The sequence below is a fragment of the Triticum urartu genome, chromosome 5, assembly GCF_003073215.2.
Source record: "Triticum urartu cultivar G1812 chromosome 5, Tu2.1, whole genome shotgun sequence".
NCBI classification, from domain to species: Eukaryota; Viridiplantae; Streptophyta; class Magnoliopsida; order Poales; family Poaceae; genus Triticum; species Triticum urartu.
The window spans coordinates 612,368,864-612,438,551 of NC_053026.1; the positions used below are offsets into that span (position 1 = coordinate 612,368,864).

At 45.9% G+C, this 69,688-nt stretch overlaps 6 protein-coding genes across 9 annotated transcripts; 1 reads left to right on the forward strand and 5 right to left on the reverse strand.

Annotated features, from left to right (window-relative positions):
- Window positions 1-9,687: 9,687 nt before the first annotated feature.
- LOC125511232 (pectin acetylesterase 3-like) lies at window positions 9,688-13,606 on the reverse strand. The gene is made up of 10 exons (XM_048676556.1): window positions 13,471-13,606; window positions 13,088-13,269; window positions 11,546-11,628; window positions 11,334-11,463; window positions 10,941-11,229; window positions 10,741-10,855; window positions 10,520-10,597; window positions 10,318-10,423; window positions 10,075-10,223; window positions 9,688-9,983 (listed from the first exon to the last, which is right to left on the reverse strand). Exons 2-10 carry the CDS (start codon window positions 13,212-13,214, stop codon window positions 9,882-9,884), a joined length of 1,179 nt encoding a protein of 392 aa, XP_048532513.1. The 5' UTR covers window positions 13,215-13,269; window positions 13,471-13,606; the 3' UTR covers window positions 9,688-9,881.
- A 6,375-nt stretch (window positions 13,607-19,981) lies between these two features.
- LOC125511233 (calmodulin-binding protein 60 A-like) lies at window positions 19,982-24,072 on the reverse strand. 3 transcript variants are annotated; one of them, XM_048676559.1, is made up of 7 exons: window positions 23,808-24,072; window positions 23,638-23,713; window positions 22,598-22,650; window positions 22,018-22,499; window positions 21,517-21,677; window positions 20,976-21,179; window positions 19,982-20,871 (listed from the first exon to the last, which is right to left on the reverse strand). In XM_048676559.1, the coding sequence occupies exons 1-7, from the start codon at window positions 23,936-23,938 to the stop codon at window positions 20,275-20,277; spliced, it is 1,704 nt and encodes a 567-aa protein (XP_048532516.1). In that variant the 5' UTR covers window positions 23,939-24,072; the 3' UTR covers window positions 19,982-20,274. The 3 variants fall into 3 exon arrangements, with proteins under 3 accessions (XP_048532516.1, XP_048532515.1, XP_048532517.1); XM_048676558.1 differs by having other exon boundaries at window positions 22,018-22,502; XM_048676560.1 differs by lacking the exon at window positions 20,976-21,179 and having other exon boundaries at window positions 22,018-22,502.
- A 1,270-nt stretch (window positions 24,073-25,342) lies between these two features.
- LOC125511234 (mitotic-spindle organizing protein 1B-like) lies at window positions 25,343-28,054 on the reverse strand. Of its 2 annotated transcripts, none has more exons than XM_048676561.1 (3): window positions 27,743-28,054; window positions 27,042-27,416; window positions 25,343-25,631 (listed from the first exon to the last, which is right to left on the reverse strand). In XM_048676561.1, the coding sequence occupies exon 2, from the start codon at window positions 27,333-27,335 to the stop codon at window positions 27,051-27,053; it is 285 nt and encodes a 94-aa protein (XP_048532518.1). In that variant the 5' UTR covers window positions 27,336-27,416; window positions 27,743-28,054; the 3' UTR covers window positions 25,343-25,631; window positions 27,042-27,050. The 2 variants fall into 2 exon arrangements, with proteins under 2 accessions (XP_048532518.1, XP_048532519.1); XM_048676562.1 differs by having other exon boundaries at window positions 25,343-25,634.
- Window positions 28,055-28,426: 372 nt separating this feature from the next.
- Window positions 28,427-33,504, reverse strand: LOC125511236 (pentatricopeptide repeat-containing protein At1g74850, chloroplastic-like). The gene is made up of 5 exons (XM_048676563.1): window positions 31,921-33,504; window positions 31,241-31,656; window positions 30,113-30,427; window positions 29,917-30,024; window positions 28,427-29,364 (listed from the first exon to the last, which is right to left on the reverse strand). The coding sequence occupies exons 1-5, from the start codon at window positions 33,349-33,351 to the stop codon at window positions 29,025-29,027; spliced, it is 2,610 nt and encodes an 869-aa protein (XP_048532520.1). The 5' UTR covers window positions 33,352-33,504; the 3' UTR covers window positions 28,427-29,024.
- A 31-nt stretch (window positions 33,505-33,535) lies between these two features.
- LOC125511237 (methyltransferase N6AMT1-like) lies at window positions 33,536-36,038 on the forward strand. Its single transcript, XM_048676564.1, has 3 exons — window positions 33,536-33,720; window positions 33,803-33,968; window positions 34,941-36,038. The coding sequence occupies exons 2-3, from the start codon at window positions 33,870-33,872 to the stop codon at window positions 35,703-35,705; spliced, it is 864 nt and encodes a 287-aa protein (XP_048532521.1). The 5' UTR covers window positions 33,536-33,720; window positions 33,803-33,869; the 3' UTR covers window positions 35,706-36,038.
- A 10,167-nt stretch (window positions 36,039-46,205) lies between these two features.
- On the reverse strand, window positions 46,206-47,686 carry LOC125506300. Its single transcript, XM_048671150.1, has 4 exons — window positions 47,471-47,686; window positions 47,227-47,316; window positions 46,900-47,129; window positions 46,206-46,787 (listed from the first exon to the last, which is right to left on the reverse strand). The coding sequence occupies exons 1-3, from the start codon at window positions 47,643-47,645 to the stop codon at window positions 46,912-46,914; spliced, it is 483 nt and encodes a 160-aa protein (XP_048527107.1). The 5' UTR covers window positions 47,646-47,686; the 3' UTR covers window positions 46,206-46,787; window positions 46,900-46,911.
- Window positions 47,687-69,688: the final 22,002 nt, after the last annotated feature.

Genomic DNA, 69,688 nt, shown 5'->3' on the forward strand with positions numbered 1-69,688 from the left:
CTGGGCCCACTCGGTAATGCATCATCATAATGAGCTCAAGTGACCAAGTGTCTGGTCACGGGATCATGCATTACGGTACGAGTAAAGTGACTTGCCGGTAACGAGATTGAACGAGGTATTGGGATACCGACGATCGAATCTCGGGCAAGTAACGTACCGATTAACGAAGGGAATTGTATACGGGGTTGCTTGAATCCTATACATCGTGGTTCATCCGATGAGATCATCGAGGAGCATGTGGGAGCCAACATGGGTATCCAGATCCCGCTGTTGGTTATTGACCGGAGAGCCATCTCGGTCATGTCTACATGTCTCTCGAACCCGTAGGGTCTACACACTTAAGGTTCGGTGACGCTAGGGTTGTAGAGATATGAATATGCAGTAACCCGAAAGTTGTTTGGAGTCCCGTATGAGATCCCGGACGTCACAAGGAGTTCCGGAATGGTCCGGAGGTGAAGAATTATATATAGGAAGTGCAGTTTCGGCCATCGGGAGAGTTTCGGGGGTCACCGGCATTGTACCGGGACCATCGGATGGGTCCCGGGGGTCCACCGGGTGGGACCACCCATCCCGGAGGGCCCCATGGGCTGAAGTGGGGAGGGGAACCAGCCCATAGTGGGCTGGTGCGCCCCCCTTGGCCCACCCCCTACGCCTAGGGTTGGAAACCCTAGGGTGGGGGGGGGGCACTTGCCTTGGGGGCCACTCCACCCTTGGCCGCCGCCCCCCCTAGGAGATCCCATCTCCTAGGGCTGGCGCCCCCCCTTGGGGAGCCTATATAAAGGCTAGGGAAGGAGGGTTTTCTCGCCAGCCTTTGGTTGCCTCCTCCTCCCTCTCCAACCTCCTCCTCCGCATAACGCTTGGCGAAGCCCTGCCCGGAGTTACTCAGATCCAACAACACCACGCCGTCGTGCTGCTGCTGGTCATCTCCCTCAACCTCTCCTCTGCCCTTGCTGGATCAAGAAGGAGGAGACGCTGTTCCGGTACGTGTGTTTGAACATGCGGAGGTGGCCGTCCGTTCGGTCGCTAGGATCTTTCGGTGATTCGAATCACGTCGAGTACCGACTCCCTCATCCATGTTCTTTGAACGCTTCCACTGCGATTCTACAAGGTACGTAGAATGCATCTAATCGCTCGTTGCTAGATTGAACTCCCTAGATGGATCTTGGTGAAACCGTAGAAAATTTTTGTTTTCTGCAACGTTCCCAACAGTGGCATCATGAAGCTAGGTCTATGCGTAGTTCTTCTTGGCGGCGAGTAGAACACAATTTGTTGTGGCATAGATGTTTGTCAACTTTCTTGCGCTACTAGTCTTATTTTCTTCACGGTATTTGTGGGATGAGGCGGCCCGACCACCTTACACGTACGCCTACGTGAGACGGTTCCACCGACTAACATGCACAAGATGCATAAGGTGGCTGGCGGGTGGTCTGTCTCTCCTACTTTAGTTGGAGCGGATTCGATGAAAAGGGTCCTTATGAAGGGTAAATAGAGTTGCAAATCACGTTGTGGCTTTCACGTAGGTAAGAAAACGTTCTTTGCTAGAACCTACTTCAGCCACGTAAAAACTTGCACAAATTAGAGGGACGTCTAACTTGTTTTTGCAGCAAGTGCTTTGTGATATGAATATGGCCAAAGTTGTGATGAATGATGAATGACTATATGTGAATGTATGAGATGTTCATGCTATTGTAATAGGAATCACGACTTGCATGTCGATGAGTATGACAACGGCAAGAGCCATAGGAGTTGTCTTTATTTTTTTGTATGACCTGCGTGTCAATTGAGAAACGCCATGTAAATTACTTTAACTTCATTGCTAAACGCGTTAGCCATAGTAGTAGAAGTAATAGTTGGCCGAGCAACTTCATGGAGACACAATGATGGAGATTCATGGATGATGGAGAATCATGGTGTCATGCCGGTGACAAGATGATCATGGAGCCCCAAGATGGAGATCAAAGGAGCTGTGTGATATTGGCCATATCATGTCACTGTTATTATTTGATTGCATGTGATGTTTATCAATGTTTTACATCTTGTTTGCTTAGAACGACGGTAGTAAGTAAGAATGATCCCTCATAATAATTCAAGAAAGTGTTCCCCTTAACTGTGCACCGTTGGCGACAGTTCGTTGCTTCAATGCACCATGTGATGATCGGGTGTTTGATTCAAACGTTCACATACAAGGGGTGGTAAAGACAGATTTACAACATGCAACACTTAGGTTGACTGACGAGCCTAAGCATGTGTATAGACATGGCCTCGGAACACAGAAGACCGAAGGTCGAGCATTGAGTCGTATAGAAGATACGATCAAACATGAAGATGTTCACCGACGTGAACTAGTCCGTCTCACGTGATGATCGGACACGGCTAGTTGACTCGGATCATGTTATACTTAGATGACTAGCAGAAGGGATTGTCTTATCTAAGTGGAGTTCATTGAATATTTATAATTAGAATGAAACTTTTAATTTCATGAACTTAGTCTAAAATCTTTACAATATGTCTTTTAGATCAAAATGGCCAAATGTAGTCCTCAACTTCAACGCGTTTTCCTAGAGAAAACCAAGCTGAAAGACGATGGCAACAACTATACGGACTGGGTCCGGAACCCTGAGGATCATCCTCATAGCTGCCAAGAAAGATTATGTCCTACAGCACCGCTAGGTGAACCACCCGTCCCTGACAGAACCAAGACGTTATGAACGCTTGGAAGACACGTGCCGATTGACTACTCCCTCGTTCAGTACGGCATGCTTTAACAGCCTAGAGCGGGGCTCCCAAAAGCGTTTTGAGAGACACGAGCATATGAAGATGTTTTGAAGAAGCTGAAATGGTTTTCCAAGCTCAATGCCCGGGTCGAGAGATATGAAGTCTCCGACAAATTCTTCAGCTGTAAGATGGAGGAAAATAGTTCTGTCAGTGAGCACATACTCCACTATGTCTGGGTTACATAACCGCTTGAACTCAGCTGGGAGTTAATCTCCGGATGATGCGGTCATTGACAGAATCCTCCAGTCGCTTCCACGAGCCTACCAAGAGCTTGTGATGAACTTCAATATGCAGGGGATGGAAAAGACCATTCTGAAGTATTTGCCTATGCTGAGATCAGAGCAGAGGTAGAAGTCAAGAAGGAACATCAAGTGTTGATGGTGAATAAAACACTAAGTCAAGAAGGGCAAGGGTAAAAAGAACTTCAAGAAGACGGCAAAGGAGTTGCCGGCGCCCGGCAAGCCAAGCTGCTGGGAAGAAGCCAAAGAATGGACCCAAGCCCGAAACTGGGTGCTTTATTGGCAAGGGAAGTGGTCACTGGAAGCGGAACTGCCCCCAAATTACTTTAGCGGACAGAAGGCCGGCAAAAAAAGGTATATATGATATACATGTAATTGATGTGTACTTATAGTACCGCGTAGTAGCTCCTGGGTATTTGATACCGGTGCAGTTGCCTCACATTTGTAACTCAAAGCAGGAGCTGCGGAATAAGCGGAGACTGGTGAAGGACGAGGTGACGATGCGCGTCGGGAATGGTTTCCAAAGGTCAATGTGATCGCCGTCGGGCACGCTTACCTCTTATTAACTACGGGATTAGTTTTAAACTTAATTAATTGTTATTTAGTGCCAGCTTTGAGCATGAACATTGTAATCAGGGATCTTCGTTTAATTCGAGATGCTACTCATTTAAATCCGAGAATAATGGTTGTTCTTATTTATATGAAGAGATATGTTTTATGGTCATGCTCCTATGGTGAATGGTTTATTCTTAATGAATCTCGGAGCGTAAATGCTACACATATTCATAGTGTGAGTACCAAAAGATGTAAAGGTTGATAATGATAGTCCCACATATTTGTGGCACTGCCGCCGCCTTGGTCACATAGGTGTCACGCATGAAGAAGCTCCATGCAGATGACTTTTAGAGTCTCTTGATTAATGATCATTTGACACGTGCGAACCATGCCTCATGGGTAAAATGACCAGACTCCGTCTCAGGAACCAATGGAGCGAGCAACCACCTTATTAGAAATCATACATACTGATGTGTGCGGGTCCATGAAGTGTTGAGGCTCGCGGTGGCTATCGTTATGTTTCTCACCTCACTGATGATTGAGTGAAGATATTGGGTATATCTACTTAATGAAACACAAGTCCTGAACCTTTGAAAAGTTCAAGGAATTTCAGAGTGAGGTTGAGAATCAACGTGAACAGAAAATCAAGTTTCTACGATCAGATCGTGGAGGAGAATACTTGAGTCCACGAATTTTGGCACACACTTAAGAAAATGTGGAATAGTTTCACAACTCACGCCGCCTGGAACACCTCAGCGTAATGGTGTGTCCGAACGTCGTAATCGCACTCTATTAGATATGGTGCGATCTATGATGTCTCTTACCGATTTACCGCTATCTTTTTGGGGCTATGCTTTAGAGACTGCCGCATTCACTTTAAATAGGGCTCCGTCGAAATCCGTTGAGACGACACCATTTGAATTATGGTTTGGGAAGAAACCTAAGCTGTCGTTTCTGAAAGTTTGGGGATGCGATGCTTATGTCAAGAAACTTCAACCTGAAAAGCTCGAACCCAAGTCGGAAAAATGCGTCTTCATAGGATACCCTAAAGAAACTGTTGGGTATACCTTCTACCTCAGATCCGAAGGCAAGATCTTTGTTGCCAAGAATGGATTCTTTCTAGAGAAAGAGTTTCTCTCGAAAGAAGTAAGTGGGAGGAAAGTAGAACTTGATGAAGTGTTACCTCTTGAACTAGAAAATGGCACAACTCAAGAAAATGTTCCTGAGGTGCCTGCACCAACTAGAGAGGAAGTTATTGATGATGATCAAGATACTTCTGATCAAGCTCCTACTGAAATTCGAAGGTCCACAAGGACACGTTCCGCACCAGAGTGGTACGGAAACCCTGTCTTGGAAATCATGTTGTTAGACAACAGTGAACCTTCGAACTATGAAGAAGCGATGGCGGGCCCGGATTCCGACAAATGGCTAGAAGCCATGAAATCCGAGATAGGATCCATGTATGAAAACGAAGTATGGACTTTGACTGACTTGCCCGTTGAACGGCGAGCCATAGAAAATAAATGGATCTTTAAGAAGAAGACAGACGCGGATGGTAATGTGACCATCTATAAAGCTAGGCTTGTCGCTAAGGGTTATCGACAAGTTCAAGGGGTTGACTACGATGAGACTTTCTCACCGGTAGCGAAGCTGAAGTCCGTCCGAATCATGTTAGCAATTGCCGCATTTTATGATTATGAAATTTGGCAAATGGACGTCAAAACGGCATTCCTTAATGGTTTCCTTAAGGAAGAATTGTATATGATGCAGCCGGAAGGTTTTGTCGATCCTAAGAATACTGACAAGGTGTGCAAGCTCCAACGCTCGATTTATGGGCTGGTGCAAGCATCTCGGAGTTGGAACATTCGCTTTGATGAGATGATCAAAGCGTTTGGGTTTACGCAGACTTATGGAGAAGCCTGCGTTTACAAGAAAGTGAGTGGGAGCTTTGTAGCATTTCTCATACTATATGTAGATGACATACTTTTGATGGGAAATGATATAGAACTCTTGGACAGCATCAAGGCTTACTTGAATAAGAGTTTTTCAATGAAGGACCTTGGAGAAGCTGCTTATATATTAGGCATCAAGATCTATAGAGATAGATCAAGACGCCTCATAGGTCTTTCACAAAGCACATACCTTGATAAGATATTGAAGAAGTTCAATATGGATCAGTCTAAGAAGGGGTTCTTGCCTGTGTTGCAAGGTATGAAATTGAGCTCAGCTCAATGTCCGACCACGGCAGAAGATATAGAAGAGATGAGCGTCATCCCCTATGCCTCAGCCATAGGTTCTATTATGTATGCCATGCTGTGTACCAGACCTGATGTAAACCTTGCCGTAAGTTTGGTAGGAAGGTACCAAAGTAATCCTGGCAAGGAACACTGGACAGCGGTCAAGAATATCATGAAGTACCTGAAAAGGACTAAGGAAATGTTTCTCGTTTATGGAGGTGACGAAGAGCTCGTCGTAAAGGGTTACGTCGACGCTAGCTTCGACACAGATCTGGATGACTCAAAGTCACAAACCGGATACGTGTGTATTTTGAATGGTGGGGCAGTAAGCTGGTGCAGTTGCAAGCAGAGCGTCGTGGCGGGATCTACATGTGAAGCGGAGTACATGGCAGCCTCGGAGGCAGCGCATGAAGCAATTTGGGTGAAGGAGTTCATCACCGACCTAGGAGTCATACCCAATGCGTCGGGGCCGATCAAGCTCTTCTGTGACAACACTGGAGCTATTGCTCTTGCCAAGGAGCCCAGGTTTCACAAGAAGACAAGGCACACCAAGAGTCGCTTCAACTCCATTCGTGAAAATGTTCAAGATGGAGACATAGAGATTTGTAAAGTACATACGGACCTGAATGTAGCGGATCCGTTGACTAAACCTCTCCCTAGAGCAAAACATGATCAACACCAGAATTCCATGGGTGTTCGATTCATCACAATGTAACTAGATTATTGACTCTAGTGCAAGTGGGAGACTGTTGGAAATATGCCCTAGAGGCAATAATAAAAGCATTATTATTATATTTCCTTGTTCATGATAATTGTCATTATTCATGCTATAATTGTGTTACCCGGAAATCGTAATACATGTGTGAATAACAGACACCAACATGTCCCTAGTAAGCCTCTAGTTGACTAGCTCGTTGATCAACAGATAGTCATGGTTTCCTGACTATGGACATTGGATGTCATTGATAACGAGATCACATCATTAGGAGAATGATGTGATGGACAAGACCCAATCCTAAACATAGCATAAAGATCGGTTAGTTCGTTTGCTAGAGTTTTTCCAATGTCAAGTATCCTTTCCTTAGACCATGAGATCGTGTAACTCCTGGATACCGTAGGAGTGCTTTGGGTGTACCAAACGTCACAACGTAACTGGGTGACTATAAAGGTAGACTACGGGTATCTCCGAAAGTATCTGTTGGGTTGACATGGATCGAGACTGGGATTTGTCACTCCGTATGACGGAGAGGTATCACTGGGCCCACTCGGTAATGCATCATTATAATGAGCTCAAAGTGACCAAGTGTCTGGTCACGGGATCATGCATTACGGTACGAGTAAAGTGACTTGCCAGTAACGAGATTGAACGAGGTATTGGGATACCGACGATCGAATCTCGGGCAAGTAATATATCGATTGACAAAGGGAATTGTATACGGGGTTGTTTGAATCCTCGACATTGTGGTTCATCCGATGAGATCATCGTGGAGTATGTGGGAGCCAACATGGGTATCCAGATCCCGCTGTTGGTTATTGACCGGAGAGTCGTCTCGGTCATGTCTACATATCTCCTGAACCCGTAGGGTCTACACACTTAAGGTTCGGTGACGCTAGGGTTATAGGGATATGTATATGCAGTAACCCGAATGTTGTTCGGAGTCCCGGATGAGATCCCGGACGTCACGAGGAGTTCCGGAATGGTCCGGAGGTAAAGATTTATATATGGGAAGTCCTGTTTCGGGCATCGGGACAAGTTTCGGGGTTATCGGTATTGTACCGGGACCACGGGAAGGGTCCCGGGGGTCCACCGGGTGGGGCCACCTGTCCCGGGGGGGCACATGGGCTGTAGGGGGTGCGCCTTGGCCTACATGGGCCAAGGGCACCAGCCCCAAGAGGGCCCATGCGCCTAGGGTTACAAGGGGAAAGAGTCCTAGGAGGGGAAGGCACCTCCTAGGTGCCTTGGGGGGGAGGGAAACCCCCCTTGGCCGCCGCCCCACCCTAGGAGATTGGATCTCCTAGGGCCGGCGCCCCCCCCCCCTTGGCCCTCCTATATATATAGTGAGGGAAGGAGGGCTTTTCTCCCACGCCTTTGGTTGCCTCCTCCTCCCTCTCCAACACCTCCTCCTCCTCCATAACGCTTGGCGAAGCCCTGCCGGAGTACTGCAGCTCCAACAACACCACGCCGTCGTGCTGCTGCTGGTGCCATCTCCCTCAACCTCTCCTCTGCCCTTGCTGGATCAAGAAGGAGGAGACATGGCTGTTCCGTACGTGTGTTGAACGCGGAGGTGCCGTCCGTTCGGTGCTAGGATCTTCGGTGATTCGAATCACGTCGAGTACGACTCCCTCATCCACATTCTTTGAACGCTTCCGCTCGCGATCTACAAGGTACGTAGATGCATCTAATCACTCGTTGCTAGATGAACTCCTAGATGGATCTTGGTGAAACCGTAGGACAATTTTTGTTTTCTGCCACGTTCCCCAACATCCATGACCCTACCCTAGGTACATAGCTTCGTCAGTGAGCGCCTCGGGGACGGGCAGAGGGGGGAAAGGGACCCCGCCGGTGCTGAGCCTCCACCGCGACGGAGCGCGTACGTCGGGCGGCGCGGGGTAGTTGGCCTCGTGGAGGAGGTGGGCCTCCCACTCATGCAGCGAGCGGCGGCCGAAACCGTTGGCCGCCGCCGCGTCGCCGGGGTACCTCGCGCTCATGGTTGCCGGGGGGGAGAGAGAGGGGCTCGAACGGCGGAGAGAGGGGAGGAAGTGGGGCGGCGAGGAGGGGGAGTATTGGTGCCTCACCGGCGCGGCCAGGGGCGGCCGCGTGTGAACGCGTGGCAGAATGCGGGGCGGCGGCGCCGCACTTCACCGCCCGTGAATCAATGGCAGGTTGACCGACGGCAGCCTTGGCATTGATTCCCCGCGGGAAAACCGAGACGATGAGGACGACCAGCCTTCGTCTCGCTGACGTGTCGGTCCCGCCACTCTTTCGTGCCAAAATGTTCAAGCCAGCACCCCCGAGCGTCCCCCAGCGTGCCGGGTTCGGGTTGAGTGCGCCGGCGCCAATTTCGGCCCAATCCGGCGAAAAACAGGCTCGTGGCTGGAAATGCTCTTAGTTACGGGGCCGATTTTTCAGCGCCGGCGCTAAAAAACGGCCTTGGGAGGGGGGGGGGGGCTGTTGGGGGCGCGGCTGAAGATGCTCTTAGTCACACATCCCACGCGCCTCCTTCCTTTATCCATCTATTCTCGCGCTGGCCGTCGCCGCTTCATTACTTTTGATTTGCCGGTTCTACCATTTTTTTTCCGTCGTAGTAGCTGTTGGCAACAATGGTTCCAACTTTTTATTTTGCCAGCCCCAACATACGTGGTCACCGGTTCTGGCAAATGTGATCGCCGTTTTCAGCAGATCGCCTCGCTATCCGTAGTCGTTTGTTCCAACAAATGCGACGGCTGGTTCAATCATCTCGTTTTTTGTAGCACTTTTTGGGCTGGACAGGAATGAAGCGGTGTTGCAACCGACGGTGGCAAACGAGAGAGTGTGCCACATGCTGGTGTTGCCGGGGCCGCCGTCGACGACGAACGCGGCTGCCGCACCCGGCAAGGGAGCACCCGATGGAGTAGGGCATGCCGGGCGTGGTGACTCTGTTTTTTTTCTCTCCCCTACGCTCTTTGATGTGATTGGGGTTGCTACCACTGACCGGATCCGACGGCTGGAAGATACCAATTTGGATGGGTAGGGTTCAGTTGGCCCAAAGTTGGACCGATCGACTGGCGCCTAGTACCTGCCATTTTTATTGGCATGATGATGAAAAATTTAGTTTACTCACCAAGTAAACTTGCCATCATCTGCGAACATAATTTGTCATGCATAAAAGTCTGACCGTCGATTATTCGAATCGTTTGTATAATGTAATTAGTGCGAATCTTGATAGTAAGTTTTTGCAGGATGTGCTTGAGCTCATCTGCTGGTACAGTGATTAGTTCACCTGCCTGTTGTCTCCTCCGTAACGAGTTGACAGAGAAAGTACACGCGACAAAATAGTACTCCAAGACACGCTAAGAGTAATGGAATCAGCCGTTCTCATATGTCGTTGTGGCATGTGTGGTCGCAGGGGTAGGGGCAATCGATGGCCCTCACTTCAGCCCGGCCAAAGTACCAGTCACTCACAGATTTCGCGATACTCTGTGCACGCAAGAACAAGACACAAATGAATGAATCAATGAGCATGAACTATATAACCCACTTTAAAATCCAATTGGTAGACAGTAGATACCTTATTGTGAATGGTAGGAGAGCCATTTGCATTCCAAGTAGCCGGGACCTTGGACTGGCCGTGCGTGAAGCACGAGTTTATGAAGAACCCATTGCCCTTGGAGCGGGAGAAGGCGCCTTGCACAATTCCCACCATCTGCTCCCTGAAAGCTGCACCCATAAATTTCAGATCATTGCTTGATCATCGTATGTATCACAATTTAGTGTGCTGCTAAATTAATCTATTCTATAGATGTATGTATACCTTGCAAGACTTTCATCTGGGATGCGTTGCAGGCTAAACGACTGGACTTGCAGGCTCGCCAGGCGCCGCCGTGGTCGGCCACGTCCGGGGCCAGGCTTTCATGGATCTGAATTACATTTTCTTTATTGTTACACAGACGAAAAAGAAACTATATATGCTGAGATGATGTCTGGTCAAATATATATATACCACAGCTTCCTACCTGCCATGTATCGTAGGCTGCATTCAGCAGGAAGGTCGGGGTTTTTATGCTGCCGATTATGTTCTGCGGGAAGAAGCACTGCATGCATGTGCACGTACATGAGATGGTAGGGGTCAGTTGAGTTCGGCTTCATGGGTTACGGTAGAGTTCAACAGCTAGCTATAGCATGCATGCATGTAAACAGATGAAACCAGCGCTATGCATGTATTCACGTTACGCACCGAGGTGGCGTCGAGACGACCGGTGCAACTCCTCGGCAGGGTCTGCGCCACCCCATGCGTGGCCACGACGCCTCCGAAGTAGGATCTCAAGGTATGCCCACCGGCGACGTCGACGCTGAGTGCATGCATGGATTCAGAACAATGAAGATCGATGCGCAGTGTGGATGGATGAGTTCTGGATGCATGTGTGTGTAACGTACGCGTCGAGGAAGAGCCCTGCGTCGGCGAGGCACTTGACGGTGGTGCTCCGGCCGGCGAAGAAGGCGCCGAACTGGTCGCAGTGCAGTATTGCCGACAGGCCCCCGGCGGAGCCGCCCGCCAGCAGCACCTGATCCGCGGAGGACATCCCAATGGAGAGGAGGTGCTGGATGACGGCGTCAAATATGCGTTGGCCCCGGAAGTAGACCCTCGAGCCCGCGTCGTAGCCTTCGCCGGCGAAGGACGCGCCGTCGCAGTAGCGGACCATCACCCGGTTCCAGCTGTAGAAATCTAATGTGCGTACGCAGGAGTGCAAGCGTTAGTAAATGTAAGTCCAACGTCGATGCATACCGCATACGTACGTATGTATTTATGAGCCATATGTATGTACGGACCAGGGTTCTCGGCGGGGTTGGAGCTCAGGATGCCACGGAACTCGAGCTGCCTTTCCATGAGATTCGAGGACCCGAGGCGGCTCCCCTTGCGGTACATGCACGCCGTCACGTTCTCGCACCAGCCGCCTCCCTGCATTCTCGCAGTATGTTCGATAGATTTGGTAAAATGTATGTATCACATGAACTGAAGAAATAGTTCTGTATAGATGTACCTCTAGGTTGACGATCCAGCTCTTCTTCCCTGCACCGGACCCCGGATCCATGTGGTAAGCCGGCGGCGTCCCATCCATGCACACTGCACATCATTTTCATACTTACATGGGGTCTGCTTCAGTACACCCTTATCCCAATAAATCTCCACGTGATCCTATATACCTAAATAATGCATACTCACAGTCCCTATTATCTTAACATGCGCACATGTCATCTTATCAAAGGCCCACCATAACATGCATGAGAAAAGGTTTTCCATTATTAGTTGATCACATGCACACATGCCACCTCATCAAAGGTCCACTCAACATGCATGAGATTTTTTTTTCCAGTTATATTATGTCATGTATATTCGAAATATTTTTCAACTACACAGTAATCAAATACAAATATAGTATTCATTTCTAGTTTTAGATCATACTCATATATTATTAATTCAACTATGTATGTATACAATCAATTCACTGAAATATATTGCAATCAATTCCCGTGGCAACGCGGGATATTCTCTAGTTAGATTAGTAGTCAATATTCCACAAAAAAAGATTAGGTAGTCAATACATGAATATTGCAAGAGAGTATCATCAAGCAACATAACAAATGCTTAATTAGTGTTGAATTTGCAGGGTTTAATAGGGAATATTATGGTAGTTAGTGTGCATTAAGATCCAATTTGTAAGGATCCAACAAATTCCTGACCATTGCAGTACAGCTGGATACTATTCAATTCCGTTAGTTGTACCATCCATTTTATTGTTGATGTGATGGCATACCAAAGATTCAATTGTATATTATTTCGTAAGATATGATTTTATATGATAAGCCAATAAGACATGCACTAGTAGGGGCGTTCTCAAGAAAAATCGGTGGGAGAAAAAATCGACAAACCAGAAACGGGAAGGGGAAGTGGAGGGAGGACGGATTAAAAAGACAGACAACATAATATTAGTATTTTTTAAGATAATAGTAAGAGAGATAAAATACAAACATAGAGTGTAGAAACCGACTGGAACGCTTGAATTTCAATTTGGTGAAACATAGAGTGTAGAAACGGATCAACTAGAGGGTTGAAAATAGGTTCTCTCTAAGGTACGAAAAATCAAGAAGGTTGGGTCTGCTGTGCTGGTTTCCGCCTGATTTCCTTTTCGTAATGATTAATTGGCTTGCCAATTTTGTTTTTGTTTTTATGAAAAAAAAGAGCTCTTGCCACACTTGCTTGAAAAAAGAGTCACATGTGAATACTTGTTGCTTCTCTCTTTATGTTCGAGACGAGCATCACTAGACTTTCATGTGTTTTTTTGTAAACAGCAGACATACGTGTTATAGCACTTACTGCTAGTTCCTGGGCCAGCAAATACGGCTTCTAGGGGACAATCATAACTGAATTGTGGGGATTCACTTTGAATGGATACAGAAATTGCAAGGAAGTATAAAACCCTTCCAAACTGATGGGGGCTGGGCCTTGTGGTTGGAAAACTGGACATAATCTAATAAAACGTATTAAAGGTTGATTCAGAATTGGCATAAACACATGTACATACCGGCTCCCTTGTCGACGGCGGATGTGATGAGGGTGATAGGCACCGCCGGTACGCCCGGCGCCGCCGCGAGGACCAAAACGACAATGGAAAGCGCCCAAAGCTTGGCCATCCCGACCTTCTCCTCCATCTTCAACAATGGAGATATGGATACTCACGAGTCACGACTCTCTCCCAGTTGGCTCCTAGAAATATGCCCGTCGAATTGGGGATATATATTGATGGTCCTCAATTAGTACCAAATATAAAGGAATTAATTTTTTCAAGAAAAATAAATAAAAGGTAGGTATTAAATGCAGCGACTATGATTGCCTGTATATATCCAATCTACTATACGCGAACATGGCATGACACACCGCCTGGGGCCTAGCTACAATTTTGCTTACATTTCCTTCCATATGCGCCAATTGGCCAGCACGAAATTTCGAGGAGTGGGGCTTCAAGATATATGCTCCTACCAGAAAGTCAATCATCCAGCACGGAATTTCAAAAAGTGAAGCTTCGAGATTTATATATCCTTGTCCGAGAAAGACGATCACACCGCTGGGATCAGTGTGCAATCCATCTCAGCTTATTCTCTCGGTTCATCCATATCCAAGCGAAGCTTATCACCACACAAGTACTCCCTCCATTTTTAAATATAAGTCTTTTTAGACATTTCAAATACAGATGTATGTAGACATATTTTAGAGCGTAGATTCACTCATTTTGCTTCGTATATAGTCACTTGATGGAATCTCTAGAAAGACTTATATTTAGAAACGGAGGGAATACTAGTATATCTATCTGCATGAGACTCGCATGGCCATGTGATGAGGGCATTCTACTACAGCTACACCAATAGCTCCTGTAGTCACACCTGCTCAAGTAAGATAAAGGCACTAGAGCTCTCGGGCGTCAACCTAAAATATTGGAAACTTTCGTCTCTAGGAACTTCTGCTAATGATCATCCTTGGGGGAGGACCAACTAATTAAAAAATGATTTTTAGCAGCAAATCTTCACTAATTGTACACTGTTCATTAGCAAAAATGCAGCGTAAGGAGGGGTCCCAGTACTGGAAGTCTATTCATTCGATCAAATATGAGAGTCACCTAGGGCTGAGCGTCTCTATAGGCAATGGGGTTGGGAACCTTTTCTAGCTGGACCCGTGGCTAGGCAGATCTCCGCTTTGCGCCGAATTCTCATATCTATTTGGCATCTACCCAGACCTGATATTTTTTGTTTCTCGGGCCGCCAACAATGGGAGTTGGAACATCTCGTTCCGACAAACATTTGGACCCGAGGAAACGGTAGCTTGGGCCGCCCTTCGAGCGGCCCTCCCACCAGTGTTGGCAGACTCTCCAGACGTCATATCTCGCCACCTGGACCCGCTGGGGCTCTTCCATGTTGGCTTGGCATATCGTGCCCTATGTCATGCGCCGACACTTGCATGGACCACAACTTGCTGAAAAGTGCCCCTTCCGCTGAAGATCTAGATTTTCTTATGGCAGCTTCAACTTGATTGCCTCATGTCGAGGACAGAGGTGGTCAAGCGACATGGGCCGGTTGATGGTCTATGCCCCCTTTGTGGTGTCTCCGAGTATGGGTTCTTCGTGTGTCCCGTTGCCCGATTCCTTTGGAGCTTTGTCCGTGAGGCCTTGGGGCCTAAGTGGCTGGCCCTTGACCTGGCTGAGTTCCTGGATAGAAAGGCGAATCATAGCGGTAGGTGGAGACATCTCTTCTGGTTAGTGTTCGCCGCGATAACCTAGATTCTTTGGATGACAAGTAACAAGATGGTCATCAAGAGCGGATAGTTTTGCGACGAGCCACTAACTCGCTATTCAAATTTCTGCCTTTTGCAGCACTGGCACCTACTCTCTAGGCAGCAAACAGAGATTGGCTAGGCAACATGATGGATTCACTGATAGCGACAAAATGTCACCTTGCTTTGCCTCTAGGTCATTGATCTTTCAGGCGCGTGTGGGTTTATGTTGGCATTTTCCTTTTCTTTTTGGGCATACTTGTATTGTTGCTCCATCAGACTTTTTTTTTCTTCGGTACTTGACCTTGTTGTATGAAAGTGGTGGTTTGCTTTATTTATAAAGCGGGACAGAAGCCTATTTGGAGAATATGATACTGTCTAAATAATATATGATTGTATTATTAAGGAATAAATGGCCTAGCATGGATGAGAGGGACAAGCATTAGAGCATGAGCAAGCATGAAGATGGCAGCAACCATATGTGAAAGATGGAGATTTAAGTAGAGATTTTATAACTTCGAATCCACCATCACGTAATGATGCATAAACACATGGATAAAATATATAGGATGATACTTCATATTTTTCATCCACATCGTTCTATAGGTATTGCGCTACCTTACTTTTGGATCAACCCCGTGTACATAACCACAGGTAGTTTTTAGAGTCTGCATTAGTGGAGAAAACTGAGTTAGGATGGGATTCTCCTCCCCCTCTGTCCCTCCATAAATACTATGTGTAGGGTTTATTTTGTTAAAAGTTTGTCATTATTATATCTTCTTGTAATTCGTTTATGTCCAGGGACCATGCCAGGGCTGCTTACGAAGCCCCAACTTTCATATATACTTCATATAATATTCATAATGTTCTTCCTTGTCTTCGATTACTTGTAGGGATTACATATTTGTGGTCAGGTTTATCGTGCCTCGACATGGTCAGTAAAAACTCCAAAGTTGGTTTAGCGATTATATAGGTGCAGACCTCATCACACATTGTAGTCGGATCGTTTAAGTCGACTTCACCCAAATTAAAAGACTAATTTGCATTGAAAGATTGGGACACCCTTCTACCTATCGGAAAGAGCATATAACCCCATAGGTCAATTTTTATAATTAATGTTAACATATCTGAAGGAAATAGGGTCGGTTTGGTTCGAGGCCTGGAGCAAAATTGCCTGGCCACAAACTTGCCTGGAATGTGCCTGAGCTATGTTTGGTTGATGTCCTAGACTTCTGCTTCTAGCCTGGCCTGACAAAGCTGACAAGCTCATTAGTCTGTGCTGGCCGGCAGGCATGTGATTAGCCTGGGCCAGGCGATCCATTCCTTACGCCTAGGTGTACTGCCCCAGCTGCCTGGCATTCTTGTATTATTTCTTTTGCATGGTATGGGTAGGTGTTGAGTTTTTTATGTACTAATTTGTACTGTAATCAGCAGCAGCCTCAGGACGCGAACCAAACGCCACATGCCTAACCAGGCAAAAATATCAGCATTCTCAGGCAACCTTCAGGCATCAATTTTCACCAGGCATGAACCCCATGTCTTCATCCAAACAGGCCCATAATGCCTACTGCAAGTTTATTTCAGGGGAATTTCTTGTGGGTGCAATAAAGAATGGAAGATGACCCCCACAAAATTACATGAGGACTAGTGTTGATTCCTTAGGCATGTTGATGCTATCAAAAGGAGACGAGGATGATGTAATGATTTTCTCTCTTCGCGTGCTTAAAGATCAAACTCTAATGACTTCAAAATCCTTCAACATTCCTCCACTATATCTACCCAACTTTCATATTCGAAGTTGTCGAGCTATTCTTGTTAGAACCACCGAGCAGTACACCAGATATAGCCATTGCAAAACCTCTTCCATTCGGAGCTACCAATTGTTCCATTTGGAATTGTTGAATATTTTGGCAAACCATCGGTTGCCTCCTTTGAACTTTCGAAGCCATCCAGCCAGAATTCTGAAGCAACAATAGTGTGCCATTGCTAAAGAGTTCCATTCGTAGCCTCCAAATGCTCTTTTTTCAGATCATCTGAGCCATTTGGATGTTGACACTTTTATTCACGTCAGAGCCGCCGACTTGATCACTCGAGAGCTTCCGAGTTGTGTAATAGAGTTGGTAACGACCAGATTTATGATCCCTCCTATTTATACTCCACATATCCCACATGTTCACTCGAAGCAAACTCCAGTCCCATCATTTGTTCTCAAAGAGAACTCCACCTCCTCATGACGATTTCAAAGGGCTTTCTAATCTAACCATCGAAGTCAATCCTTTGAGATCTAATCTCTCTTGTTTTCCACTCCTACTTCTCCAGTTCAAAAGCCAAAGCTTGAGAGAGTATGGGTGTTGAAGAGATTATCTTTTGAAGCACAAGAACAATGGATTCATCAGCTAGCAATCGCCATCTTATTACTTTTGGAGGTTGTGTGCCTCCTAGATCGGCAAGGTGGTTGCAAGTCTTCAAGTTTGTCAAGAAGCCAAGAATTTTGTAAGGGCTAAGAGATCACCTAGTTTGTGAAGATCCATGCTTAGTGAGGCTAGTCCTTCATGGGTGTACGCCACGGTGGAATAGGTTGGTTGCTCCTTCGTGGATTCTTCATGGGTGAATGTCCTTCATGGACCATTCCTTTGTGGGATCTCGCAAATGTGATCACTAGTAGAAAACATGGCTTTGATCACAGCTCAATATACACATTAGTCCCGGTTCGAGCGGCTAAAGGCATTAGTTCCGGTTCAAATGGGACCTTTAGTCCCGGTTTGAGACACGAACCGGGACTAAAGGGCCCATTTCTCAAACTCTACCCCCCCCCCCCCCCCCCCCCCCCCCCCCCCCCCCCCCGCGTGTATCGCCATTTCAGTTTTGAAAAAAACAAAAGAAAATGACAAAAGATAAAAGATAAAATCCTTCGAGATGTAGTTATATTACTACATCTACTAGTTAGGAAAATTAGAAAACTTAAATTTGGACATGTTTTGCAAAAAAGTGTTATGAAAAAGTAAAACAGCTATAACATTTGCGTACGATGTCGGAAAAAAACGTATAATATATCAAAATGTTCAGCACGAAAATCCGCATCTGATTTTGACCGCCTACTGCGTGTTTGCAAATTTTTAGAATCCTCAAATTCTAAAAGGAAAAAATTATGCTCAAATTTTAGTTTTTTTGAATTTTAGTCAAACTACTTATTCAAGAAGTATTACTGTTACTAAATAATTATTCAAGAATATTAGTGTTACTTTATTTCAGTTTTTTTGAATTTTGGTCAAATCCGGTCAAACTATGGTCAAACTACTTATTTAAGAAATATTAGTGTTACTAAATAATCATTGTTTTTTAGAATAATAGTTTCAAACTCAAATAGTGAAATGTGTGATTTCATGCTCAAGCTAAACTCCTAAGGGTTAATAGGATTGACATCTTACTATTGTCAGGAAAACATCAAGTGCAGACTTGGAAACGAGGGGGACTAGGAAGTTAGATGATTTGGAATGATGAGGGGTGATTAGAGATTAGAGATTAAATTGAGCAGTGATGAGGGGTGGGTTATTAAAGATTAAATTGTAAAATAATTCAGAAATTTGAAAATGGGGGAAAATTAAAAAAATCATAAAATTACCTTTAGTGGTGTTACCAACCGGGACTAAAGGTGGAGTTCTAGTCAGCGGCCACGTGAAGGGCCTTTAGTCCCGGTTTGTATAAGAACCGGGACTAAAGGGGGGGGGGGGCTTTAGTACCGAGCCTTTAGTCCCGGTTCCAGAACCGGGACTAAAGGCCCTTTTGAACCGGGACAAATGGCCCATTTTCTACTAGTGGATCCTTGTGATCTTAGGTCCTTTGTGGATCAAGGTATCCATCAGTGTGGATGTAAGATAGCACTAACTATCCAAACCACGGTAAAAATCTTCACCGAACCTACCCGTGTTTGCATCTCCCTAATTCTACCTTGTTACTTACACTTGCATGTGTTTACTTTCTGCTGCCTATACTCTTGTAGACTTGCTTGTGTAGGGTGCTTCATAGATTATTAGAGAAGCCTAAAATCACCAAGGAAATTAAAATTTGGAAAAAGAGTCCCATTTTGTCTTAGTAGCCTATTCACCCCCCCCCCCCTCCCTCCCCAAGATAGACTTGATCGATCCTACACTATCATGTGGTATCAGATTTTCAGGTCACTTGGTGCGATTTTTCGATTTTTTCAAAAAAAAATAGAAAAGGAGGATGACCCCCGGCCTCTGCATCTGGGAGATGCATACGGCCACTTTATTGATTATTCACGAGGATTTCAGTTTTTTCATAGGTTAAAGTGCATCTTGGATCAAGTTGAACAAGCCAAATAAATGGGATGGCCTCATTAGATTACTCAAGAACCCCAATCTTGCATCCAAGAAGCAAAAGACAATGACATCTCAAGCTCAAAACTACTCATATGGATGAAGATGGTGCTGCACTGGCTAAACTCATCGCAAGACCAAAGGGGAGGTGGGAGCGACTAGGGCAAAGCATGTCGGATCGGCGAGCTCATGGTTGACCTGGTTGGCAGAGATGATCTCCAACAAAGAGATTTCAGGTGCCAGTAGGGATGAAAGGAAGGAAGAAGGTTCAAGGATTCGTGGAAAATAGACTTGATCGGCGATGCCCTGATGTTTAGAACCAGGAAGAAACGTACACTCAACTACACGCACACTGCAAGCGAATGAACTTAGCTATCCTCCCTCTCCTCTTTCTACTTCGTCATGGAGGTACGAGAGCTAATCTCTTCCATGGGGTGTGTATGGTCCATTCATGGTGGAGTGGCAGGGCCATGGACTCGGGTGAGTACACTGAGTGCATGCAATCAGCCAGAAAATCACGTTACCGAGGAAGTATCATGTACGGCACGGGCACTTTTTTGTTTAAACATCTCGAAAATCATTTACTGCATGGTAAAAAGCCGAATTATACGTCACAATAGAAGTGCCCGTTGCTGTTTTGCAACTTCAGATCCAGCAAACATTTGGAGTCTGAATTTGGCAGCACAACGCAATTCTTTTGGTTCTGCACCTGTAGACTTCATTCATACTTGGGCATCATGCGCGCATGTAATGTCATACGACAAAAGATGTGCTAACGAAGTTACAGACCAACCTGACAAATACCAATAACACACCGATGATAGGCACCACCATTCATATTTACGGATTTATGTACTGTACAGAGCTTCATCTGATTATTTACAGGCGAACTCTTGCTGATAAAACGGCTCAAGACACCAGCAAAACAATCATCAGATTATTTACAGGTGTCACTCTCGCAGATAAAACGGCTTGAGAACACCAGCAAAACATGCGACCAAAAATAAAAGATCCAAAAGGTAACCAACCACTCATTTGTACATGCTTTCCTTTCGTCCACTTCTATATCTCACAATTTTTTAACTAATCAACCACAGGCAAATGGAAATCATCATTTCCCGGGTTTCTTCCTCTTCTGAGCGGCCATCCTCTTGGTGTAGAATATCCATCCTATAACATAGGACAATGTCCTCCATCCTCTATATGGCTTTGGCTTTGATATCGTCGCAATGAAGCCCTTCAGCGCAGCCCCAAGATCTTGTGTGTCAAAGGATACCGGGGGGTCTGGACCTGGACGGCAATAATAGTCCTCTTCGTTGAACGAGGCGTGACTGGTGCTCTCCTCAAAAACCAATGAATTCGAGAACTTGTCTAAAGCGAGTGATTCTTGAGGCTGTCCATGGCCACCAAGTGGGGGAAGCTCAGGCTGAAATCTATTTTCACTGCTCTCTACAACTCCCACCGCACAAGGATCCAAGGCACACAATGGTTCGACAGAGAAAATGTCGCCTGATGGTATGTCCAAGTGGCTTAAATCAAAATCATCAGCGGCAACTTGTGCAGGTAACTGGAAAAATTCGTTTTCACACAAAGATGAGGATCTCATATTGAGGAGCTGTGACGGATTCTCCAAAAGTGTTTCATTGTCGCAGGTCGAGACATTCTTCCAGTCTTCAAATGCTTGTTTAACAGCTGCATTTGCTTCAGCCTAGAAAGAACAAATGCTGTAAGACCAGATGGTCTACGTTGCAACTGGTAGAAGGGGAAACGAATTTGATCTAAAGAGCTTATACGACGAAGAAAAGTGAATACCTTCTCCTTTTCTGTCAGATCATCAACAGAAACAAACTTCTCAGATATTAACCCTCTCACTTCCCCTACAGCATTGAACACAACAGCAGTTTTGCTTGGGCTTTCTAGATAGTAAATATGCACCTTGTCACTGAGAATACATGTTGTTTTTGCATGCTCAATAGTAACCTCCCACATCTTAGTTGACATGCCAGTGCCCAATATCTGCACAATGTTAACATTAGAGTTGGTTAGGAAATCTACATATTTTCTGAGACACCACTATCATCTGCAACAACATGCCACACCTCATTTACACTACCATAGATAAAATGCAGTTGATCCATCCAAATGAGGAACTCCTACACATATATGCAGTTTGATGGTTCCAGTTTTTCTTAATTCAAAGATTTACAAAATAATGCTGTCAAACATGTTCGATATAAATATACATGTCAACCTTGGACAGAATGGACTAGTCATCAACAGCTTGTATAAACTCTACAAAGAATATAAAATACATAAGCAAATTCTGTAAACCTTGCAAAAGGGTGCATAGTACCTTCCGGAGCCTAGGAGCATCAAGATGCAATAAAGTGAGAAAATCTTTGACTGTAACTATCTTCTCCTTATTCAAACGCTTGTGAAAAGCTCCTTCCTTGCCAATCTTCTCCAGTCTCCAAACCTCATCTTCAAGAACTGGTGGGTGATGCTTCTTGTACACTGGGAAAGGGGAACAAAATATAACAAGTGAGGCATTTAAATTTGCCCAATTTGGTAGCATTTGAGACAATGATGCAATGACATAGGTCAATCATTAGCAGTAAGAGTAAGCTAAGTTGGTCAAAATCCTTGCATTGAGAAAGCAAATTTTTATTACGTGACTATGACTATCAAGGGCACTGTGTTCTAACAAATCTAGATTGCAGCAAGGAATTCATGTGCTTATATTTCTATGTGCAGTTGTCAATTTTAAGGACGCTGTGCCAAAATGATGAAACTTATCAAATGTGCAGGAAGGGGTGCAAGAAACAAATAACAATTGAAAGCAGCATCAACTCACATTCTCCACGATGATCCTTTACCACAAATGATTCAGTTTTTGCTTCCCGTACTCTTACGCCATTATAACAACCATCCTCAGTTCTTGCACCTAACCTGAACTTTCGGCTGCGTGTCCAGCTGGAGTTATCTGTGAATGCTACATCTCCCACTGTACCAATGCCTTTATCAAGGCCAACAAACACGTCTCCAGAAAGCAAGGGCCGTTTACCTTGTCTTTCTTTAACGATGTTATTATTGAACTCCTGAGCTGTCCAGTCATTGCCTTCTCCGTCCTCAAAGTCACCCTCTAGAACTACTATTTCAACCTTCAACAGGGACTCCGTACCCATCACTACAACTTCTCTGGTCAAAGTGTCGACTAGAGCAATACTTAAGGTACCCTCGCCTTCAACCTTGGAGCCAGTGAAAATTGGAAGAGAAAGCCTAGTCGTGAATTGGAGCTGCAGATTTTTCGATGTAGATGGAACAGTGTACGTGGGACTTCTAATGAAAAATGAACAAAAAAACAAGGTGGTTAGATGAAGCTGCATCAGTTTACGAACTTCAAAAATTGTCAAAGAAGTGTTCATATACCGTACCTTGTCATCATAGCGGCATGATTTGCGAGGGCCAACTCAATTTCTTCTTTAACCTAAAAATTTGACTCGAATTAAGCATCAAGATCACCACTGAATAACTTAAAACAAAAACATGGCTGAAAACAGCACTGACTAGGTCAAGCTTTATGATGCAAGCAACAGCCTTGACTGAAAATATTTAATATTATCTTTTGAAAATGAATGAGAAAATGTCCATTGGAATGAATGCTTCGTTGCTAGTTTCGCAGGGTTTCAATGGTTCTGAATGTAGAACAATACAATGGTAGAAAAACTAATTCAATACAGTGGCTTCCAAAAATTGTGATTGAGATCTACTCTTGAACAAGAACCCCTTTTCCTAAAGTAATTAATACCTACAAGGTCATTGTGATCTCTTAGTAAAGATTTGTGAGTTACTAATAATTCCTTACTCTTCAAAACTAACACAAATACAGGACCAATACAAGATGGACTCCTGACAGCAGCAATGTTGATCAACAATTTAAGTAAGCTAAGTTTAATTCAGAAACCATGTCACCCAGCACATCATAATCGTAAGCCTAATGGAATGAATAGAAGATGCAGATTATAAAATTTTCTGGCACGGTTGAAGGAAATTGGGGGGGACAGCTTGCATAGACTCCTCACTACTCTGCAGATGAATGGCTGCAATGAAGAGCGTTGTCAAAAGTGCGATTTCAGATCTACTCAATACGAACCACCTGTTCCTAAATCAATACCTAAAGGTTCGTTGTAACCTCACGGTCCAAATTTGTGGGTCTGCGGAGTTTCTGATTCTACATATTCAAGACTAAACTAAGCGATGTAGAAAATGGATTCCTGACAGTTATACTGATCACCAATTGAAAAAAAAAAAACTAAGGTTAATTCAGATACCTAGGCCCAAGGAAATGAAAAGAAAGGAGACGCGGATTAGACGGAGCACAGCCTGCGAATTCGTCGTGATACGGCTGAAGGAAACGAGGATTGGGGACGGGGAAAACACGGGAACGAGGTGCACGAGACGGACGGTGGCTCACCACTCTCCGGATGAGGGGCTCGATCGACGAGAAGAGCTTCTCGATGCTGCTCTTCCGCATCACCTCCGTGATGACCCTGCAAACGAATCCAATCCAATCCAATCAGAGAAACCGAGGTGGAGATTCCGATCGAGGCCGCCAGGAAAGGGGAAGGGGGACGGGATGCTTACTCGCGGAGGGCGGGGACCCGCTGCCGCTTGGGGTCGGCGGGGGAGGAGCTCCCGCCGGACTCGGCCGGGCCTCCGCCGCAGCCCCCCCACCGCGGCCGCTCGCGCTCCTCCGGCTGCCGCTTCTGCGACATCTGATCTCCGATCGCCGCCGCCGGTCGCAACCTAACCCTGCGCCGCGCCGCCCGCACGGGAACTGGTTCGGTCAGATGGCCACGGTGCACGGACGGGACGGACGGTGGGTTTGGTTCGGTTGGAGCCGCATAGGAAATGGCCTCAAATTGCGGGGTGACTCGGCCCACAGGGCCGGAAAAGGCAGGCTACAGACAGACCGACCCGGCCTACCCTACCCTGCCGGCCCGAAGCGCATATTCGGCGTCGGATCCTTTTCTTCCGGCTCGGCCACTTGTCCCGTCCGTCCGATCGACCGAGACATGGGCACTGTTTGGCAAATTCCGGTGCCAAACATGAGGCAACTCATACACTTCTCTCCCTCAAAAAAAAAAAAAAAACTCATACACTTGTCCAGCACACACAGTACTTTTCTATGTTTTGAGTTGACACAGTACTTTTTGAGGGTGGCACATACAGCACTTGGCAAAACGGGAAAAGGCGCATACGGCAATAGCAGACATGTTTGGTTGCATTCCACACTTGGCAACGCTTGTTGCGTCCATGCCACAGTTTGTGGTGGCTTAATTGGTCGCCGCACTTATGACAAAAGGCGATCTAGCGACCGAGTCTTTGATAAGATGGGGTAAGCAACTAAGAAGACGTGGCTACGACAAAACACTTGTACACTGGCTTACCCGCGCGCCTAACACTCGGTTAAGGCCGCGCTTGGGATGGTTGTGGTTTAATAAGGAGGTGTTTAATTTAAAGTTGTATATCGGACCGGCCACTGAGGAAATTCCGATCGGAAATGAAACGACGGGACAAGATGTGTGTTTCTTACGAGGGTGTTTAAAAGGAAAACGATAATCCAAACAGGCTCAAGTGTGGCTACAAACCAAACATTTGTCCGTAGCCCTGATTAGGAGATGTGGCGCGTCACAGGTTTGTCCAATGTCCAATTATCAACCTGATAGGGTTGAAGTTTGTCTAATAACCAATTATATCAACCTAACAGGATTTTTATTTCTCTTCTTCTGATAATAATAATAATAATGGATAATATATAAGTGCATCGCTGAGATGCAGAGTACACCGTTGCAGGTACGGGTGCCCCTGCATGAACTAAGCAGCAGTAGAAAGAGTTTCCTCCATGTGCATGACAAGATGGCGCTAGTGTCATCAGTACATATCATGTCTGAAGACGAGTGAAGAAAACCGACAGCAATTGCTGAAGACGAGTGAAGAAAACCAAATTTGTATCGTGGATTCTCAGCCTCAGCAAGAGATGTCATCATTTTTCATAGCTTTTTGACTGTTATCCCGAATACGAGAGCTCGATTCATGGCCACCAGGCCATGACGTGTTCCTTTCAGATAAGCATGACACCATCGTCAACGAGAGGATAATCGACAGAACACCAGATGTCCAGCTGATGCATACAGCGATGGGAATATAAGAAGACTATGAATGAAGGGGCAGTGGCAGTGGCCATCATGATTACTACAGTAGTGTCCAAGTCAAGCAAAGAAAGATGCCAATTTACAGGAACTCAATAAGCGACAACTTTTTCTGGTGGAAACAACATCACAAGTGCATCGCAGAGCAAGATTTGCTTCCTCCTGACCAAAGCTAATCCGTCTCTTCCAGCAAGCCAAGTATCAGATTTGGTCCGACTTCAAATCAAGAACTTCAGTTGCGTCCAGTTTTCGGTACCTGCTGAATGAATGAAGGTGATGTTTAGAATGTTGTGAAGAGAAACAGGTGGTACCTCTAGTGGTTGCACACTGATTGAAATTTCGGACATGGGAGAATTTTTCTTAGCATAATAAAGTTTGGTTGCATCATGGTTGTATGCTTCAAATCACCTTGGGAGATATCAACTTCTAAACTATATACTAGTACATTTTTTTGTTCTTGAAAATACAACTTAATTGGATACAAGGCTACTGCTTGACTATTAGATTTATACAACATCAGGAAACAAGATGAAAAATACGATGGGCAGGCCAACTTGAATACACCACCAGTGAGAAGCATGTGTTGGATTTGTAAAGCATTTCCTCCTTAAATCCCAGAGTGATAGAGAAAACAATAACTTACTAAAGGGTGAAGTCGAATGATGTCCTTGAATATGATGTATCCAGCAGTTGTTGGAACATCCGTACATGTACCTCAACCAAACCAATGACAGAGAAGAGCTACTAATTAGGATGCCTCTAGTCTAGAACAAAGAACATTGACATAACAACCACTCTGCTCATGAGCACGCTCCCTTGTAGTTAAAATGTCGAACTCACAATTCTACGATGGGCAGGCCAGCCCGCATACACTATTTGGGAGGAGCATAGGCAGACTTTGTAGAGTATTCAAAATCTCACAATAATGATGCAACCAAACCTTACAACCATTGGTGAGGAGCATAGGCAGGCTAACTGTGTAAAGTATTTCCATTTGCTTCCACCTTTGTTCAAGGACAATGAGCTAACTTGGTGATCATTTTACTACTGTATAAACATTAGTGATAAAGAAAATAATAACACAATGAAAGGTGAGTTCAAATACTCAGTCCTTGAATATGATGAATCTAGCAATGATTGAAACATGTGTGTATACACCTCAGCCAAACGAATGATAAAGAATAGCTACTAATTGGGATGCCTCCAAAACAAGGAACATTGACATAACAACAATTCTACTCATGGGAATGATTCCAGTCACTTAAACGTGGAATTCATATTTATACAGGTGACCCAAATAAGTAGACCGTATTTCAAATTCGTCTCTGCAATCTTGCATTGGTGTCATAACGATATGGATAACTCCAACGAATCAATCCATGTGCAAGAATGTGGATAACAGAATTTGACACAGACTCCATTGCATTATCAATCTTGAGGATACAAACCAGGAAGCAATTTCAGCCAACAGAAGAGAAAATCATTTGCTAGAGCGTGACAGAGTTTGACACAGACCCCCCTTGCATTACCAATCTCGATTCTCGAGAATACAAATCAGGAACCAGTTTCAGCATACAGCATGGAAGGCCTATGTGCACACACACAACGCCATCAAGTGACAAGCGGTGTCATCTGGGAGGAAAAAGAAGGAGTCGAGGGCACGAACCCTAGTAGCCTAGAGCTGGCGAAAGCCGGAGGGGAACAACGAGGGGGTGGCCGGGGCCGCTGTGGTGTTGGAGGCGGGTGCGGTGGCGGCGGCAGACGGCGGAGCGGCGGAGGAGAGCTCGCGGACGAGGGCGGCGAGGGCCTCCGGGTTGGCGCCGCGGTCGCAGAGCGCCATGAGCAGCGAGAGGGTGTGGCGGTCGAGGCCGGTGTCCAGGATCTGGGACATCTGGAACGCCAGCTCCAGCGACTCCTTGGCCTGCCTCGCGGCACCCCCCGCCGACTCCTCCATTCCCATCTCACGGGGGCGCGGTCGCCGTCGGCTTCCCCTTCCGCTCTCCGGTAGCCGGATCTAGGAATTTAAAACAGGGTGGTCTACCTACAAAAAAAATCAACAACAAATATGACATGTGACCGTTCTAATTATTTACCAATAGCAGGCAGATATAAATCGATATGGTTTTGCAAACACACCAAAATTCCCAACTAAGTCTCAGTTTTGCATAAAAGAAGCCTACATAGTAGTACATATACCAATTCTTGAACAATTCTACAAGAAAAAAAAATTCTACAACTACATACCAATTCCTAAACAATTCTACGAGAAAAAAATTACATTCTAATCTATCGGTCCCTGCATTAGTACCAATCATAACCGAACAACAGAAACTGGGAAAATTGGGGAATGTTGATAGGTACCCGTACCTGTGCACTGCGTTTAGTCGTGGGACGGTGGGAGGGCTGGCCGGTAGCTGGTGGCTGCTGATGTAGTGCAGGGCGGGGTGCACGCCTGCACAAGGCCGACCGCCGCGGACAGGACTGGGCGGCTGGGATGCGGTGGAGTGCGCGGGCGCGGCAGTGGCGGGGGCACGGAGACAAGGGGGACTCGGCGACGGCGAGTGGTCGGCGAGGCACGACCCCGGAGGCGGCTGGCGGCGAGTTCAGATCGGGGGAGCCGGAGAGGGAAGCAGAGTGGACCCAACAGGGGTGGGGACGGGGCGCCGGGATATAGGCAGCCTGCTGGGCTTATTTTTTTCGTCTAGCCCATCTCCTCCTCCGCAGCCCACTATGTACGTCCGCCCTGGGAAGCAAAGCCCCATCTCAGCCAGGAAATTTACCTCAAAAAACAAAAAAATCTCAGCGACGAAATCGCAAGGATGGCCCCACATGCCAGTGACACACACCTAATTTTTAGTTGGCGTGACACATTCACACAATCTTCATCGTTTTAACTCGCACGTGATCCTCAAAAAAAATTCACATGTGACGTACCTTCAAAAGAAAAACTCACATGTGACATAACATCACTGCTAAATACTCCATCATTCTCACTCAACCTTCCTTTACATGTAATCCACAGACAGAATACAAGAATTTGAGCTAGGTGCATTGCAAAAACAAAAGGATTTACCAAAATTGTCTAAATAAATGTGTATTACAAGATGTTTAAACTTTTAAACACCAGCACTCCAGCAGCTTACATACAACAGTTATCATGCAGTTCTACAAAACTCCTAGCGTCTACTCTGCCAGAAATGCTTCGCTGAGACTCACCAGAAATGTTTTACAGTGTGGCATCGTTGCCCAGGTGAAACCAAAAACAAGTTCATGCTTGCTGTATCGAAAGCACGGGATGTCGATATAGAGAAAGCGAGCCAACTATTACTAGAAACAAACATGCATAATCTGGTCCTACCTACGGAGCGCTAAATCCTGAGATGAACCTGAAGTCCACTACTGTCCAAGGTGTCAGGAGCTCTTGCACGTACAGCGGTTCTGGGCAAGATGCGTGAAATTCTCAGCAGCAGCACCCACCGGGTATAATTGAAGCAAGCAAGCCGCTGCAAAGGGATGGTATCTATCGTCATTCTTGCCGCACAGGCGTGAAGAGCTGAACAGACTGGATGCCCAAACCCCAAAACTGCTATCCTGCACCTCATCTTCCCCTGGCTCACAACCAGATAATACCGTATCCGCAACCCGGGGCTCACAGCGCGAGGAGTTCCGACTCCTTTTCTTCTTCTACCAACGATTCAGCGGTGGAATGGGCCGAGCCGTTCTCAACCTGGGGCTCCCGGGTGTATACCTTCGAGCCAGGCGACGGCAGGCGGGAGTCAGTCATGTGGACAAAGCCGGGGATGGCCGCTCCGTTCGAGGAATCTATGGCCGCCTGCAGCTTTTTCAGCTGGGACTTCAGGCATATGACTCGCCCCTTGTTCCATTTTGGGTAATGGAACGATGCAGACAGCGTGTCGTTGAGAAAGGAGTACACAACTTTTGAGATCGGCAGTCCTCTTGTGACCGTGCTTTTCTCCATTTCCCCCCTCCTGGTAGTAAAAAAACTGTCAGGCCAAAGTAGGACAAGAGAAAAATATTGTTACAAAAGGTTAATTATTTCTATGAAAATCCAACCATGGGCATGACGATCTATAACGATATTGAATGATTCCTACTACAAAGGAACTTTGCTCTGCGGAAATGATGTACTCCCTCCGTCCCATAATGTAAGATGTATTTTGACACTACTGAAGCAGCTTAAAATGTATTGAAGCAGCGCGTCATTTTGAGATTGGAGGGAGTAGTTAAAATCTATTGAAGCAACTCAAAATCAACTTCTATTTTTTGCGAACTTTTTCATCTGGAAATGATATATATCTATGTTACTTTTATTTCTGCAGCCCTTCATTCAAGTAGAACTACCACTGCATTGCTTCCCGGGAAAATGACAGGAGCATTGCCAATTCTATGAAGAAAGCATGGTCACATCAGCTTAAGATATACTTCCTTTTTGTGAGCACATCGATCAAAATAAACCAATTCCAGAGCAGAAACAGAACACGATAATAGGAAAGGAACATTGACTTAGGCAGAAAGCTTACAATACAACAACAGAGGCCAGTTGGGGAAGGTCTTTCTCTCTTTTTAGTCTGTCATAAAGTTTATTGAGCCATACTGACACAGCCACTAATGCCCCACCAACTGACATCCTGAAATGTAAACAAACCTAGTAAAGGCTGATGACAAATATAAAACTGGACCAGTAAATGAAAAAACAGCAATTAGAAATCACATTACCTATGTACATCTAGAGACCAGACCAGCTTGGTGTCACGGGATAATTCAGGGAAGAGCCCATAACTTACTGCATGCTCTAGAACCCTTGCAGCCCGAGCTTTTTGGCCGAACCACCAAAGCGCATCAAGGAGAGCATTAAAAAATCGTAAACTGTAGTCACATCCTTCCAAGTTACTGCTGTCAAGGACGTATTCAACCATTTGCCAATTAGAGCTATCATCATACTCCCCTTTTATCATAGAAGCAATCACTTGATGTGTATTACTAGCACGGTTTTTTTTCATTTCTTCCAGCAAATCATAAGCATCAGCCCACCTGAAATCACAAATCGATCACATTGCAATAATATCACATTAGAAGCATTTGTTAAAACTGTAGGCTGCAAAAAAAAAGAGAAAAATCTCAGGGCACTTCTGGATATAGATTATGTCGATGTAAGTTGCAACAAACACAATTATGCCTGCATCCAATCATTTTACTTCTGGCTATGTATATGCCAATGTTGCCTGTATGATGCAGGTCAAATCTAGATCAGTAGACCCAAACAATTTAAGCATGATAAATACCAGAAATAGAACACAAGAAAAAGGGGCAGAAATTCCAGCCCAAATCATTATGGAAACTCAAGTGCATGATCACATAATAATTGTGGAGTCAAACCCATCAAAGACCATGGTTAATACTTTAAAGGACTATACAGCTTCTGAAAATGTAAGTAGGACTGTAAAAAATCCAAGCAACAAATATCCTAGTACAGAATGACATGCATATGCCATATCATATTAACTGAAAGAACATAGGAGCAGCATACCGGTCATTTGAATTTATGTTTTGATTAGCAATCTTCAAAAAAAAGGCTGGCAACTCTAACTGAACGTCTAGAGTTTGTAGATCTTCTTGTCCTATTGCCCAGTGAGCCAGTCCGCTTGCTTAGAGGCATAGGTTGATGGTCAGCTTTGTGATTTATCTAACTGAAGATCCAAAGTTTGTACATCTTTTAACAGAAATAGTAAAACATAATTGGCACAGATTTCATCTCAATGCTTGCATATGATCAGTCAGCAATGTTAAGTTGGAGTGCAGAAGTTTGACAGATTATAAAGGCGAATAGTTCTGTTTGACCAATACCTGTCGTTCCTTGCATATAGTGACAACATCATGCAATAAGCAATAATGCTAGGCATAGTCATGTTGGATCTGATCTCTTCAAACTGCTCTTTGCTCTCATCTATAACACCCGCTATGCAGTAGGCATTGAGTACTCCCTCAAGGGAGCGTTCATCAGGGTTAAACCTAGACTTGCGCATCTCCATGTATGCCTTCACTGCATCATCCAACTGTGAACCCTGGCAGTATGCTTCGATGAGGGCATCATACGAATCTTTGCTTTTCTGAATGCCAGCACTGTTGGTCATCCGAGAAAAGACGGACTCAGCCTCCCGGAAGAGCCCGCCCTTGGCAAACACATTTGCAAGAGAATTATAGGTCTCTATGGTTGGCAAGCTACCGATTTCAGTCATCATGTTGAATGCAACATAGGCCTCCTGGATAGAGGATCAATGAAATATTAGATTTGCATCACAAAAGGGTTATCTTAAGAGTGACTCATACTCCCTCCGTTCCTAAATATAAGTCTTCGTAGAGATTCCACTATGGACTACATACGGAGCAAAATGAGTGAATCTACACTTTAAAATATGTCTATATACATCCGTATGTAGTTTGTAGTGGAATCTCTAAAAAGACTTGTACTGTATTTAGGAACGGAGGGAGTATATTATAAAGCAGTATTTGGTTCGTAGGCTGACCTCATACATAGCTGCATGACCAAGGGCTTCAATTAGGCCAGTGTAGGCCTTTGCAGTAGGCACCATTCCTTCTTTGGTTATGTAGTCAAGAACTTCTCTTGCATCCTCATGGAGACCACCCTGACCACACGCAGCCAAGACACCTTCACAGGTCTCCATGTCAGGTTCTATCCCTGTGCGAAGCATATCGTGAAAGAGCTCCACCACCTCCTTGAAAAACCCGCCATCGCCGAATACATTGAAGAGCACATTGTAGGTGGCCGTGTCTGGAGGTACAGCCGTTCTCATCTCACGGAAGAGCTCACGCACGCCATCAAACCTCCCCTGTTTTCCATACTGATCGAGCAGGACACGGTATGTCGCAGCCGTGGGCGCACAGCCATCAGCCTGCATCTGCCGTAGCACGGCCACAGCTTCAGCGGTGGCACCAATCCGGGTGTGAGCCTCCATGAGCCCGAGATACGCGGAGGGGTCCGGTGTGTGCCCTGTGTCGGCCATCTCACGGAACAGCTCGGCGACACGGGAGAGGTCACAGGCATTGGCAAAGGCATCCACAATGTAACGGTAGGACGCGGTGTCCGGCATAATGCCAGCCTCGAGCATGGTGCGCAGCAGCATCTCGGACTGGTCGCTGAGGGAGCGCACGGCGGCGGCGGCGAGGAGCGTGTTGTAGGTGGTGAGGTCGGGGCGCACGGCCGGGGAGGGGTCGTGGCGCATCTCGGCGAAGAGGCCGAGGAGCATGTCGAAGGGGACGGGCGGGTCAGCGGCGCGGGCGCAGGCGGCGAGCACGGTGTTGTAGGTGGCGGCGGTGGGGGCCACGCCCTGGGCCTTCATCTGGTCGAGCAGGGCGCGGGCGTCCTCGTGGAGCGCGTTGCGGGCGTAGGCGGCGATGAGGGAGGTGTAGGAGAGCGCGGTGCGGGCGTCGGCGGGGAGGTCCTGGAAGACCTCGAGGCACTTGTCGAGGAGGGCGGGGCCCTGGCGGCCGAGCACGCCGATGACGATGGCGTGGATGTGCTCGTCGGGGCGGCACCAGGACTGGCGCTGCATGTACTTGAAGAGGCGCACGGAGCGCTGCCAGTCGCCGCGGCGGGAGAACTCGCGGTACACCGCCGCGAAGTCCTGCAGCGTGAGCCGGTGCTTGGCCGTCTCGAGGCAGCGCGCGATGGAGCCCCGCGGCGCCAGGTTGCTCAGCCGGTCGATCAGCGAGTCCACCTCGTACGAGTACCTGCCCCGCTCCCCCGCCCCCGCCGGCGGGGCCGCCTCCTCCTTGGGCGTGGTCGTCAGCTGGCCCCGCGCCCGCGCCAGCACCGCCAGCCTGCCCCCGCCGCGGCTCCTGGGGCGGCACCAGCTCCTGGCGGCGGCTGGGCGGAGCGGGTGGTCGCAGTGGTAGGACGAGGAGGAGGCGACGGTGGTGGTGGAGACGAGCGCCATGCTTGGAGCATGCGGCGGCGGCGGCGGCCGGCGAGGGGGAGTGGGGGTTTTGGATTTCACCACTGGGGAGAGATTTTTCCGCTCGCTGCCGAAGTGGATAGACTCCACTCAGCTTGGGACTCGGGAGGAGGAAGAGAGTCCGACCCGTAACAGGCTAAGCCTAACCCGTTCCGTTCCCCACGAGGCCTGGACCAGAAGTCCAGAACAGAAATCCAAAACAGCAGCATGGCGGCCGCCCCCCTCCCTCCCCCGCCCAACGCCGCCGCCCTCCCGCACTAGACTCCGCCGCCGCCGCCGCCGCCCCACGCTAGATCCGCGCCGTCCTCCCACCGCTGCGCCCTCCGGCCCTAGCGCTGCTCCTCCGGGCAGGTTCGGTTCCCCCCACCCCCTATTGCGTTTCGGAGGTTTCCAGATACGTTTCTGATCGCGCGATTCCGTGCTCGCGCTGCAGGGGCCGGCGGTCTTGATCCTGCCGCGGGGGCGTCCTCCTCGTCTGTTGCGGGTCTGGTTGGTGCTCCATGTCGGCGGGCGACGGCGCGGCGGTGTCGGCCGTGGAGGGGAAGCTCGCGGAGCTCTCCGCCAGCTGCGACCTCAGGACCCTCCCCAAGAGGGGCAAGGTCAGCCCGCTCTCCCCACCCTCCCGCCTTGCTTTATTTGCCTTAGATGATTAGATCAGGACATCCTCTTCTCGATCGATGGATACTGAGTAATCCCGTAGGCGGCCGTCCAACCGTCGATCACATCAAACCCCGTGAGCTTGAATGCGGTTTCAGAATCATCTGCGGGTTCCTCTTTAAGAATACGAGGAGATTGGATGGTACTTCCGTCCTGTCTTGTGCTGTGGAATCTGGTTTGCTCTAGGAATATTTGTTAAATCCAGCAAGCCCTTTTTGCTGCTATGGCTAAAAAAAGATAATGTTAGATAACAAGTGGGTTTTGTTCTAGTACTCCTCAAAAGCACATCAGATAGTTTGCCTTGTTGTGATAGCCTACCTAAGTCCAGCTGCAACTGTTTCTTCACAACATCACACTTATCTTATCTGTACCCTTACCATAGCTGACCCTGATACTGACCCCATTGCCAATGAGTTGTACTGGAACTATCAAATGTTTCTCTTCTTGGTTTTCAGTCTACTTCGTTCCTTGTTCGTGTAGTGTCACCTATGTCTTATCCTGTTTGCTTCCCCTCTCATCAATCTGGACTTGCCAATGAAATTTCTCTAGCAAATTTATTTATTGTGCCATAGTGGAGGGATGTGTGGATTTATCGCAGGGGAACAAATATTGTCCTGAAGATATTCGAAATATGAGTTGTTAATTTTGGATGAGCATGGGTTATTATGATAGAGTGAACATGAAGTACATCCCAAGGCGGCTCTTCAGTTTAAGGCAATAAAATATATTTCTTGATAAATAGGCCTTAAAGTAAGGCATCCCTCTACAAAAGATGTATTTTGTACTTTTTCTGTCATAGAGTTCTCCCCATTCTTCTAATTTTGAAAAGATTTTAAATTAAAGTACATACCAATATTTCTTTCAGATAATGTGTTGGCTAGGAGTATTTGATGCTAATTTTGCTTTTTTTTCAGTCTGCATCAGCAAGGACATTGAACACTGCCCAGATTCAGCTTGTCGCAGGCCATCCGGAAGTTTATGAACCATGTGATGATTCCTTTGCCCTTGTTGATGCGCTGCTCTCTGACAAAGCTCAACTTCTGACGCTACAGCCGAGTTTATGCATGGAAGTAGGATGTGGCAGTGGCTATGTCATCACTTCTCTAGCCATCATGCTCAGGCAATTAGGCTCTGGAACCCAGTACCTAGCAACAGACATCAACCAACATGCCGTGGAGACAACTCAAGCAACACTTGAAGCCCATGGTGTTCATGCAGATGTTATTGCTACTGATATCGTGTCAGGACTTGAGAAACGTCTGGCTGGCATGGTTGATGTGGTTGTTGTGAACCCTCCTTATGTGCCAACACCAGAGGAAGAAATCGGGATGAAGGGCATTGCTTCATCTTGGGCTGGAGGGTTGAATGGGCGCCAAGTGATCGATCGGATTCTCCCTGCGGTGCGTGAGCTGCTGTCAGAAAAAGGGTGTCTCTACATGATTGCCCTTGAAGATAATGATCCTTTGGGCATATGCCATTTGATGAACGAGAAGGGGTTCGCGTCACGTGTTCTGTTGAAGAGGTGTACTGACGAGGAGAGCCTTTATGTTCTTAAGTTCTGGCAAGATGCTGCTGCTGGCGCAAATGCTTCTCAGTCCGGTAGATCTCCACGTGCCGAGTCGTGGCTTTCACAGTTGCCTTTCAAATCCTTTTGGCATAAGAACGCTGGCAGTTCTTGACCTCATCAGTTTGGACCCTCCTATCATGAAATATATCAAAGCAAGGAAACCTTTGCGAAATTTGGCGGTAATGTGTAAAAGTGTCTGAATGAGGTGTTACTGTGGAGTTCAGACCTGCCTGTCCTCTGAGAACACAAACCAGACTGACATGGTGAACTTAGCTATATGATCCAATGAGCAACCCAACCTATCGTAGTTGAAACATACCATACTTTCTCTTGTCGGTAAAACAGCTGTCTTATTATGTTGGCACCATGCGTGTTAGTGTGTATATGTGCTATGATGAATGAATCTGTTGCCTTCGTGAATGTGTCATATGCTGTTAAATTGCGACTTTGTCTTGCAGAGAGAAGTTCAGCGCAACTTCTGGATCTGTGCAATGTTAGCTACGTTCAAAAAAATTTGATGTCTGTTTAGCAGTATGATGGTATGCTTGCTCCTATATACCCAGGAAGATGCATCTGGGTTTGTTCTCTGGTCGCGTCATTTGTTTTGATAGATATGTTTGAGGTAATTGGTGGTGAATTTTATGAGCTTGGATCGGATGCACTGTCGTGTCTACATGCAGCTTCGAACAGATGTAGTGGACTTGGAGGAGTTAAATCTGCCATGAGCTTTCCTCTTGCGAGTGAGTACACTACTAATTTTTGAACAGATCATATTTACTAAACCTGATCGATCACAGAAACTTCAGCAAGGAGTAAATGTCTAGAGTTACAACAAAATGGTTGTTCAAGAAGATTTATTTTCTTCCATAGCCGGTAGAAAACAAAACAAATTATGCAAGAGATCAAGTTAATTTTAGCAGAGTTGGATCCTCTCTTGTTTATAATATAATATAATACGAAAAGTCTAACGCCCACACGTGTGGGCGTTCCCCAACTCGTCCACATGCCTGGATCGTCGTCCAGTGCCTTTTGCACGAATCTTGGCACGAAAAAGGTTGATTTTTTGTGCCACGTAGGATGGGGCTGGTGTGTGGGCGTTGGAAAGTTTGCCCACACGCCCGCACCACGCTGTTTGCCATCTGCGTTGTGTGGGCGAACTAGTTTCTGCCCACACAGCCACCATCTAGGTCATGCGCGTGTGGGCGAACTGTTTTTTGCCCACACGACACTCCTATGTTGTGGACGGCAACTGCAGTTACGCGAATGTGGCAACTCGGTACACACACGGCAACTGTGATTCTCTGCTACACGGCAACTGCAGTTACGCGAACGTGGCAACTCGGTACACACACATGGCAACTGTGATTCTTTGCTACACGGCAACTGCAGTTGTGCGTATGTGGCAACCAGATAAACACACATGACAATTGTGATTAACAATACATGTCAACTATGGTTGGACCACACGTGGCAACTAGGTAAACACACATGGCAACTACTGTTTTGACCATATGTGACAAGTAGTTAATCACACACGGCAACTACGGTTTGATTACACGCGGCAACTACCATAAATTAGACATGGCAACTATAATTAACCAAAACAGATAGAGTTGTCATGCTTTTACAACTACACTTGCCATCCCGGATAACTACATCTGCCAACCAGGATGGCAACTAAATAGTCATCCCGTGAGGTACCTAACGTAGCTGCTCAGGACGTGTGGGCATTTTTGCTTCGTGCCACACGCATGGGGTGAAGATGAGTAGTACTTGTTGGGCGTGTGGCACGAAGTAGCCGCGCCCACACGTGTGGGCAATTCCAATGTCTGCCCACACACAGCCCGTGTGGGCTGCCTCCTATTCACACCACACACAGTGTGTGGGCGCATGTCTTATATGCCACACGTGTGGCAGTTAGCGGCGTCTAATATAATAATATATAATATATACGTACTATTTAAAAAATATGTAAGATTCTGTCGTCCAGTCGTCCTTCGTCAAACATTACATGCTTCCCCTCATCTTTATGTTTTGATTTTTTTTCTCACATCTGTTTTTTCATCAAAAACCCGCCTCAATTACACCATATCTTATTGATGTAACAAATAAAAAATTTATTTTCTTTGATAAGTCAATAATAATAACCAAAAGGTATTAAATCCTATTTTCCATGCAATCGCATTAATATGGGTAGGTATCACTAGTCAACCTGATAGAATATTTACGCCCCAATTGCAACACACGAGAAATTATCTAACCACCTAAGAAATTGGTTTAATTCAAAGAAAATTGGAATATCGTGGGAGTCTAGTTAGAATAACTCTAGAATAGTTGCCATATTTGCGTAAGTGCTATTGTGAGCTCGAGCTCACATAATTTTGGATGAACAGTAAATCCAAAAAAGTAGTAAAAAATCAAAAAGTTCTGAACTTTTTTTTAGCAAGAAACATTGGTGTTTTTTCTACAAGCGTGCAAATTTTGGCGACGGAATCACATTCGTGGAGGTGTGCACAAAAGGACAAAATTGATGCTCCAAAATGCTTCCAAATACTCCTTTTGGAGCATCGATTTTGTTTTTTTTCCCACAGCTCCACAGATGTGATTTTGCCATGAAAATTTGCATGAGTGTAGAAAAACATCAATGTTTCTTGCCAAAAGAATGAATTTTTTTTTACTATTTTTTGGGATTTTACTGTTCATCCGGGATCATGTGAGCTCGAGCTCACAAACCCTGTTTCCCCATATTTGGCCTATCACTGCACCGACTATCTGACATTTGAGGGCCCAAAACATTTCTAATGTAGTCGTCGTGCCGATCTTAGCCTCCATAATTTTTGGAGTCCACTCCAAATCAAGCTCGCGAGCCGCCAAATCTGGAGGCTTGGGGGCCGAGCTTCATATCCAACTGTCTGCGCGACATGTTTTCTGCCTCTCACTTCCATTCCTGGCAATGGCGCAACCATCTGTATGACTCCTGCTTTCACTTCTCTCAATGGCGCAGTTGCATGTTTTTTCATCGAGAAGAGCGCCCATTAATGTTCCCCATCGCGTGTCTCCACTCGTGCACCCATTTCCCACCTAAGTGCACCAATTAATTTAGACATAGTTTCCTGTTGGAGCACGCCCTCCGATGGTATATAACACCCTCGCCTTCCCTGTTCACCAGCACCACTGATCACACATCTTCATATCGCTGCCACACTCACTCCCATCTGCCATGTCGCAATGGCCTAGCCCTCCTCGTGGACCCTTCCCCAGTGAGGCTGAAGAGAATAATGCTAAAAGGAAGTTCTGGGAGAGGTCCTGACGGTGATCCGAGTGGGTCAAGGGTGAGGCGCTTGTTCTTGTTGAATCGATTGTTTGGGTCCAGGCACCTCCCCACCGCCCACCTCTACTTTGCCCATGTGAGACAATACCTCCTTAGTAGAAAGAGATGTCACGCTCATGGAGGACTAGAAAATATATGGCCTTCTCCTGCGTCGAGGACACACAAGCGTACATAGACCGTGTGACCATGGAAGTGGCAGCAGCCAAAGCATCCCTCTCCTACAAGGTCACTTCCAAACGAAGGAAGAGCAAGAATAAAATAGATGTTAACTTACCAGTTTAGTTGTATTTTAGTTTAGCTTGTTAAATTCATAGTTGAAATCATAGATTAAATTGTTCATTGATGAGATGGGTACGAATATTTATTAGCTAGTGACAAATGGGTCCTAATCGCATGGAATAATTGGAGGCTCCGTTTATGGCGATTCTAATTTTGCGCATTACCTCGACAGCCTCCAAAAAAATTATGGAGCGCCCTCCATAGTGTTTCGAAGGCTGCAAATATGGTGACTCTACTAGATTTACTGTTTGGATGTTTATTCCAAGGCAATGGTGGATCAACATTTTTAAGGCAGAAGTACCTAGGACGCATTTGGTTACTTGCACTGTTTTTTGCCACTTTGCATATTTATCCCAGCAGTTGGGCCTGGTTGAGCATTGCAGGCAAAAAACAACATATGCATGTTGATTGGTGGCCTGCATTGCATCAAGGCCCAGTTGGGTGCATGTTGTTTACTTGCATGTGTTTGTGCTTCGGGTGTGAGCAGATGCAAAGCACAGCTGTTTGATTGTGTGCAAGTTCTTGATCTGCTCACCCCTTTCAAATGTGGTGGACTTATCACCCATTTAACAGCACACAACGCACACACAACACACTATGATCAACAGCATCAGAAAAACAACAAGAACAAAGCAAAAATAAAGCAAGGAACAAGCGGATCATAAGCTACTAGGCATAAGTTTAAACAGCAGGGCATCCCATGCCCCTGCTGGACCCGAGGATGTTGCTCCTTGGGCAAAATATACACAAGTTCACAGCAAAAGAGACGATCGGGCTTCAGTTCAAACCTACACTACTTCAGTTATGACTACGAGCATGAGAGATCAGACTTGACAAATGAACTAGAGGGCCTGAGTGCTATCGCCAACGCAGCTGTGCTTCGAGCACCGGACAATGCAGATGTTGGAGCTATTGGCGTTGAAGATCTGCACCTTCAGCCCCAGGCCGGAGAGCTTGAAGACGACAAGGTCGCCGGGGACGATCTTGTGCGGGTCGCAGAAGTACTCCTAGCAGTGCCCCAGCACCATTTGCCCCTTGAACATCTGCACATGGACTCAAAACTCGCACCACTTGTTGGCGGAGAGGCTGATGACGTGAGGAGGGCCGCTGACCAGCCATTGCTTCATCGCCGCCCTGAATTTACGCGGGATGATGAGCATGGAGATGTCCTCCTGGTCACTGATATGCACGTAGAACCCGATAGAGTCCCGTGCACCCTCCTCATGGCCGGCACCGTAGCTGCATTGGCTCGGGGTTGCGGCATGGTGCAGAAAGGGTAGGAAGCTCACAGTCCCGCCGCCATATCTACTCTGGCTGTGAAGAGGCCGGCAATCCACCTCTCTTGGATGGGATTGCTGTCAGCGATGACGGGAGTGGGTGGGGCATGGCGAGATGGCGACGTGGCCATCAGAGAAACTGAACGGGCGGTGAGGTGCGAGAGGGAATGGGTGTGAACTGGCGAGGATGGTGACGGGAGGGGGCATGGGGATTTATGGGCCGTCACATCTTCTCCTGCGCTTCCCCAGGCATGCAGGCGCTCGCCATGCGTGGCTCGAGCGAGCCTGGCTCGCAAAAAACGTCCGATTCGGCTGTTCCTCCAGACCCAGGCCTAGGCCTGCTTTGAGGTTTGTGCGGGCCATGAAGTGCATGCGACCCAGGCAACCAAATAGGCCAAATTCTGCCCTACCTAATGTAGGTGACCAAATTCGTGCCTACTATTTTTATGCAATAACCTTGGAACAACCTAAGTGGGTTGAGTGGCGGGACTTGAGGTAGAACCTGATGTGGATGGGATGAGGGCGGCGAGATGAGCAGGTGGGCAGTAGTGCACTAAGATAGGAGATGTAGATGCGGGTGCCGGTGTTAAACCAACTCTAGCAGAGTTGTTATATGGTCCCAAACTCCATAATAACCTTCTGAATTGACGCTTTTGCTCAAAATGTCCGTCTAGCAGGTCGTCTATTGCGACTCCATCATCACAATTTCTAGAGTGCATTGTAATACCTCCCTTAGCTTTCATATTTGGAGGTTGGGGACATTTTAGGACGCACGTATCCTCCTACCACCACTGCCAATTACCACCTCCGAGTCCGGACCGCCTCAATTTCGCACCGCTCGACACCGCTAACCCCTTCTCACCCCTACGACACCTCGCCGTAGCCCGGCCTTAGCTTCCCACCGTATGGTCGACCATTGTCATGGCCACACTATGGGAGCTAGATGCAGGCATATATATCTTTACCCTCATTCCACCTTTCCTGGCTTGTTGACAAAGAAGGCGCAATAGAGAAGTGTTTATCCACAATGAATGCACTATATTATAATCAAATGTCATATCGTACACTGGAACAACGAAAGTACCACATTGAAGTCGCGATCAGCAATCTCAGACCTTCACGCTGAATTTTAAGTTGCATTTAATCTCCGATGACCAATGATAGACAAGACCAAGTCTCGTAAAAGAATCCATCATAGTGTACAAGTGCGAAAAAATCATAATGATCTGAAAACTAAGCGAGCTAGGGTAAGATCAAACACTAGCTTGTTATAGCTGTTGTTCTTTTCTTCCGGACGTCATGAAGAAAGGGGATGCACCTCTGGATGTAGGAAGATCCCAGGTCCAGTCCATAAGCCTGAAAAAAAAATGGCAACCGTCCCGGACCCCAAGAGAAGGAGGGTCTAAAATAGTAAATTATACTAGTAATCACTATACAGTTATCCATTACATTGAAATTTTCTATTGAATATGTGGTAAAGAATTTTAATATGCAGTAGTAAGTCCACACCACAGATTAATAGTGTGTACTACGCAAAAAATCAATCTAAGCTTGACGGTGAGTTTAGTTTGGTTGTGTGAGACTAGTAGGAGCTCTTGTATAACACGTATAAATTATCAAATATAGTATGTACACAAAATTAGAGTTGACACCATATTTATATTAGTCGGTGATTATTATAAAAAAGTTGTTGCAATTCCAAATAAAACATGCACATGTTTTTAACGTATCATCACTGAACCCAACTCCCACGACCTATTTACGAGTGACACAATTTATACCTGGTACTAGAAACTACTACTCCCTCTGTTCCTAAATATTTGTCTTTCTAGAAATTTCAACAAGTGACTACATACGGAACAAAATGAGTGAATTTACACTCTAAAATATGTCTATATACATCTGTACTTGATAGTCCATTTGAAATCTCTAAAAAGACAAATATTTAGGAACGGAGGGAGTATTAAGCTATTGGTTAGACGGTGCACTTTAGAGATATCTACCATCATAATTAATAATATTTAGATATACATGGACACATGTATAGACACACAAAATATATCTATGGACCACGTAATCTATTTAATTAGCAAAAATTAATTCAAAAAATTTATGACGGCCTAAAGTTTAAATTTAGGGGAAGCAAATTTATCAATAATATGCATGGCGGTCGTATAACAACGAACACAATAATTATTATTTAACAACATTGTTATGTGGTTAATTATGCCAACTATGAAATAGAACGAAGATGACGCTATGGTAATATAACTTTAAACAAGTATGAATGTTTAGTGTACAACAACAACAACAAAGCCTTTAGTCCTAAATAAATTGGGATAGGCTAGAGGTGAAATCCATAAGATCTCGCAACCAACTCATGGCTCTGGCACATGGATAACAAGCTTCCACGCATCCCTGTCCATAGCTAGCTCTTTGGTAATACTCCAATCCTTCAGGTCTCTTTTAACGGACTCCTCCCATGTCAAATTCGGTCTACCCCATTCTCTCTTAACATTCTCCGCACGCTTTAGCCGTCCACTATGCACCGGAGTTTCTGGAGGCCTGCGTTGAATATGCCCAAACCATCTTAGACGATGTTGGACAAGCTTATCTTCAATTGGTGCTACCCAAACTCTATCTCGTATATCATCATTCCGGACTCGATCCTTCCTCGTGTGGTCACACATCCATCTCAACATACGCATCTCCGCCACACCTAACTGTTGAACATATCGCCTTTTAGTCGGCCAACACTCAGCACCATACAACATTGCGGGTCGAACCGCTGTCCTGTAGAACTTGCCTTTTAGCTTTTGTGGCAGTCTCTTGTCACAGAGAATGCCAGAAGCTTGGCGCCACTTCATCCATCTGGCTTTGATTCGATGGTTCACATCTTCATCAATACCCCCATCCTCCTGCAGCATTGACCCCAAATACCGAAAGGTGTCCTTCTGAGGTACCACCTGGCCATCAAGGCTAACCTCCTCCTCACACCTAGTAGCACTGAAACCGCACATCATGTACTCGGTTTTAGTTCGACTAAACCTAAACCCTTTCGATTCCAAGGTTTGTCTCCATAACTCTAACTTCCTATTTACCCCCGTCCGACTATCGTCAACTAGCACTACATCATCCGCAAAGAGCATACACCATGGGATATCTCCTTGTATATCCCTTGTGACCTCATCCATCACCAATGCAAAAAGATAAGGGCTCAAAGCTGACCCCTGATACAGTCCTATCTTAATCGGGAAGTCATCAGTGTCGACATCACTTGTTCGAACACTTGTCACAACATTATCGTACATGTCCTTGACGAGGGTAATGTACTTTGTTGGGACTTTGTGTTTCTCCAAGGCCCACCACATGACATTCCGCGGTATCTTATCATAGGCCTTCTCCAAGTCAATGAACACCATATGCAAGTCCTTCTTTTGCTCCCTATATCTCTCCATAAGTTGTCGTACCAAGAAAATGGCTTCCATAGTCGACCTCCCAGGCATGAAACCAAACTGATTTTTGGTCACGCTTGTCATTCTTCTTAAGCGGTGCTCAATGGCTCTCTCCCATAGCTTCATTGTATGGCTCATCAGTTTAATTCCACGGTAATTAGTACAACTCTGAACATCCCCCTTGTTCTTGAAGATTGGTACTAATATACTCCGTCTCCATTCTTCTGGCATCTTGTTTGCCTGAAAAATGAGGTTGAAAAGCTTGGTTAGCCATACTATCGCTATGTCCCCGAGACCTTTCCACACCTCAATGGGGATACAATTAGGGCCCATCGCCTTGCCTCCTTTCATCCTTTTTAAAGCCTCCTTGATCTCAGACTCCTGGATTCGCCGCACAAAACGCATGCTGGTCTCATCAAAGGAGTCGTCCAGTTCAATGGTAGAACTCTCATTCTCCCCATTGAACAGCTTGTCGAAGTACTCCCGCCATCTATACTTAATCTCCTCGTCCTTCACCAAGAGTTGGCCTGCTCTGTCCTTGATGCATTTGACTTGGCCAATATCCCTCGTCTTCCTCTCTCGGATCTTGGCCATCTTATAGATGTCCCTTTCACCTTCCTTCGTGTCTAACCGTTGGTAGAGGTCCTCATATGCCCGACCCCTTGCTTCACCAACAGCTCGCTTTGCGGCCTTCTTCGCCATCTTGTACTTCTCTATGTTGTCTGCACTCCTATCCAGGTATAGGCGTTTGAAGCAATCTTTCTTCTCTTTAATCGCCTTCTGGACATCATCATTCCACCATCAGGTATCCTTATCTTCGCTTCTCCTTCCCTTGAACACTCCAAGCTCCTCCGAGGCCACCTTACGAATGCAAGTCGTCATCTTCGTCCACACATTGTTCGCATCTCCTCCTTCCTCCCAAGGGCCCTCCTTAATGACCCTCTCCTTGAACGCTAGAGCTACCTCCCCCTTGAGGTTCCACCACTTCGTTCTAGCGACTTTGGCACGCTTATCCCGCTGGACACGAATCCGAAAGCGGAAGTCAGCAACCACCAGCTTATGCTGGGGTACAACACTCTCTCCAGGTATCACCTTACAGTCTAGGCATGCACGCCTATCTTCTCTTCTCGAGAGGATGAAATCAATCTGGCTAGAGTGTTGGACACTACTAAAAGTCACCAGATGTGATTCTCTCTTTCTAAAGAGGGTGTTAGCTACAATCATGTTGTAGGCTAGAGCAAAGCTTAAGACATATTCTCCTTCTTGATTCCTGATGCCATAGCCAAAGCCCCCGTGCGCCCCTTCAAAACCTGTGTTAGATGTACCCACGTGGCCATTGAGGTCTCCTCCTATGAAGAGCTTCTCACCAATCGGTACACTCCTAACCATGTCTTCCAGGCCTTCCCAGAACTCCCTCTTGGTGTTCTCATTGTGGCCTACTTGCGGGGCATACGCGCTGATAACATTGAGAACCAAGTCCTCAACTACCAGCTTGACCAGGATAATCCGGTCCCCACGTCTCTTGATGTCTACCACTCCATACTTGAGGCTCTTGTTGATCAAGATGCCTACGCCATTTCTGTTTGCAGCCGTCCCTGTGTACCACAGCTTGAAGCCGGTATCTCCACCTCCTTCGCCTTCTGTCCTCTCCATTTGATTTCTTGGACGCAAAGGATATCAACACCTCTCCTCACCGCTGCATCAACTAGCTCCCGAAGCTTTCCTGTCAAAGACCCTATGTTCCAGCTACCTAAGCGAATCCTCCTAGGCTCGGCTAGCTTCCTTACCCTTCGCACTCGTCGAGTCAAATGCGAAGACCCTTGCCCATTTTCCACTACATCCGGGCGCCGATGTAGCGCGCCACTAAGGATGCGACGACCCGATTCTCGCTCACTTGCCACCGTATCCGGATCAAGATACAGCGCGCCACCTTGGGGGTGACGGCCCGGCCCTTGCCCATTTTCCACCACACCCGGGTTCCGATGTAGCGCGTCGCTGAGAGGGTTACGCCCCAACGAAAATCTTTTGGGTTTCATCTCCATAAGAGTGGCTGAGTTTTTACGTTGGCTCGCCAAGCCTATCACAACCCTCCTCCTTTATCCGGGCTTGGGACCGGCTATGTTGAGACAACATAGGCAGAGTTATGAATGTTTAGTGTAAAATAGTTATTTTAATTCTCTGTAGTTAAAAAAAGGTTTTGTCGAAGCAACAAAACAAAACTATACAAAGAGATCTTATTGATGATCGTGGCTGCAAAGGCAGGGTGCTGAGCTCTGACGGGTGTCGCAACAAAACAAAACTATATAAAGAGATCTTATTAATAATCGTGGCCACAAAGCCAAGGTGCTGAGTGGTGCGTGTCAGGCTAGCTTTGCTAACTGGACACCAACACTGAGATGGTTGCATTAGCAAAGGCAAGAAATTGACCATCGAAGGGTGGTAGGGGTGGCGATGCTTGGATGGTTGCGCCATTGAGCGTAAAACATTCGCGAGACTGGTTGAACCCGAATAGAAAGGTTGTCTCTTTGGGATACATGCTTCGCCGCGTTGAAGCTGAGATCTGTTGTGCATTACCTTAATCGAGCTTTATTTGCGCAGCGACTGCAGCAAAGCAAACTTTGCACGGGGTCTTGAGGGGATCGGCCAGTCATTCCTCATAGCAAGCGTGGCACAGGCAGATATGCTCACTAGGTAGGGTCACGACGGTTGCTGGGTTCGTCTTGCACTCATGCATTTCTTCAAGCGGCTGGCGTCGTTTGGCGGGAGCACGGGCGGCTTGTTGGGCCTCCATTCGCTTGAGATGGCGGCGCGGAGTAAAAATTCTTTGTCATCCATCACCTCCGAGAGATGATCTTGAGCACAAGAGCAAATACATAATTAGGACCCAGGCAAGTAATCAGGACCCAAGCACACAAAAAAGTGCAATCTTTTTTTCATTGATGGAAGGAATTCTAAGTTTCTAACCTTGCGCCTCGGTCATGGGTCCAAAGAATATTGTTGCCCCGGCCGGCGCCGTGGTACCTCCGGGCGGCCGGCGTGGTGGCGGTCGGACGCCTGCTGCTGCAGAAAACGGCTCGTGAGAAAGGAAGGCGTAGGCAGGAAAGAGCGTGGGGGGCTGGGGGCGAGTCCAGTCGATGTTCCCGCGCCTTCAACGGTGGCGGCATGCGACAGATCTGCGGCGCGGTGTTTCTTGGCTGCAAAGGATAAAGAGAAAAAAAGTGGCTTTCAGACTTGCCCGCCGCCGGCGGCCATGGATTCGAAGAGCAGAGGTCTTTTAATATTGAAACTTACTGGATCCCGAAGCATCTGATCCGGATGGATCGTCCACGTTCTTCTTTTTCCCACGGACAAGCGTCTCCTGCTCCTCATCCCCAGACCCGACTGCAAAGAAAGAAAGAAAGAAAGAAAGAAAGAAAGAAAGATGGTGCCTTTTACACATGCCCGACTCCATGGACCCGAGAGAAAACACATCGACCACGGTGACGCCGCCTGCGCATGCAGAACGAATCAAGGATGTTTGGGTTGTCGAACTCACCCTGAGGAACCGTGGCGTCCGGATCCTGGTCGGTGGCCAACGGAAGCTTGAGGTGGTCACGGCCGGTGTCACCCCCGGCCGGCGCCGGCGACTTTGGTGCGTCTTGGCCCGCCATGGTCTCCGTGGGCGGCGGCGACGTTGGTGCGTCAAGAACCTTCCCCTCCTGGCCCGCCATGGTCTGCGTGCCGCTGGGGCTTTTGGATGGGTTAGGGAGCGTCTGGGTTTGGTTGTTTGAGAAGAAGAGGAAGGAAGGACCCACGCCTACTTGTACCGCAGAGAGAGAGAGAGAGGGCAGGCAGGGATAGCCGGGCAGGGGACGCCGCCGCGGTCAAAGATTTTCCTGGTCGTACTGCTCGCTTTTCTCTCTCCGTAGTGTGAGGCCGAGAAACAGAGCAGGAGGTGGTTTGCTTTTAAGTTTTACTAGTGTAATTCTTTCATGTGCTCTCTCCATTTGCTCTCTTTTGTCTGCGATGCGAGGAAACACGACGGAGACCTCCCGTTAGAAATGAAGATTAATAATACTTGCATGCATTGCACGCGCGTGCATGAAGAGATCGCTAATTGGATGTCCGCCTGTCCCCGCCTGCAAGTTTATCTCCTCTGCTTTGGGTTTGCTTTTTAAAGATGGGTGCTACGTTTTTTTGAACCACCAACAGGTGCCTAATTTCATTTCAGCTCTTTAAGAAAAAGTACATGAGAGTTCACCTTGGCTTGAAGTAAGAAGAACAAGAAAGGCAATAAAGCCATTGGAGAAGAGCTGAAGGGAGTACAACAGATAGGTCGAGTAAAGCATCAACCTGATGACCAACATGTACAGGTAAAGGAGAAGGAACCATCTAATAACTCAGATAGAAGAAACTCCATATGTTTTGCTGCCACTCTAGAAGGATGAAGATCGTGACTGCAACAGATACTCCTTTAAGTTAATGGCAATGCACTGTATGCAACATGCTGCCTGCGATCTGAAAATCCTGGAAACATGAAATACCTAAGGTAAGTGAAGATTAGACGTATTATTAAAGAAAGTAGCCAATTCTTTTTTAATGTTCCAAGGAGTGGCAGAATATGAAATGTTTCTCAAAGCAGCAATAGAGGCTAAAGACAGACAATCCATTAAGAAAGTAGGCTTAGCAAGATTAAGTCTAGAAGCCAATTGAGCAGCACAAGAAAGGGCAATCGCTTCAACCCTTAAGGGAGTAGAAGTAGGAGGAGCTGAGGCTTGAACCTGCACATTACTCTCACCTTGATCAGAATGAATACAGATGAAAACCCCCACACCAGTACCTACATGCACTTGTCCTAGGCCTAGATTTTTTTTAATCTGAAAGCTACATCAGAGAAAATTTTAACTCCAGAAATTAGGAGGTCATACTTTCCTTGCATAGGTAAAACATCATTTGAAGAATTATCATTAGAATGAGACTCCGTTTGAGAGATGGAAGAAATGTTATCCAGATGGTCATTCTCCAAGTTAGCTGTAGGTATCTGAACTTCATAAGGGAGGTTCTTTTTCCGGTCAAAATGAAAATCATTTCTAGCTTTGCAAAGGCACCGAAGAAAATTAAGGATTTCGAATTGAAGCATGAGGATGATTCATACGAGTAAGAGCAATAAGAATGGAGTGCATGGAAGAGTGGCCTTGGATAAGAGCATCCGATCTGAGGAACCAAGGACAAGAAAACCAAGCTGCCCGCGCAAAAGTTCAGAGGAAAAAAAAGATGAAATTCATCCTCCTGAAGACCACATCTGCAACAAAACTAAGAGATATGAACAGAAAAACGCCCAGCACGCATACCCGTTGGCGTAGCCCGTCGAAGAAGCCTCCAAGGAAAAGTTTGAACCCTAGGGAGCAAATTCTTATGTTTCCAGATGAATTTAAGAAAGTCTTTCAAGTCAAGAGAAATATCAATAGGAGCCTTTCTAGGGTTACTTTAAATATCTTGCAAACAAAGTTTATAAGCAGATTTTGAAGAGCAGATGCCATTGGGAGCAAGACCCCAACAAAGAAAATCCGGGCCATCACCATCAATAATGTCTGTATGAACAATGAGAGAGGCCAATGGCTGCTGGAAAAGAGAGAAAATGAGCTGATGGTTTCAACTTCTGCGGCCAGGAAGCCAAAGATCTCTCACAAGAGAAGGATATTGGAAACCAACTTGTTGAGGCACAATATAATCATGAATAGAATGCCAAATATTACACCAAGGCATGCTCCACAAGGATATGTTACCTTGAGTGAGTTGATAAAAATCATGATCACAAAGCTTGGGTAACATTTTCAAAATTGAAGCCCAAAAAGCAGATTTAGGAGGAGAAGCATTAGCTTTCCAAATTGAGGTACCAGGAAAGTATTTGGCCTTAAGAGTAAGGTACAAATGTGAAGAAGGAGATTTAGCTAACCTCCAAGCGGCTGAGAGAATGAGACTTTCATTGATGGCTTTTAAATTCCTAATACCCAAGGCACCTTCAGTCATAGAATTAGAAATGTCCTTCCATGCCCTCAGATAAAGACTTTTCCTTGAATCAGTTTCTCAAACACCTGCCCACCAAAAATTCCTAATAACAACCGTGAGCTTAGCAATGAGTTTTTTAGATAACAGGATATTGGACATATAATAAATAGGAAGCTGAGAAGACCGAGCGGGTTAATTAAAGTCCAGCAGCAAGAAAGCATGTTTTATTTGTAAGTGGGCAACTTATTAAGGAATTTGTCTAAAACAAAGTTGTAAGCAGCCACTCTGTTTTTAGCAGGAAGAATAAGAGGATGAATCAGATGAATGAAGTTTGCATCTAGGGTAGAAACATGACAATTTTGCTTAATATCATTCATCACAGCCCGAGAGACATGAGAGCTAAAAAGGATAGTAGATTTGGCCCAATTGGGAGTTTGGCCAAAGAGAGCACGGAACTGTTGAATAATATTGGCCATAGTTTGAGGCTTTGAGCATCTTGCATATGGTAGCCTGACCACGAACCAACAGATCATCTGCAAAAAGAAGAGAATGCATAGAGGGGCAATTTGGACCAAGAGAAATACCCTACAGATGATTGGCCTGAAGAGCTTCATTAAGCGTAATAGGAAGTTCATTAATAGCTATGACAAACAAATAAGGAGACATGGGACAACCCTGCCTAATACACCGAGAACTTTTAGAACTTTGAGACGGCTGCCCATTACTGAGCACCGAGAACATGGGAGAAGAGATGAATGCATGAACTAAATTGATGAAATGACCATGCAACCCTTTACGTGCAAGCGTAGAAACAATGAAGTTCCATTCTAGACGATCAAAAGCTTTAGCAAGATCAATTTTAAGCATAAAAGCTTTGTGTTTCCAAGATTTGAGAGAGAAAGAATGAGTTATCTCTTAAGCAATAATAATATTATCACTAATTCTTCTGCCCTCAATAAAGGCCTGCAGAGCTGGATCTATATAATCAGGGAGATGAGGCACAGCCCTGCCCTGTAACCTCATCATCACCATCACCACGCCGTCATGCTGACGGAACTCTCCCTCGGCCTCAACTGGATCAAGAGTACGAGGAACGTCATCGAGCTGAACATGTGCTGAACACGGAAGGTGTCGTACGTTTAGTGCTAGGATCGGCTGGATCATGAAGACGTATGACTACATCAACCGCGTTGATATAACGCTTCCGCTTTCGGTCTACGAGGGTACGTGGACACACTCTCCCCGCTCGTTGCTATGCTTCTCCTAGATAGATCTTGCGTCGTCGTAGGAATTTTTTTGAAATTACTACATTCCCTAACACCTACTAGGTGGTGATCTTATGAAGGAGTGTCTGGCGGTTATCAATACAGGTGTGACCCCAGAAGGCTAGAACTCAACTACTACTCTTTATCCCCAAGGTGGACAGCCCGGAGAAGATCACTTAATTCAGGCCTATTAGTTTATGTAACGTGGTATATAAGGTGATCTCGAAGATGCTCGCAACACGGTTGAAGGTGTTCCTTCCAAATATCATTAGTGAGACACATAGCGCTTTTGTTCCATGGCGCATTATCACTGACAATGTCATAGTTGCTTATGAGTGCCTGCACATAGTGAAAAAAAAGAAAGAAAGGGAAGTTTGGTACGTGTGCCGTCAAACTGGATATGCATAAAGCATATGACCGCGTGGAGTGGGATTTCTTGGAGGCCATGTTATCCAAGCTGGGATTTGATGCTAGTTGGATTTAGCTGGTCAGGTCATGTGTTACATCTGTTGAGTATAAGGTCCGATTCAATTAATGAGACACTACCATTTTCGCCGACTAGAGGTTTGAGATAGGGAGATCCCCTCTCCCCATACCTCTTTCTTTTATGTGCAGGAGGACTGTTGGCTCTTATTAACCATGAGGAGGAGGCTGGTAACCTTATGCGTGTGCAGGTGTGCAAAGGCTCACCAAAAAATCTCTTATTTACTTTTTGCTGACGATCCTTTTACTCTCATGAGAGTAGATGCCGCAAAACGCAACCACCCTACGTGGCATTCTAGAAGAGTATTGCTCGGCCTCAGTGCAATTTTTGAGTGAAGCAAAGTGCTCTATATTTTTTCAGTCCGAGTACAAACGTTGATATGAAGGCAAAAGTGTGTCAAATTATGAACATTATGACTGAATCCCTCTCAGACGAATATTTGGGAATATCCTCCATGATAGGGGTGGACCAGGTTGATTGTTTCAAACATAAGGTAGAGATGATCCAAGCAATGGTTAATGGATGGAAATAGAAAACTCTCTCATACGGAGGTAAGGAGGCCTTATTGAAAGCGGTGGCCCAAGCCATCCCAACATACGCGATGAGTGTATTTAAATTCCCCCAAAAAATCTGCAAGGGGGTCACTGATACAATGTCGCAATATTGGTGCGGTGACGAGGAGAAACAATGTAGGATGCATTGGCTTGCTTGGAGGAAGATGCGTATTCCGAAAGAGAGAGGAGGCATGGGATTCCGTGATATACATAGTTTCAACTTGGCAATGCTGGCCAAGCAATGTTTGGAGACTTATTGATAACTAGGGTTCTTTGTGTGCACAAGTGTTAAGAACAAGGTATTACCCTACAGGAGACATCTTAAACTATCAACCGAATAAGGGGTCGTCTTATGTATGGCAAAGTATTAGGGCCGGCATCCAAACGTTCAAGGAGGGATGTATTTCGAGAGTAGGAAATTGTGAAAAGGTCAATATTTGGGCTGATCGCTGGATTCTGAATAGTGCTTCAAATAAAATTATTACAGTTTGGGGAAACCAAATACTCACAAAAGTTGGAGAGCTAATTAATCCAATAACGGGAGAGTCGGATGAGATGCTAGTCCGGGAAAATTTCCGGCCTATTGATGTGGATCTACAACAGATTCCGTTATTTCATGAGGAGACGGAGGATTATGTCACGTTGCATCTCACAAAGAGTGGAGTTTATTGTTATATGTTCGGCTTATTACAAGCAATGGGAAGCAAACTATGATCCAGAGGAGTGTGGATTAGCCCGCTACTCCACGGCGCCCCATCTAGTTTCTAAGAATTTATGGAATATGAAAGTACCAGCCAAAGTGAAAATATTTATATGGAGGTGTCTGCACAACGCCATCCTGTGCTATAGAGTCCTTATGAATCTCCACATCGGACAGGTTTTTCAATGCCCGTTCTGTCAAGCCGGGGTGGAAGACATTTCTCATGTGTTGTCTAGTTGTATTAGATCAAAATCAGTTTGGGATGCTCTCGGGAAAGCACAAATATAATTTTTGCTAGTATGACCGATCGGTCGGGGGAAGCGGTCATGGAGTTTATCCTATGCGACATATCCTATTGGAGAATGTATTTTGGACCATTGGAGTTGCCGGAGCTCATATGTATGGTGTGTTGGTACCTTTCATGGCAACGACGGCAATTCATTCGGGGAGAAGATATTTTGTCTCAAGAAAGAACTGCGCCGGCAGTCCTTCCTTTAGCTCTGAATTTTGCTCGTGCAGCGGAGATCAAAAGCACGCCTAAAATCAACAGGTGGCTGGCGTTTCTCTCTAGACAACAAAATTTAAATGTTGATGCGTCATTTTCCGAGGGTGATTACATCGGGTGTGGTCCGTAATCACCGGGGAATTTTCAAAAAGGCATCTATGCAAGACTTGAACATGTAGCTCATGTGTTCACAGCAGAAGCAGCTGCCTTGTTTGAGGGGCTGAAGCTAGCAAGAAATACGGGATGTTCTAATCTGTTGATGAGATCGGACAACAGCACGGTGGTGGATGCTATAAACTGCAACAAAGAGTTTTTTATGGTGGCAGCGCCGGTTCTTGATAATTAATATTTTACTAGATTTCAGGAGGATTACTATTGAGCATTGTAGTAGAGAGACAAATTACACGAGTTGACAAAATGGGGATGTGCAAATAATCCTTCTTTTTGGGTTGATGCCCCGCCTAAGTTCATCGCAATACTGGTTATGGACCATGTAACTATTATTTAATTAATTAAAATAAAGTAAGCCTTCCCGTCAAAGAAACCAGTATGCCCCTACACGTGTAGCATTTCTTGGGAATTAAGGCAAGAAGATCATTCTAACACAGGACCACATGCATGTTTCGTAGAACTCATAAGTAATGGCCAAAAGTTACAGACAAAGATTGAACTTGTTACGGAAACTAGTCTAGCTCTAGATGGCTATATGGAAGCCTAGAGAAGGCCAGGAGAATCGCGGTGAAGGGTCCATGGCAGCCTGCGCATTGGTTTGCGGACGGGTCATCATGGCTAGCGTCGTGGCAGACGTCGCAGAAACACACATGGGGGGCCAGCCGAACCGCCACCCATCCGTATCATAATATAAAACCTTATTGTATCGAATATACTAACATATTAGATGTAATAAGTATTATTGAATTGAGAGAAGTAGCAAACTTCCTCCAAGGAGGGATTCAGCAATTACGCATCATGCTATAATTTTTTTTCGGTAAATCACACTTCAAGAGCTCATCATTTAATCATCTAATTGTGGAATTTCTATCAACCATCATGTAATTATAAAAATGATATTAATATTGATATCAAGGAGATATAAGCTACACCTAACCTCTGTACCAACACGATTTCAAATGCTATTGAAGACTTCAAGGATGCACGCATCCAAATTATTACAAAAGGAAAACGACCAACAAAACATTGCAAAGCATTAGTCGATAGCAATCTCAGGCAACACGATACAGGTGCACGAGCTGGACCCAACCACCGAGGCATGAAACATCAACAAGGCATGAAACAAAATTCCATCTACAAAGACGAAGTACATAAAATAAGATTTTATCACATTTGTTCTGAATTATAAGATGTTTTGGATATTTTAATATAAACTACATACGGAAATGAATCAACAAACATACTAAAACGCGTCTATATACATCCCATTCAGATAAAAGTTAGAACATCTAATAAATCGAAACGGAGGGAGTAGTTAATAAGACTGAACTCAAGGTGCAATTATGTAGCGCCCTGAGACCGATGTGCCAGGTGTCGTCCAGTTATTGTTGTTGTTGCCTTGTCATTACTTGTGTGTCATGCATTGCATATCATGTCATCATGTGCATTTATTTTGCATACATGTTCGTCTCATGCATCCGAGCATTTTCCCCATTGCCCGATTTGCAATCTGGCGCTTCTATGTCACCCGGTGTCCCTTTCTACCTCTTTTCGTGTGCAGGTGTTAAACACTTTCGGATTGGACCGAGACTTGTCATGCGGCCTTGGTTTACTACCGGTAGACCGCCTGTCAAGTTTTGTACCATTTGGACTTCGTTTGATACTCCAACGGTTAACCGAGGGACCGAAAAGGCCTCGTGTGTGTTGCAGCCGAACACCCCTCCAATTTGGCCCAAAACCCACCAAAACCCTCTTCATCATCTAGAGCGTTCGATCACGATCGCGTGGCCGAAAACCGCACCTCATTTGGACTCTCCTAGCTCCCTCGACCTATAAATATGTGATCCCCTCCGAAATTCGCGGTGCAAACCCTAGACCACCACCTCTCCGCGCCGACGGACATTTCCTCCCCCGCCGACGGACATGTCCGGCCTCTCCTGCGCGAATCCGGAGCCGCCAAGTGTCCGCGCCGCCGCCGTTCTCCACCGCGCGCCGCCGCGGGCCCGCGCGGCCCAGATCCGGCCCGCAGGGCCCGAACCACCGTCGCCCGCGCCTGTGCATCGCCGCCGCCTAGCGCCTCCCGTCCGCGCCCGCCGGCCGCCACCTCCGCCTCCGCGCCGCCATGTGCGCCGCCGTCTCCTGCTCAACGCCGGCGCGCGTCTCGGCAGCCGCGCCGCCCCGGATCCCCTGCAGCTCGCCCGTGCGGAGCTCCGCCGCCGCCTCGCCAAGTCACCGGCGCCGCCCTCCGCCGTCGCCTAGCTCGCCGCCGGCCGGATCCGACCAGATCCGGGCCGGGACGACCTCCCGCCGCCGCCCCTGACTTCTCCGGCGCGGATCCGGCGAGATCCGCCGCCACCTCGGTTCGCGCGCCGGATGAACCCTAGATCTGGAGATTGCCATGTTTCAAATGCCCATGTTCATCACGTCGTAACTTTGCATCCGTAGCTTCGTTTTACGCGTGTAGCATATCAAAATGTTCGTCTCAGAGAGCACATCATTTCATATCATTGCATCATTTTCATTTGAGCTCATCTTGATTTCCGAAATGCTGTTGGAAGAGAGCTATTTGAGTTAATTGTCAGATCTGCTGCACCAAATAGCTATTTGTCATTTTTGCCATGATTAATGTGTGCATGATATGCCCCTGAGCTCTACATGTGTTTTGTTATATGCCATGCCATCTTTCCAGAGGTGCAATCCATGTATTTTTGTGATATGTGTGGTGACTAGCACAAGCTTGCAAAGTAGTGCATTCGTTAATGCTGATTTCAGGGACTTACCAATTTCACCAAGTCCTTGATCTGTTTTTATCAATATGCCATATGTTCATATTGTTTCCTAGTGATCCGTGCCCCTTTTGAGGATAATTAGTAAGGATGATTTGTTAACCTTGTGGTGCTCTATCCATCCATGTCTTTGTTTGCATTTGTGGAGCATCCTAGCTTGAGTCAATCGAGCTCTATTTTTGTTATTTCGTGAATCCTGGCAGATTGTCTACTTGTTAGCGATTTCGCCAAGGATGTTGTTGTTGATCCGTGCATGCTATGTTATTGCTCTTGCCATGTCTAGCTTGTATAATGTGTATTCTTGATGGGTGTATGCTTAGATTGTCATGACATGCTCTGTAGTGAGTGCATCGAGCTCGTAAACATGGCTACTTGATATCTGATTTGCATGCTCCAGTTTTTCACTAAGTCTGTGATCTGATTATGTTTTTGCCATGTTCACATGCTTGCAAATGTATTTTCTGATCCCTTTTGGCTCAAGGTCACTAAGGGACTTTTTGTTAAGCTCTTTGAGTAGCTCCATGCCATGCTTTACCTTGCCATGTTCAGGTCCTGTAGCATATAGTTTTCATGCTCCGAAGTGTGCTACCCGATCTGAATTCCAGACAAGTGTTAATTTCACCAAGTCTGAAATCTATTTGCCAAATGCATTTTTGCCATGCTTGTTTGAAGCTGTTAATGGATGATTTGGCTGTACCTCAGTGTTCCGCTTTTGTTAAGCATCATGAATGGATCTCTGCCATGTATTTTGATGCCATGTTTGGGTGCTGTAACATGTTCATCTTGTTGCATTTAGATGGCTACTTGCTGTATATCGCAGAACGTGGTCATATTTGAATTGCTTGCCATTTCCAAACCGTAACTCCGATTCCGGTGATCTTTATATCGTTTTCAAGCGATTTCATCTCACCTTTCCAGTGGCACACTTGGATTTCCAAGTTGAGGCCAGGTTCATTCTTTCCTTGTCAAATCTTGCATATGCATCGCATATTGCATCCCGCATAGCATACCATGTTTGCATCATATTGTTTGAGCTTTGCACGTGGTTGATTGTGTCCTTGTTGCTTGTTTGTCTTGTTTGGGTAGAGCCGGAAGACGAGTTCGCTAACAAGGAGCCCGTTGAGTTTGCTTTCGAGGATCCAGTCAACTCTGACAACTTTGCAGGCAAGATGATCATACCCTCGAAATCACTACTATCTTTGCTTTGCTAAATGCTCGCTCTTTTGATATGCCTATGCTGCGATACCTACCACTTGTTTATCATGCCTCCCATATTGTTGAAACCAAGCCTCTAATCCACCTTGTCCTAGCAAACCGTTGTTTGGCTATGTTACCGTTTTGCTCAACGCCTCTTATAGCGTTGTTAGTTGCAGGTGAAGATTGAAGTTTGTTCCTTGTTGGAACATGGAGATGTTGTTCCTTGTTGGAACATGTTTACTTGTTGGGATATTATAATATATCTTATTTAATTAATGCATCTATATACTTGGTAAAGGGTTGAAGGCTCGGCCTTATGCCTGGTGTTTTGTTCCACTCTTGCCGCCCTAGTTTCCGTCATATCGGTGTTATGTTCCCGGATTTTGCGTTCCTTACACGGTTGGGTAATAATGGGAACCCCTTGACAGTTCGCCCTGTATAAAACTCTTCCAGCAATGACCAACATTGGTTTTACCATTCGCCACCTAGCCTTTTCTTTTCCCTTGGGGGTCGTGCGCCCAAGGGTCATCATTATTTTAAACCCCCGGGCCAGTGCTCCTCTGAGTGTTGGTCCAACTTGTCAGCCACCGGTGGCCACCAGGGGCAACTCTGGGCTGGCCTACCAGAAGTTTAGACAATCCGGTGTGCCCTGAGAAAGAGATATGTGCAGCTCCTATCGGGATTTGTCGGCACATTCGGGCGGTGTTGCTGGTTTAGTTTTACCTTGTCGAAATGTCTTTTGACCGGGATTCCGAGTCTGATCGGGTCTTCCCGCTAGAAGGAATATCCTTCGTTGACCGTGAGAGCTTGTGATGGGCTAAGTTGGGACACCCCTGCAGGGTTATGAACTTTCAAAAGCCATGCCCGCGGTTATGGGCAGATGGGAATTTGTTAATGTCCGGTTGTAGAAAATCTGAAGTTGACCTTAACTAAAATACATCAACCGTGTGTGTAACCGTGATGGTCTCTTTCCGGCGGAGTCCGGGAAGTGAACACGGTGTTGGAGTTATGCTTGACGTAGGTTGTTTTAGGATCACTTCTTGATCATACTTTCTCGACCGTGCTTTGCCTTCTCTTCTCGCTCTCATTTGCGTATGTTAGCCACCATATATGCTAGTCGCTTGCTGCAGCTCCACCTCATACCTTTTACCTTACCCATAAGCTTAAATAGTCTTGATCGCGAGGGTGTGAAATTGCTGAGTCCCCGTGACTCACAGATACTTCCAAAACCAGCTTGCAGGTGCCGTTGAACCGTGCAGATGACGCAACCAAGCTCAAGGAGGAGCTCGATGAAGATCTTGTCCTTTGTGTTGTTTCGTGCTAGTTGATCAGTAGTGGAGCCCGGTCGGGACGATCAGGGATCTGTGTAGCATTTGGGGTAGTCTTCTTTTATTTTGGCTCCGTGGTCGGGCCTTGATTGTATTTGGATGATGTAATGCTTTATTCATGTAATTATGTGAAGTGGCGATTGTAAGCCAACTATGTATCTCTTTCCCTTATGTATTACATGGGTTGTGTGAAGATTACCTCACTTGCGACATTGCTTTCAATGCGGTTATGCCTCTAAGTCGTGCTTCGACACGTGGGAGATATAGCCGCATCGAGGGTGTTACAAGTTAATCTCCTAAAACCAACTATATATAAAGAAGACCAAGTACAAGTCTCTTAGCAGAACTAATAATAGCTCACAAGTGACAGCACAAAAATCAACTTATCTGGAAAGAAATCTAGCTTTAGAGAGGGCAATTCAAATGCTAACTAGTTTAGAAGTTGAATGTTCTTTTCTTTTTTTTCTTTTTTTCAAAAAGGGGGAATTCCCCGGCCTCTGCATCAGAAAGATGCATACGGCCATCTTATTAACCAAATAAAGTAGTGCCAACATGGTTCGAAGGTCTCCACAAGTAATAACGAAGCAAAGAAAGCTCACACAGAGCCAAAAAGGCTAGAAACACCCACTAGCCATGAAAAGACGCCACAACCGGCTGGCTTGAACTAGATAGGTAAACTACATGCCTATCCTATTACATGACCGCCATCCAAACCGGTTGAAGATATCCCGAGCCACCATCTCCCAGCGGAAAGACCCAGTAACCAAATGCTCCCTGGCCTCCGTCCGGGTGAGTAGCGACCACGAACGGATCAGTGCCGTAGTTCAGAATATAACCTGCAAAAAATGGATACATGATATTCTATTAAAAACCAAATCATTTCTGCAAGTCCAGATAGTCCACGGCAAGGCACAAACTCCAACCCGAATGTGTCTCGCGAAGTCAGGCTCAATCCCATTAAGCCATGTCCCAAATAACGCGTTAACAGAATTCGGTGGATTGATATTAAAAGCAATGTGGACCGCCTGCCAAAGTACTTTGGCCAACGGGCAATCGAAAAAAGGTGTTTGATTGTCTCATCCCGAACACAGAAACTACACCTAGTAGGTTCTGTCCAATTACGCTTTATCAAGTTGTCCTTGGTTAAAATAACTTGTTTATGGACAAACCACATAAACACTTTTATTTTCAAAGGAACTTTGACATCCCAAACATGCTTGGAAGTAGGAATGGAGTTCGAATTAATAACATCAATATACATTAATTTAACAGTGAATACTCCAGACTTAGTCAATTTCCAGCGTAATTCATCGGGCTGTTGGGAAAGCTGGACCTCCATCAGTCTCCTAACTAGACGGAGCCATTCTTCCCAACGATTGCCCGCTAGCGTCCATCGGAACTGAATATTAAGGGGGATAGATTGAAATACCGATGCGACAAACACTTCACGTCGTTGAACAATACGGTACAGAGACGGATATTGGATGGCCAAAGGTGTCTCGCCGAGCCAAGTATCCTCCCAGAAACGTGTACTAGTGCCGTTTCCAATAACAAACTTCATCCTATTAAACAAAGATTGTTTGACTTTCATCAGACCTTTCCAGAAAGGTGAATCGGTCGGCCTGACTGTAACCTGGGACAAAGTTTTTGTCTGTAGGTACTTGGTACGAAGGATTTGAGCCCACATGGCATCATTCTCCGTTGAGAGCTTCCACAACCACTTGCTAAGAAGGCATCTATTCTTAACTTCTAGATTCTCAATACCGAGACCCCCTTGGTCTTTCGGTCTACAGATGATATCCCATTTAGCAAGCCAATATTTTCGTTTAAGCTCATCACCCTGCCAAAAGAAATGCGATCGATAGAAGTCCAGTCTCTTCCTAACCCCAACTGGGACCTCAAAGAACGATAGGAGAAATATGAATCAGGATTAATCGGCCTCTGTATGACATGAGATTACCCTTCCAACAACTCAGTTTCTTCTCAAATCGATCCTCGATACACTTCCACTCTTTGTTCGTCAGCCTATGATGGTGGATTGGAATACCCAGGTAAGAGAAGGGTAACTCTCCCAACAAGCACCCAAACAATTGCATATAAGCCTCATGTTCGTCTTTATCTCTACCAAAGCAGAACAGCTCGCTCTTATGAAAGTTAATCTTTAACCCGGTCAATTGTTCAAATAGGCATAACACAAGCTTCATATTTCTCGCCTTGGCCAAGTCATGCTCCATAAAGATAATTGTATCATCAACGTACTGAAGGATGGAAATACCTCCATCAACAAGATGAGGTATCAATCCACCTACTTGACCATTTTCCTTAGCCCTTCCTATCAAAATTGCTAACATATCCACCACAATGTTAAACAAGATAGGGGACATCGGATCTCCTTGTCTTAGGCCTTTATGTGTCTGGAAGTAATGACCTATGTCATCATTAACTTTAATTCCCACACTATCTTTTTGCGTAAATGAGTCAACTTGTCGGCGCCAGGCTTCATCAAATCCTTTCATACGCAATGACTGTTGGAGGAATGGCCATTTGACCTTATCGTACGCTTTCTCGAAATCCACCTTAAAAATTACTCCATCTAACTTTTTGGAATGGATTTCATGGAGCGTTTCATGCAGGACGACCACCCCTTCAAGGATATTTCTGTCCGGCATGAAAGCAGTTTGGGACTGTTGCATCACAGAATGCGCAATCTGTGTGAGCCTATTAGTCCCTACCTTGGTGAAAATTTTGAAACTAACATTGAGGAGGCAGATCGGCCTGAATTGCTCAATTCGCACAGCATCCGTTTTCTTAGGAAGCGGTGTGATAGTTCCAAAATTCAAGTGAAATAACTGAAGCTGTCCAGAGAACAGATCATGGAACATAGGTAGCAAATCCCCCTTAATAATGTGCCAGCACTTTTTATAGAACTCGGCCGGGAATCCATCCGGTCCGGGAGCCTTATTGTTTTTCATCTGTGCAATAGCATCAAACATCTCCTTCTCTGAGAACGGGGCAACCAGAATATCATTATCGGCAGCCGATAGCTGAGGCACATCCTCAGTCCTGGACTCATCGAGGGACACACAATTATCCTCCCGAGGTCCAAATAACTGCTTATAATACTCGGTAATATAAGTTTTTAGGTTATCCTGTCCTAAAATAGTGCCCTCATCTTGTTCAAGATGAAAGATACGCTTCTTTCTGTGTTTACCATTAGCTATCAGATGAAAGAATTGAGTATTCGCGTCCCCTTGGACCACTTTGCGGACTTTAGCACGCAAAGCCCACTTCAATTCTTCTTTGCGGAGCAGTTCTTTCAACCTCTTCTCCGCCTCAGTTTTAACCTGAAGCTCAGCTGGCAGTAAAATAGTGGACTCGGCCTTAATGTCCAGGGCCTGTATAAGAGAAAAGAGTCTATCCTTTTCAATCTTATACACACCACTGAGGTGCTTAGCTCAACCCCGTAAGAAACTTCTCAAATGCCTAATCTTATTCTGCCAACGCTCGATCGCAGTCGTGCCTCCTGCACCTCTCTCCCATTCCCTGGCAATCAAGTCCAAGAACCCCTCGCGTTTGAACCATGACATCTCGAAAGAAAAGGTGTTCTTGTTACCCACGTGGTTCGGCTCCCCTGAGTCCACGAACAAGGGTGTGTGATCGGATATTCCCCTGGAGAGAGCTTGCACCGTAACCAGAGGGAACTTTTGTTCCCACTCCACGCTCGCAAGAACTCGATCAAGTTTTTCATAAGTTGGGTTTGGCAGAGCATTAGCCCAGGTAAACTTTCTACCAGAAAGCTCTATCTCCCTTAGATCCAAGCTTTCAATAATGGTATTGAACATAAACGACCATCTGCCGTCAAAGTTATCATTGTTCTTCTCCTCTCTCCTCCTGATGATATTGAAATCACCTCCAACTAAAATTGGAAACTGTTCTGACCCACAGATTCGAACAAGGTCCACCAGAAACTCCGGTTTGAGCTCGGGCTGTGCGGCACCATAAACCGCCACCAAAGCCCAGTTAAACCCATCTATCTTAGACCTAACTCGAAACTTCACCGCGAAGTCACCCATCACTACACTTCGTACTTCAAGCGAATCGCATCTCACACCGAGTAAGATACCACCCGATCTTCCTCGCGGAGGGAGGCAATGCCAATCGAAATCAATACCACCCACAAGAGAGGAAAGAAACTGGGGCGCAAAGTTTTCTCTGCCAGTCTCCGATAGAGCAACAAAATCTAACTTCTGCTCTAAAGCTGCCTCAGCAAGGAACCTTCTTTTAGCCAAGTCCTTCAGACCTCTGCTATTCCAAAAGATTCCTCTTATATTTCATCATGAAATTTTTTAGTGATTCAAATTCTAGCACTCCTACGAGCTGCGGAATCCTAGCACTCCTACAAACTGTGGAATGTTCTTTTCTTCCAAACCTGAAAAAGAAAGGTGTGCCAGGTTCTGGTAGATCCCTTCATAGGATCCAAGTACAAGTCTCCTAGGAGAACCATCAAAGTTCACAAGAGGCAGCATAAAAATGAAACTTGCGTTGGACATTAAACTAGCTCTAGAGAGGGCAAGATAGAGTGCTAGCTAATTGATGTTGTAAAAAGGAGTGGCAGGAAGAACCCTTCATAGGGTCCATGGCAGCCTGTGCACTGCTTTGCCGCAGCGTCGTTGCGGCTAGCATGGTTGCAGACGTCGCAGAAACATGCATGGACGAGCACTCGCCCTCCCATCGTCGCCACTCGGATGTTGCAAGCCTCACATTTTCTATGCCCGCTCGCGTGGAGGTTCTCCTGGACAATGACGTGCTTCAGGACGAAGAGGTCGCACCGAATAGTGAAGCGGTCGCCTTTGAGATGCTTCGAGTTCTCCATGGCCTCCCTTGCGATAAACCTGCGGTAGCCCACGGCGTAACCGCCATGCAGGTCAACTACCTGCCTGGTGCGAACATGCCTGGGATCCTGCTTCTCGACCTCGTCCATGAAGCTGAACTCAAGATGTACCCTGATGGGCCCTTTAACGTGCTCGTCGAGGGCGAGCAAGACGGAGATGAAGTCGGCGCTGTCCAGCCGGTCGTCGTCGGGGAAGAGGTAGATGGCCCAACGGTAGCCTCCCACGGTGAAAGGGCAGGACTTGAAGCTGGTGTCGTTGGTTGCTTGTTTAGCAATCGAGTAGCCGTCGATCTGTAGAAGATGAGATCCGGGCACCCTCGACTTGACGTAGAAGTCGACGCCGCCGGACGCCGCCAGCGGCGCCATGATCCCCATCCTCACCAATGTGTACAGTTTGGAGTTGGGTTTCGATTCTATTTTCGAGGCAACGAGATCGGCGGCTGATAAGGGTTCAGTGCGGCGGGCCACCCCTCTAACTAGGCCAGCCCATTAACGCCTCATTCAGAAGACCGAGTTGGGCCCGGATCTTAGGCCCTGTTCGGTTCACATGAATTTAAAACATAGGAATGGAGAGAAGGATGCTCAAAAAAAAGGAATGGAGAGAAATAGAGAAATGGGATAGGAATGTGGGTGTAAAACATACTAGGAATTACTTACAAAATAGAGGAAACGGTAGAGGGAACAGTACGAAGGTGTGTTCGGATTGATGGGAGCGAGTACAGGAAAGCACCATCGATTCCAAATCAGTTTTTTAATCCGCAAAGCAATGATTTACTTTTGTCTGTACCTCAAAGAACTCTTCTCATTTAATATTTTATTCATGCACACACTGCACTTCTGCCTTCTTGCCTCGGGCTTCCGCCAAAACATGAGGCCGGGGTGGATTTTTTCAATCCCGTGAAATCCGTACGGAACTGCATGCTGCGGGAACTTTTCCTCCAGAACACTGTTCAATATTCCTTCGTCCCGAACGCTGGCTATGATAAATTTTCCAGAGGAACAGCTTCCCTGCACTTTTCCTTCAAATTTCCCGTCAGCCGAACGGGGCCTTAGAGAATTATCCCCTCGGTCTGCTTTCCGAAATGAGTGTGTCTAAGCCTAATTTAAATGTGACATAACTATATTACATCTAAATTATTTTTTTCTGTTTGTTTTTTTTGTTTGTTTGTTGTTTTTTTTTGGTTGACCAGACTCCAGAGGCAACACAGAAGCCAGCGTCGCTCAAGCAGGTCATCGCTCCATCGCTCCATTTGGGCAGGCCCATGAACCCACGACCGCATCAATGAGTGTGTACGTGTGTTAGAAAAAAAAAATACGATTTGTTTACTCACACGAGTGTGTACGTGTATTGTGTGCACTAGATTGTGTCCTACTGTCCTTCTTAAAAAAAAGAGTATGCTGGGCAAAGAAAGCTAAATATTTTTTATGTAACTTTGTTATGAACAGTTTTTCTTTCCACCGCCTGTTTTATTTAAAATGTGAATAATTTCAGATATATATGAAAAATATACACCGTGTATGAAAAAAAGTAGACATCAAAACATGTACTTAAAAGATATTAGTCATTGTATTTGAAAAAAATGTTAACATGCATTAAAAATTCATAAAAATCAAAGGTATTGAAGAGTCAAAAAATGCGGACAAAAATGTTCATGAAATTAAAACTGCGCATGAAATTGAGAAAAGATATATAAATGTGAAATGGTGTTTTAATTTGAAAAGAGTTCATGAATTTCTAAATCACAAATTTGAAGAAAACTGCAAGTTTACAAAAAAGTCACAATTTTAAGGAAAAAAGGTTCTCTATTTATAGAAAAGATGCAAACAAAATAACGATAAAGAGAAAGGAAAAGAGGAAAATGTATAAACATTTTCAAAAATTGGTGGACATGCAACTAGCCGACAACCCACCCTCCCGCCGCTAGTTGTCGCATTGGGGGTCATGCTAGATGGAGTCGCATTGGGGGTCATGCAGGTGCCACACTTGTGGACACACACACTCCCCCTAGTTGTGAGTCGATGGTGGACATGCAACTAAGGACCCTCGACAAACATACAATGGCAAACGGGGACCACGACAAACACAAACACTCTTAGTTGCGAGAAGATGGTCGGCTTGCAACTGCGGGCCGTCCACAAACACACACATCCCCCGGTTGCAAGTTGATGGTTGGCTACAACTGGGGATCTTTCGACAAACACAAACACGCTTAGTTGCGAGTCGATGGTTGGCTTGAACTGGGGACCCTCCACACACACACACACTATTATTTGCGAGTCAATGGTCTAGATGCAACTATGGGCCCTCGATAAAAACACACCCCCCCTAGTTGTGAGTCGGTGGTTGGCTTGCAACTAGGTGCCACGACAAAACAGACACACTCCTAGTTGCGAGTCGACGGGCGATATGCAACTAGGGACCTTCGACAAACACAAACTCCCCTTAGTTGCGAGTCAATGGTCGGCTTGCAACTGGGGACCCTCGACAAACACACACACTCCCCCTAGTTGTGAGTCGATGGTGGACATGCAACTAAGAGACCCTCGACAAACACACACCCTTAGTTGCAAGTCGATGGTTGGCTTGCAAACTTGGGAACTCTCAACAAACAAACACACACACACCCTTAGTTGTGAGTCGTTGGTTGGCTTGAAACTAGGGATCTCTCGACAAACACACACACACACACACTTAGTTGCGAGTTGATGGTCGGATTGCAATGGGGGACCCTCGACAAAACAGGCATGCCCCTAGTTGCGAGTCGATGGGTGACATGCAACCGGGGACCCATGACAAAAACACATGCTCCCCTAGTTGCGAGTCGATGGTTGACATGCAACTGGGGGCCCCTAACAAACCACAAACACCCTTAGTTGCGAGTCGATGCTCGACTTGCAATTGTGGACCATCGACAAACGCACGCACTCCAGTTGTGAGTTGATGGTGGACATGCAATTGGGGACCCTCGACAAATCCACACACACATCCTTAGTTGCGAGTTGATGGTCGATATGCAACTATGGACCCTCAACAAAAACACACTCCCCCTAGTTGTGAGTTGATGGTCAACTTGCAACCGGGGGTCCTCAACAAACACACACCCCCTAGTTGCGAGTCCATGGGCTTCATGCAACCGGGGACCCTCCACACACACACACACGCACGCACACACACACGCACACACACAACTACGACACATCCCAGTTGTGAGTCAATGGTTGACTTGCAACTAGGGCATGGTTGTGAGTCGATGGTTGAGTTGCAACTGAGGCAAACTACAAGAAAACGAAAAATAACCTAGTTGCGAGTCAATGGTTGACTTGCTACTGCCCCCTCCCCCTAATTGCGAGCCAAAGGTTGACTTGCAACTGGTGCAACTATGAAAAACCTAGTTGCGAGTCGACAGTGGACTCACAACTGGGCCCGCTAGTTGTAAGTCAATAATTGACACGCAACCGAGGCACCTTCAAACTATGAAAAACTAGCCCCTATTTGCGAGTCAAGGGTTGACTTGCAACTAAGCCAGCTACAAACTATGACCTGACCTTAGTTTTGAAACCGAAGGTGGACATGCAACTGGAGTACTTGCAAAAAATGCCCCAGTTGCGAGTCCATGGTTGACTTGCTATTACCCCTCCCCCTAGTTGAGAGCCAAAGGTTGACTTGCAACTGGCGCAACTACGATAAACCTAGTTGCGAGTCGATAGTGGACTCGCAACTGGGCCCGCTAGTTGCAAGTCGATAGTTGACTTGCAACTGGGGCACCTTCAAACTATGAAAAACTCGCCCCTAGTTGCGAGTCGAGGGTTGACTTGCAACTAAGCCGGCTACAAACTATGGCCTGACGTTAGTTTTGACACGAAGGTGGACATGCAATTGGAGTACTTGCAAAAAATGCCCCAGTTGCGAGTTGAGGGTTGACTGGACACTGGGGCACATTTTGACTCAATGATTGATTTGCAATTGGGACAAACTGAAACTTTGAAAGAAAAAACTATTCACGAATCAAGGGTGGATTTGCAAAACTGAGCAACTAAAACTACAAAACTTTTGATTGCTAGATGGCTACTTGCAAATGAGGTGACTACAAACTACAAAAAACACCAAATTCCGGAGTCGCGGGGTTTACACTTGCATAGTCAGTAGAAATTTGATATGGAAAAAGTGCATTAAACAAAAAAGGTAAAGAAAAAAATCGGCTAATAACAAAAAGGGACACTGATGAAATGGGCAAAAAAGGTACATACCTAAAAATTATTAAAAGAAAAAAAGGAAATGATGAAATATATCTAGACAACTTCTTTTGAAAAATGACATGAACATGAGCGGTTGCAATATTAACCGCAAAAAAATGAGCGATTGCAATATAAAAAAACTCACAACCATTGGCCATTGTGCAAACTTTGTTCACTTCCATATGCACAAGACTGAGCCTGTGACGATGTGAGCGAGGTTACCAGCTCGATCTCATGACGTCGCCCAAAACGAAGCCCAACATTTAGAGCTCAAAACAAACAAAGGCCGGCCCAACAAAAAAACAGGAACCAGCCCGTCTCGACGTAACAACGCGACACCCACGATGACGACTCAAGCAGATCGCTCGTGCACAAAATTAGAGACACAGAGATCCGATGGTTGAACACTTAGATGTGAGATCACTAAAAAAACAAACATCTAGATGTGAGTTAGCCAGTTCGTTCCGAAATCATTACTTGAGTGATACTTGTTGTAAAGATCACTTCCATCTTCACATGCGTGTCACTTGTCGCAACCTGAAAGTTTTTTTCTTTTGTAGATCCGTTTATTCAAAACGTTTTATCTCTTAAATAGTGTGTCCAAATCTTGAATCGTTTTCACCTTTGGACTACTCGCGTCAAGATCTTCAAAACTAGATCCCATGTGGATAGGTTTTGACGAACTTTTTTTCACGAAAAAATACCGATCAAAAAAACGAACCGGGAGCACGGGTTTTTCCCCTTTCCGAAAGAGGTATGTCCGTGCCTCTCGCGGAAGCAAAACCGTGCCTCTCACGGTAGGAAAAAGAAGAAGAGAAAACACGTTTTTTTCGTTTCCGTAGAGGCACGGCCATGCCTCTCGCGAAAGCACAACCATGCCTCTCGGGGAAGCAAAACTGTGTCTCTCACGAAAGAAAAAGAAAACATAAAACACATGTTTTCGTTTTCAAGAGGTACGGCCGTGCCTCTCGCGAAAGCACAACCGTGCCACTTGGCGAAGTACAACCGTGCCTCTCGCAGAAGAAATAAAAATAGAAAACACATTTTTTTCGTTTCCAAGGGGCACAGCCGTGACTCTCGCGAAAGTAAAATCGTGCCTCTCGCGGAAGCAAACCCATGACTCTCGCGAAAGAAAAAAAATTATAGGTAGAAAACCGAAAACGTCAAAAAAAGGTAAGGAGGCCGGTGGAAAACCGAAATGTAGAAAAAACCATTTAAAAAGCCGAAAACGTGTGCGAAAAAAAATCGGAGGGAGCACCCAGAACGCGACACATGGCAGGCGGCTGAGAGCGCGCCATGTGGCGCTGATTAAGGATGGCAACGCGTAGGGTATGGGGCGGGTAGAGTAATACCATACTCATACCCGTGTAGTTAATAGATACAAAATTCCAACCATACCCGTACCCATGAGTTTGAAATTTTACCCGTACCCATACCCGACGGCTACTCATACCCATTTGGTATCCAACGGGTAGATCAAATAGTACACGAGTTGTTTATAATTTTACATTCATCTATAGCATATTTGACAAAAAAACATTTATCTCAACTTAATAACAGATAAATGAGTACATGACAATTATCTCAATTCAAATTAACAACTGATGACAACTTTAACATAGGTTCACAAACTCACGAAACAACTTTA

Excerpts from the sequence above, each read along its gene's own strand:
- LOC125511232 (XM_048676556.1), bottom strand. The coding sequence starts at position 13,214 with ATGGAGGAGAAGGTCGGGATGGCCAAGCTTTGGGCGCTTTCCATTGTC. Across the intron at positions 11,230-11,333 it reads CAACCCCGCCGAGAACCCTG|ATTTCTACAGCTGGAACCGG; the intron begins GTCCGTACATAC and ends TACGCACATTAG. Across the intron at positions 10,224-10,317 it reads CCAGATGAAAGTCTTGCAAG|CTTTCAGGGAGCAGATGGTG; the intron begins GTATACATACAT and ends TTATGGGTGCAG.
- LOC125511233 (XM_048676558.1), bottom strand. The coding sequence starts at position 23,938 with ATGTCGCAGAAGCGGCAGCCGGAGGAGCGCGAGCGGCCGCGGTGGGGG. Across the intron at positions 21,180-21,516 it reads ATGCTCCTAGGCTCCGGAAG|ATATTGGGCACTGGCATGTC; the intron begins GTACTATGCACC and ends AACATTGTGCAG. Across the intron at positions 20,872-20,975 it reads ATCTGACAGAAAAGGAGAAG|GCTGAAGCAAATGCAGCTGT; the intron begins GTATTCACTTTT and ends TGTTCTTTCTAG.
- LOC125511234 (XM_048676561.1), bottom strand. The coding sequence starts at position 27,335 with ATGGGAATGGAGGAGTCGGCGGGGGGTGCCGCGAGGCAGGCCAAGGAG.
- LOC125511236 (XM_048676563.1), bottom strand. The coding sequence starts at position 33,351 with ATGGCGCTCGTCTCCACCACCACCGTCGCCTCCTCCTCGTCCTACCAC. Across the intron at positions 30,025-30,112 it reads TGGTCTCTAGATGTACATAG|GATGTCAGTTGGTGGGGCAT; the intron begins GTAATGTGATTT and ends TTTACATTTCAG. Across the intron at positions 29,365-29,916 it reads CTGGCCTCTGTTGTTGTATT|GAGGGGGGAAATGGAGAAAA; the intron begins GTAAGCTTTCTG and ends TTTTACTACCAG.
- LOC125511237 (XM_048676564.1), top strand. The coding sequence starts at position 33,870 with ATGTCGGCGGGCGACGGCGCGGCGGTGTCGGCCGTGGAGGGGAAGCTC. Across the intron at positions 33,969-34,940 it reads CCCTCCCCAAGAGGGGCAAG|TCTGCATCAGCAAGGACATT; the intron begins GTCAGCCCGCTC and ends CTTTTTTTTCAG.
- LOC125506300 (XM_048671150.1), bottom strand. The coding sequence starts at position 47,645 with ATGGCGGGCCAGGAGGGGAAGGTTCTTGACGCACCAACGTCGCCGCCG. Across the intron at positions 47,317-47,470 it reads GGACGCCACGGTTCCTCAGG|TCGGGTCTGGGGATGAGGAG; the intron begins GTGAGTTCGACA and ends CTTTCTTTGCAG. Across the intron at positions 47,130-47,226 it reads ATCAGATGCTTCGGGATCCA|CCAAGAAACACCGCGCCGCA; the intron begins GTAAGTTTCAAT and ends TATCCTTTGCAG.